Here is a 72,089-nt window from a genome sequence, read left to right as displayed (position 1 = left end):
TATAAGCACAGTTTTGATATAGTTTATACTAAACCTTTTCCTGACACAGAAAACAGTAATGCTTTGTCTTCTCGTTCATTTCATATTTCTGTGTTACTGGACCAATTTTTCTGTTTATACAAGGCAATCTTTTTTTTCTCCTCCTCCTGTCGATAATCTCCTGATGAAAAGCACTTCAAAGCGTCATGCAGAGCCCTGCTTAGCCATTGTTGCCTTAGTGTGTTTCATGCCTGGATTCTCATGCAGCCAGAGTCCTGGTGAGACACTGGATGTGTCATTAGAAAGAATGGCGTTGTCAGAGCGCTGAGAAACCCCATACATCATGCCTTTCCAACTGTAACCATGGCAGCCACCAAATAAATAATGAGGGTCATTACGCAAAATAATGTTGACAAAGAGCAACTATCTGTCTTTTTGACAACAGCCAAGTCCTTCGATAAACAGAGCAGCACCCACGGCTGCTCACAAACAATGTAGCCTTTGTTCAAAAACCATTTTTTTCCTCCTTAGCATTAGTTTAATTTCAAGAAAGTGTACACAAGAAAGTTGATCAAGACTTTATGTGTTGTAAATGGCTGGATGGTACAGTTAGGCCACCGTGCAAGAGTCAAAATCTGTTGCTGCAAGAATATTTACATGCAGAGCAGTTGTGCTGTCATGTACTATGCCCAAAGTCTTTAACATCCCAATACCCTCTTATATCCACTTTTTCCCTTTAAGCCATTGTTTGAATCTTCACTTCAATCCTCACTGTAATGGCTAAATACTGAATCAATCTAAAAGTTTTTTTGGACAAAAGCGTAACTACTTTTACACGATACATAATTGCCACTTGGCATGAAATGACAGCAAACATTGTCCACAGTAGAAAAACGTCAGACAACATTTTTCCTTTTGCGTTTCACTCGCCACTCCTCTCGCCCTGCCAAACAGACATGTAGGGCACCTATTCATCTGCATTTGTTTGAGACCCAGCTTGTTTTTCCAATGAGCCACATTTTAAAGGGAAACTCCCAAAGAAGTTGACGTTGTGCAACCGTACCACCCGTCATTTACTTACCATCACAGGGCTGCTGTCGTCCAATGGTCCCCCCCCTCCCCCCCCACCTCTCTATCTGTGCAGTTGCTCTCTCTCAAGTTACAAAGTTAAAACCAGACTACATTATGTCTACAGAAGATACACTTCTATACTATTGTGTAATGCTTGTTTTATAACCCAGAATATGACTTACATAACTCACATCGTCTGCTCAGATGCAGAGGGAAATACATTTTTCAGTGTACTACTTATATTTGCAGATTATGATTTTATTTCATATTAAAATATGTTGCATCGGTACAGATTAAACTGTCCAACAGTATACAAAGTAGTTCAAATGAGCTCTACATCGACCAGCTATACCATTAAAATACTGTTTACATGTTAATGGATCAGTAATTATATTAAAATATATGTATAACAGTTTAGTATAAGAGTCTAAAAAGGACCCTGCCCAACAAGTATATGAATTCTTAATAGTATCTTCCTGATTTGTACTTTTGTATTTTTAATCAAGTAAGATGTGAAATGTTGAACTTCTACTTGTCACTGAGTATTTTTTGTGGTTTTGTTACTTAATAGTAAAATGTATGAGTACATCTTCCGCTTTTAAAGGTAATCCAGGGTAAAGTGACCTTTTTCTGAAATGCAATGCTAAAAATCCGACAGTTAAGCCTAATTTACGGAATTATTTTACATTACAACCAGGCAGTTTCCCTTTAACTACACTTTGCTCCTGCAGTGGAATCTGTGCAATGCCCCTTTACAAGAAAGGTCATGAGTTGGTCGATCACACAAACCCAGTAAAAAAAAAAACAGTAAGCTTTAGCAGCAAGAAAGCAGTCTGGTGATTTGGTTCGCTTTAACATAATGTGCTGAATTAATTAAAAGTTTATAGCACTCAATTTGGGCCCAATCGTTACTGTAGGGTGCAATTAAACAAAGAGCGCTTATCCAGAGGTGTACTGTTAGCTGTCAAAGTTATGACCAAGGAGGAGCAAGAAGTTGGCTGACAGTGAAGAAAACCAAAACAAAAGCCTCACACCTCTGTTGTCCTTCAGGCCAAAAACACATCAGCTGAAGTGGATGAATACAACACAAAGCTATTTCTCTGCTAACAATGCTGGTTTGTACAAAAATAGGTCTATGGAGACATTTTTACAGCTGAAATTAAAACAAAACAAAAAAAAGACCCAAAATGACGGCAGTGTTGCTGTTAAAGAGCTGCATGACCGACTGCTAACATTTTTTATGTTTTTCTGGCAGATAGTGCAAACAATCCCCATTCTCACATTAACATGCTATTACTTGGTTTTTCTTTTTTTCTTTTTTGTATGCAGAATGAGTCACTCCAAGGCGTTTTCGCTGCAGAGTAAACCGGGCATAAACTCCCATTCATCAAACAGGTATGTGTGTGTTGTCTTTGCTCACAGGAGGGATGCAGAGAAAAAAAGGTCAGTGAGTTATTTTAGCAGTGTTTGGGCTTCTCTCCAAGCCTTCATACCATCCCTGAACCGTCCTATCTTCTACACAGAGGCCTGGGGCGGCGAAGGGGACGGCAGAATCCCTGCAGGATTAACACAAAGTCCTCTAATGGAGCCTGAGGTGCAGGGACCCTGCACACTGCAACAAAATTTAAAGATCACCACTTGAGCTTTAGGTACTTAACTTAGATACTCAGCTGGTCTGGCTCCTGGTGTTCAGCAGCAGTGTGGTCAGTGTTTGTGAATGCTGATGGCTAAATGGTGATTGTTAAAAATGGAAATTGGCATTAGCAGTTCGCAAATGGATGTCAGAGCCTGCTATGGTGCTGCTGGGTTGATTTAATTCTCGGTAATTATTCAATTAAGTGTTTTCTAGTGTCTGCATATAATATAAGCCAGGAGTCTGTTTCTGCTAATTTTTAATTAGCTCTAATCCCAGTTTAATGCTGAATTTACTCACTTCTGCGCCTGGATTTTAACTGGTGCTTCAATCTATTTTCAGACTCAGTGCCTCTTTCTGCTCGTGGCCTATTCTTTTAAAAAATGTTTGCATGTCATAAATTTCAAACCACTCATTAACCAACTACCTAAAACTACATCACTGCTGACAAACTATGAGGAAATGGTCATTTGCTATTGTTTGAACAGGGACTCATATCTCCTCCAAAGAAACAGAGAGGACAAAGAGGTAAGGAGAGATAGGCCACGTCTACCACAGCCTCCCAGATTCATTTACCCAAACGATCTCCAAGTCATTGGGCATTAACAAGGATCTAATGGGCTAATTGCCATTAGTAATGATTGTTATCAGTGAAGCTTAGGCGGCCTATCACCCAGTGTGAAGTGTGAATTGTGTGTGTGTGTGTGTGTGTGTGTGTGTGTGTGTGTGTGTGTGTGAGGGTCCTCACCCTGAGGAAGGGCTCTTGGGTAATCCTGTGTTGACCAGAGGGCTTCGTGGTCCATTACAGGTCACGGCTCTAGACGGAGAGTAAACAAATTCCTAACTAACGAGGGATGAGGAGGGAGGAGGCCAACCTTCACACCCTCCTCTCCTCCTCCTGAACACACGATGTGTCTTGTGTCGTGGAGGTAAATCCAGACGTGACAAATTACTACTACTCTTGTTACAGTGGTTGTTGAATTTTGGGTCACGTTGAGCCTAATTTTTTATTCTTTACATTGCAGCTATAATTGTACAATTGCTACACATACATAAACATTAAATAATAAACATGAATATGGATAACATGTTGATAAAAATTAAACAAATAAAGTAAGGTACATTATTGTACGTCTCTTAAAATCAGGCCAAATCTGTATAGCCTCAGTTTGCCTGGTTATTGTTGGTGGTATTGATAATGTAATTTCATTATTTGTGTTTTGGATGATGATATACAGTAGGTGTTGGTTGTGTTGGTTTGTTGGAAGTATGATGTCATCTTGGACTGTTTTGGTATCAGAATAAGGTTTATTGCAGGTTTTCACTAACAAGGAATTTGCTTTGGTGTTTGGTGCATTAAATAGACATAGAGAAAATAAAAATAAAGGCAGGGTACTGCAACAGTCAAGAGCATAAGTATAGAGTAGAAACATAATTCAATTGTGAAAATATACTCTAAATTGTTTTTTACAAATAAGTACAATATAACTGTTTTAGAATGAGAAAGCTGGACAGTTTTGTGCATGTGCAGAATTATTGATCAGGGGATGTGCAGATGTTCACAGTATAGAGAATATGTGCAATGTTCTGCAGATGGGAAGAAACTCTTTTTGTGGCATGAGCACCCCAGCCTCCTGCTGGAGGGGAGTGATTCAAAGAGTTGGTGTCCGGGGTGGGAGGGGTCGGCCATAATCTTTCCTGACGACCACAGGGTGATGGAAACAGGGCCTGAAAGGATGGTAAATTGCAGCCAATTAACTTCTCCACAGAGCGACATTCTACATTCTGCAGTAATGTCCTCTTACTTGTAATTGCAAACAAACTAACAAATGAGTATGCATTTCTGCCTTTCCATAGTATGACAATCAGGCAGATGAAAGCCTCTTCTCACCTGGCTGACACTTTCTCACACAGCTCCGGACTTGTAAGAGCTGACTGTGCTGTTTTAGGCCACATTTACACAGGATCAGAGACGAATCATTGTAGTTTCTGTCTGTGTGTGTGTGTGTGGGGTTTGGATCTGTGCCGCTAAAGAGTTAAAACTCTGATCTTTTGATTCCTACAAACTGAGCAGTCATTTTAACTTGTTTAGAGATCCAATTAAGTCAAAGACACACATTTACACTAAACTGTAATTTTTAGGTACCTTCCATATTGCCTGAACACTGAGATTTTCCCATAATGCAATCATCATCTGAAACAAAGACTATAAAGGATTTGTAAAATACACAGACAACACAGTTTAGAAGAAATCTCTGCTCAGGCTAAGACATGTTGGTCTTACTTTCACTGTAAGTAGATAGCCACCTAATACTGATCAGCTCCTTATTTCTTTTCTTATTCCTTCAGTCCAGGGCTGCAACTAACGATTATTTTCATTATTGATTAATCTACCAAATATTTTCTCAATTAGTCATTAGGTCTAGTAAAGCGAAAAATGCCCAATCACAAGTTCCCAGAGCCTACAGTAAGGTGACATCTTAAACTGTCTCATTTTGTTCAATTAAAGCTATTGTGCGTAGTTTCTGCCGCCCCCATGAGGAACTCAGTAATGACAACAAAACTGTCGGTGCCTCCACATGATACAAGCCTTCCTTGACCGCGCAGGATTTAAGTGCCATTTTTGCTTAAAAAATGTAACTATTAATCAAAAATCTAAATTGAATTGACTTATAGTCTCAGCTCTACTTCAGTCATATTTTAATTAAGTTTGTATCTGCATGGTTCAATTTGTCTTTGTCTTCCCCTCCATCAGTGCTTATTCACCATCTTTTCTCATCAAACTACGTATGAAATGTGTTCAAAAAAGGCTCTCCACACTGAAATACTATGGAGATAAAGCCAAGCTCTTAATCTTTAGGTCACCCCCTCAGTGGCAAAAGGCAGTAGCCGATTTTTACTGAAACCTTTTAACATGAATACCAAATACTTTTAAGCCGGCTCCGTCCACGAGTTGACACTTCCTCTCGCCCTGCGCTCCACGCCTGGTTTACACAAGCAGCCGCTGACAGTGAATTGTTTCCTCCATGTTAACATGCAGATCAGATAAGAACAACATTCCCGCCCTCACTAAGACTCTGGAAAGCAGTAACTCACAAATCCATCCTCTCAGACAGTGACAGCAGTGGGAAAGCCACGCCGTTACACAACATATCAGCTCATCTTTAACTCATGATGCGTCATACAAACATAGCAGCCTAACAGGCTTCTGTAAGCACAGATGATGCTGTAATTCAAGTTGTAATTGCAGAATTCCTGCTACTGATTCTATAACTCTATATTTGTCTAAATGAAACACGTTTTTGTGTGTGTGTGTTTTGATAAATTGACCTTAGTAACCTTGGCAACCCTTCTTTTAAGTGAACTTCGGAATTAAATTCAGATTGAAATCTGATTGAAGTGTGAGTGAGCATGTTCCTTGCTGTTCCACTTTATTATCACAGAGTCGCTGGGTGGTAATCATAAGCTTAGTGTGTGCAGGTCTCTGACGTCATATTAAAGGATTTTTGGGTACTGGTTCAACATTTTTCAGTTACCTCACACTGCAGTTTGGAGCTGACTCTGTGTTAAGTTGCCTCCTGCAGCTTTTAGTTAGTTAGTTTTAGTTAGTTAGTTAGTTAGTTAGTTAAATAAGTCTCATTAAAAATCAGGGCACACTGTTAAAGTGTTCGTGCTGATACACTGCAAAGAAGGATCATTTTGTGGAAAGCTTATAAACCCCCAAAATCTTAGCATTACATTGTGAAAATTTTAGGAAATTAATCAGCAAAACATCTCTGTGGGAGACAGAAAAAAAAAAAACATGATCAATGTTGATGTAAGTTTACAGCCTCTGGCTTGAAATGACATGAGAAAACATAACTCACAGTGACATTATCTCTTAGACAGTGAAAGGAGTAACACAGATCACAGATCAGATCTTCAGGTCTTACATGGTGGCCTCAGGGTGTAAATACTCATTAAAAAATGTTAACATTTTTTACACTTTTGCACAGTATCCACACACACACACACACACACAAACACACACACACACACACACACACACACACACACACACACACACACACACACACACACACACATTACAACATCCCACCTGTCACGTCAGAACAATGACACATCACTCCAGCTCTTTTAGTTTTCAGACGGTACAGCAGCCGGACGCCCCGGAGCGGTGTCTCCCCCTGACGCCACACATGTCATACTAACATGTCACCAATGTCAGCTCTGTTTTAACACCTTGGGGAAGATATGTGCGGAAAAGCAGCAGTCCAGTTGACAGACAGCCTCCTCTGACCCGACTTTCACCGCAAACCCTCCTGTAAAGGCTGTGATGCACAAGCAAAATATTGAGACAATGTGAACGTTGCCCTCAGAGATTTGTTAACATGATGTAGGCCTACATACAGTAGCTGTAGGCAGTGATGTAATCAGCTAACCTCTTCATTTAGGGTCAAACAGCCATCAATTTTTAACATATAATCAACTTCAAACTTGTATTCATTTATAATAAATTGTGCAACATAATGCAATGCATGTTTTTCAGTTTAGTCAATGTCATGTCTTAGTAAAAGAAAAGGAATCAACAACAATTTAAAGTAATTTGTCCGCCATTTGCTGGTTCGTGCTTGTCAAATGTGAGGATTTGTTGCTGCGTTTTATATCATTGTTAACTGAATGTGTTTGGGCTGTTGGTTGGACAAAAACAGCAACTTTAGAACGTCACCTTTGTGACATTTGATAGGTGAACGATTGATTAAATGAAAAAATAATCAGCGGATGAATCGATAATGTATTAGTTGTCAGTTGCAGTTCAATCGTTCAGTTCAAGACGTGGTGAATCAAACAAGGCATGAGTTTACCACGTAGGCCATTATAGATCATATTACAATTTTATAATATTGTTTTTTAGGGGGTGTAGTGTTTTGTTTAAACCAAGCTAGCTTATATTTGAGTAAGCTTTACATTATTTATTTATATTAATTGGTAACTGCCTATGATTCTGATTACATTTTTTTATATAATACTAATTTGTGTTCCTAAATATGTTTTGATGGAAACTTCATTGCTGCCTAAATTATGTTCACTTTCAACGTTTTTTTCTTTTAGTGTGGGAAGTGCTACATTTATTGCACGCTTGTCATATGCAGGTGAATAGTGGGCATATAAAGTGCAGGACTGTAACACTGGAGATCCCGAGTTTGCATGTGGTCAGGTTGAGGCAGTAAAAGCACTTTGGTTAAGGGAACATTGTGATTTTGATTAAATCAATCAAGTTGGGCAAGCTAACACATCCACATTGTGCTTCAAGTCACTGCAGACTTTTTCAATTTTTGTTTGTCTTTCCCTAACCTTAACCAAGTGCTGTGAATGTTTAAACATGACCATCAAAGAATCATGCTTTAGTTGCTACAAGTGGATATTGCAGGAAAAATAATACGTTGTCAGCGAACATTTTCAGTTCATTAAAAATGTTTCCGTTTCTAGCAGGTAGCAGAGACCAGTTGAGCCTCTGTCCTCTCTGCATGAAGAGTGTGGGATTGTTGGTTTAGAAAATGCAGGGTTTGTTGAATCTTTCATGACAAGCAAACACACCGAACTTCATCACCGTCCAAACACAAGAGCAGGTTCCACGCTGCGCTGTGACGAGAGAAAACATCATCTGCCAACAGGGAAACACACACATACACACACACACACACACACACACACACACACACACACACACACACTCACACTCACACTCACACTCACACTCACTCACACACTCACTCTTGCTTTTACTCTCCACCAGATATTGACAAATATCACCAAACAGAAACACTTTTTTCATAATTAATGATTAAATACCTCCTTCCTTGACATGTAGGTCATTCAATTGATCAATAACCAGCACATGTAACCTCTCTGTTGTCACAAACACAGCTGGTCAGTAATGATCACCACAGAGTTCCCTCTGAATAGGCAGCCAAGGTGTTTGTCGTGATAGTTTTCTCTCTGATAAGCACACAGTTTCGTGATCGGGCCGCTGCAGTTCCTGTCGCAACACAACGCCAGGCGGTAACCATTCACCAAGAGTCAACAAGACCCCTCGACAAACACAACGCACACAGGTACACATATAAAACTACACGCTGGAATGTCCTCAGAGAGACCGAGCAGGTGAATTCAGGTCGATCCTGAGTATGCAATAGATGAGACAGCAGAGAGGAGGAATGTTTAAGTCCTAACCTGATTGTGCCTGTATATAAAACCCTTTCTAAATTCTATTTTAGGTTATTGCTCATGGCATATGTTAAAAAAAGGTTTATACATTGTAATTAATGGCTTTATCAGTGGTTAAACAGCTATCAATTAATGTTCTTTACACCGTAACAATGACAAAATGGGGAAAAGAGAATAACTTTGTGGTTTTCAGGTTGTGAAAAATCTAGTCAGTCTTCCAGGAGAGAGCTGTAGAGTACAAAATATAGGTAATTTAAAATGCATTAAGATGTAGGCTATTTCTGCAGACTTGATGACTTATTATACAGTAAGGTTGTAGGTAAGTTGTTAATAACCATAACTGTGTGGCTTTTTTACGAGTTGTGGTCTTTGCCCAGTTTTTTGTATGTATAAATCTAGATTTACCCCCTATTTCCATTTTAATTTTTCCCCCCAGCTTAATAATTAGCATTTTAAGTGATATGATGAGTCTTTGTTATCATGTAATGTCACTAGAAATAAATAATAAATAAAGAAAAGTAGATTATTAATCAAAGACCATGCATTTCTCTGTGTGATAAGCCTTGTCTGCAGTTGTTACTAAGTTGTTATTAAATTGATTTAGCTAAAGGAAGGTCAAACTGTCCATTAAAAGGATATTCCTGGTAAATTAACGAAAAACTCTTTTTTCTTTCACTGCCCTCTGTGGTTGAAAGTTTCAAGTCTGTTTGGCATCTCTGAGCCTGTCTCATCTGTAACCACACCCGGCAGTGAGGTCACAATGTACTGACACACCCTGGAGAACATTTCTACATCACTACAGGAAGGTGACATTTTAAAACCACTGCAGAATGGAAAAAAGAGTGTCATGCTGGGAGGGATTTCTTTTGTTTGTGTGTTGTTTTCATAAATGGCTAATTTAGGGACTACAAAGGATTATTACATGATTTTAATTTTGGGATTTCGTATTTTTTTTTTTTTTTTTTTGCAGCAAATAAGAATTTTGGGCTGATCTAGTACCTGAGAAATCAAGGTATTGCTTTACATTAATGTAAAACATTACCATCCAAAATTACCATAAAGCATTCCTTCTTATTGATTTGAATGGCCCAGTACACCTAGAGATATTAACATCATAGCTGCTTTAATATGAATGGTTGACAAATAATGTCTCACAGTGTATACCCTCATATCGCCCAACACCAACAAAGCTGTTAGTTCTAACTTATAAGGTATGCCTTATTATAAAGTGGTTTTCATTGTCTTTAAAAATATGAAGTGGGTTGACAATATTCAACCTGAGGGTCAAATGAGCACACAGACCATTCAGTGGTGTCATGCCGGCTGTTTGCCCACCAAACGCCACAGCAAACAGCATGACAGTGAGGACAAAGGCTTCATCAGCTCCACACAGAACATTCAGCCCTGTTAACACACGTAGAAACTTAGACACCAGTTTCTCTCCTCAAACAGCATGTGTTGTTAATAAGAAGATGAAAAACACTCAGATGAAGACATCTGCAGATGAATTCCTCAGATTCTTTCCTTCTGTGTGTGTGTGTGTGTGTGTGTGTGTGTGTGTGTGTGTGTGTGTGTGTGTGTGTGCGCTTACAAAGTGTCAGTGATTACCCCCATGTAATCAAATGGTGAAGTTACCACAGTTTGTCTTTAAAGCTTCCCACTCTCTCTCTCTCTCTGTGGGTCCGTCAGCGGCCGAGAGGGATGAAACAAATCTTATAAATACTATCATTGAGGAAGGGAATGTACCTTAACAAGGTAATTCTAGAGGCCGCCTCAGCACAGCCAATGTGGACCAGCTGTGCAGACTAATCTGTTACCTTACAGAGGATTTGGGGCGACCATGTCAAGTTTAATTGAGCATTAATTATAAACAGCACAATTTCCCAACCCGATGGATCTGGTGCGTGATTGGTGGGGACCCTGATTTGGATTCATTGAGTCTAGTTTTCTCTCTCTTTGGTCCCTCACACTCTTTCTTCCTGTTGGTCTTTGGCTGATCTCCGGTTACATTGGCTGGTTTAGGTCTCCATTATTTGAGTTTTTATTTTTCAAAGCCAAATCTGGAAACGTTTGTGTTTGGTTGGTTAAAAACAGATTGGATTTAAAAACTACTATCAAAATTACAACTTTAAAGGGATCTGTAGTGTAACCATTTATTATTCGTTTTAGACATGTTAGCTGCATGGCTCTCGAGATGACAATATTTGGTCCAGACTGAAATATCTCAACAATTATTAAATGGATTGCCATGCTGTATATTGTGTGTGTGTGTGTGTGTGTGTGTGTGTGTGTGTGTGTGTGTGTGTGTGTGTGTGTGTGTGTGTGTGGTTGTGGTTGTGTGTCTGTCTTTTTCCATATGCGTGCCTTAAGCAGAGGAGTGTGTGTATATTGTGTGCACGTGTTTGCATGCACACAGTATGCACATATAGGAACAGTGTGTGTTTGTATATAGTGTGTTTGTGTGCATACTGTAAACATTTCCTACTGATTGCATGTATACATATACATGTGGTGATGACCAGAGACACTTGACAAACTGTTTGAACTGTAGTCAGTCGTGGACAGAGGAAGCTCTGTCTGTGTTTGTGCGTGCGTGCGTGCGTGCGTGCGTGCGTGCGTGTAGAGAGATGTATGAGCTCTCCCAGTTAAGACAGACTGACTGTAGTAAAGTCTTCACTGAATCCTCTACAATGTGTTTCTGCAGCAGCTGTGAGATGATCTATCTCTGAGGATTTTCTTCAGCAGCAGCTGCTGTTCTGTTCCTGTGTAACCTGCAGGGGATCTGGAACACCTTCAGCCATTAGCAGCTGATTTCTGACACTTTTTGGAAGCACGTAAAATCTCTCTCTGGCTCATATGTCTCTTTGCGGCAGCAGCAGTGCATTCAGCCACCACTATCCGTTCCTCAATGTTCATATTACATTGTAATAAATAGACATACATCGGGGTCAAATGTTTCCACCACCAACCTAGTAAAATCAATAACAAAAAATTGTGAAATAAAAGCATCCTATGCACACAGCCAGCTACACACAACCGCAACATACACTACACACATTGTCAAATTGGTACATTTGAAGCTATTAAACTAGTCACAAAGTAATGCAATAGCACTTGATCAGATAATCACATCACTCACTCAGTACAGCTACTGTTATGATGGCACTTGACTGGTCACTGCAAGTCTCTACTGCTTCTACTTATGTCGGTTCTTACTTGAACTTTAGTATTCATTTTTGTGATTGATGTTTGTCCCACTGTATGTAAATGTATCTACTGTTAAATTGTCCTGAAGCTGCAAGATGTAGTGAACATAAAGGAATATTAAAAAAAGAATATAAACCCTAACAAAAATTAACTAATTGTTTGCAAGCAAGTAGCAAATGTTTTTTCAAAACATGCACTTACTGATAATGAAAAAAAAAAAAATGTAGACAGCTTATTTTCCTTATTAATACTTAGATACTTATTATTGCTTATGTACATCCATAAACTGTATTTGATTGAGTTGAACTGACCTGACTTGAGAAGAAGAGGGAGGACAGGAGGGTTTGAGAAAAGGATAAGAGGATGAATGGATAGATGGAGGGCTGGAGGAGGAGAGTAGGGAGGGCAGAGGGAGGAAGGCAGTGTTGTTTTATCTTGACCGGCTCAGAGTGGTCCCCCCCCCAGTCAAATATACACATCTGACCCTGAAGCTTTCATCTCCGCTCAGAGAAAAAGACAGAGCCGTGCTGCTGGCGGAGGATATACAGTGAAAAACAAGCTGTCCTCAGCTAAAACAGGCAGGGATGGCCGGCTGACACGAGAGGGGGGAAGTGGGAGGGTGTGATAGTGTAAACACAACTCAATCCTCTGAGGCCATGATGTGTTCTTTGTGAGTAGGGAAGTCAAATTGGGTGTAGCGTGTTGGCGTTTTCTCCACTCTCAGCGGGGTGGGAGCTGCATTGAGTTTAACATGGTCGTCTTAGGATCAGTGGACAGAGAGAGAACTAAAACTGCCAGCGGTTAGATTTTCATTGCAGATTGGTGGAAAAACTTAATGGGTAAAGAATTAATGTCACACCCGCTTGCTCTTGGGGGGAATTGTTGGGTATTTGTAGAGTAGATTATAGAGTATGGTCTAGATCTACTCTATCTTTAAAGTGTCCTGAGATAACTTCTGTTATGAATTGACACTATAGATAAAATTTAATTGAAATTAAGCCCGAGATGGAAAACTATTGTAAAAAACAAAATGTATGTTTGCATTCAGTGTTACTTACCAAAACACATTGTGTGTATGACATCTGTGTTGAGAGCATTTCCAAGCAGATTTTTTGGAAACAACAAATCCTGCATTGTTGATGTCCATGTTTGCTAGCTACCAGTCTCCTTCTGCTCTGCTTCTGTTGGTGCATTTTTTTCTTATACCGCCGGCGACTATCGATAAGTGGAAAGGCGTGAAATCGGCAGCAGGAATGTTTATTGCATCCACCGCCTGCTTACGCAAGTGCATGTGTGTCCCAGTGTGCATGAACGATAAAAACAAAAACACTGCTACATAGCACAACTAGTGGTCAAGAACTGCAACAAATACATTTAAATAGATTAAAAATTAGTTGAAAAAATAGATTTCTTCCTTCTTGGTTTGATGAATATGTTGTACATGTATGTTTGTAAATCACACTTAGATTGAGTGAAAAATTGAAATTGTTTTTTTTGGAGAAAATTCTTTGTTTGTGCACTTTATTTTTTTATATATATTTCCCTGCAATCCAGTTTGACGTATTAAATGCTTTTGGAAATCTTGAAGCCTTCACAAGAGCTGAATTAAGTTTTGTGGGTTTAAACTTTCATCTAATATTTGTAATTGGTATATAAAAACGTGTTATGGCATCTTTTGATCTCCTGATAACCTCAAGGTTTAATGGCATGTTTTATCAAGGCAAACAGTCCATTGCATACTTTTTTATTTCCTGACCCTTCAAATAAGCCTTCTTCTTGGTCTCCTTTTTTCTAGAAAATAAATCAGTCTTCTTGTCGTACAGTAGCCTTTCTTTCAATGCAGCAGCAGGTCTGTGGCTCAGAGGTTTTGGTTACAGACTAATGAGCAGTAACAGATTCATCTTTAGAGGCTTAGCCTGTGAGAGAAAAAGAGAGAGAAAAACTCCAAGACAAATGACATACATGTTACATGGTTGAGATGGAGAGTCATTTTAACATGTCTGACTGTCATACCATCCGCTCCATTCCTGCCCTCCTCTCCTCCGATCATTCCTCAGTGTCATGTTGTGAATGAGCCAGAACGTGGACGTAAAGATGATCTGAAGTCTGCCAGGCTTGTGGAAATAAAAAGCTCCTTGAGGTCTAGACATCACTGACATTCTCTCTGATCACCTGTGGCCTCCTCACCATATGTTTCTGCTCATCAACATTTTTAGTTTTCGATCAATTTGATTTTTTCTCTTGACGACACTGATTGCGTTTCACGAATGCGTGCAAAATGGTTGCTGCTTTGAAGTGGCAAAATCAATTGTAATAAGTTGCTGACATGATACCATCTGCTCGAAATGGCACTACTCCTCCACCACAAGAACATACTTTTCCAAATGACACATTCCTCCAGCCCGGTTATGTTTCAGATGCATTTTCATGTAGACACTGGCAGCAACTGAAGCTAAGAATTAAAAACATGATCAGTAGCAGGGCATTCACATGGTTTCTAAATCACAAAAATCAACTGTGAAAGACTTGTGAACTACTGATTTGTAACATATTTGGTAGGGAAATAGTGTAGGTGAAAGTTGTGGAAGTTGTGTTTTTCTGTGTAATCCTACTGTATGTCCATCTGTAGGCTATGTGTAATATGACTTGCTGTTTTCGTTCACTGTTCGTACTGAAACAATAAGTAATGCACACTATAATTTGTGTATGCTGTAATCCATGTAATCGTGAGCCAGGTTATGGAGGGCTGCCTCTCAAGAAGAAGTCAAGAGACGTAGTATAAAAAGCAACAATGTCTGTGTAGGGAGTAGGTTGGGGTGGGAGGATGGGTCAAATACAAGACTTTTACCTGTTTGTGTCCCGTGTGAAAGCAAAAGTCAAAGTTGACATATGTACTTATTTGAACCCAAACCACAATATTTTCCTAAACCTAACCAAGTAGTTGTATCGTACGAACGGTTGTTTGAGGAGATGTTGAATATGAACATACTGAGTTTAAGAGTATAGAAAAGTGGATTGCTGCAAAAAGCTAAAAGCCCCCCTAAAAAAGCCTTAAACTCCTTTGCTGGCCTCCTGTAATAATGTTTTTAGCCACACTTGGTTCCAGGGGTGGCAATATCAGTCTTTGGTCCAGCTTGAAACGTCTCAACTATTCAAAAGATTGCCATCGAATTTGGTACAGATATTCATGTTCCCCAAAGAATGAAGCCTAATAACTTTGGTGATCCCCTGACTTTTCCTTTAGCGCCACCATGGGGTTCACATTTATGGTTTTAAGTGAATTGTTTTGGTAACTCTCAGATTGATTGCTATGAAATCTGCTACAAACGTTTATGTTCCCTTCAAGACGAATTCTCGATATATCTTTTTATCTAGTGCTATTATCGGGTCTAACAAATTGTCCAATGCTTTGGTTTACATACCTGTATAGTTCACTTTGTGTTCAGTGCTATTTAGCAGATGCTTTAGCATGCTAACACGCTAAACTAAGATGGAGCACTTGGTAAACAAAGCACCAACTACACATCTGCTTCAAACACTATTTCTACTGCTGTATTAATATAACTGCCACCACTAATACCAGTAATACATCAGGCTAGTATTAGAGCAGCGATATGAGCTCCTGTCTGTTATTTGTATGTTTGTTGGTTCTAATGAATGAGTGTTTGTGTTGTCGGGCTGCTAACAGGGGCGACGGCAGGCAGCTCTCTGGTTTCAGATTGATTCAACTGCATGTTTCTGAGGATTAGAGCCAGTAGCCAGCCAGTCTAGACTGGTCTCCAGTTACACTGGACGCACACAATGACTAGGACGCAGACAGAGGGGACACCATGGACAATATGCTTAATGGGTGGAGGGGGAAGAGATGTGTATGTGTGTGTCTTTAATTGTGTTTGAGTGTACAGTATATGTTGTGGATCTGTGTGTTTACACGTGAGAGCCAGTTATTACTAATATGGTTAATCAATTAGTCGATCGACAGTGAGATAATCAACAGCAATTTTGATAATCATTTAGCTTCTCAAATGTGAGGATTTGCTGTTTTTCTCTTTTTTCTAAGTGTAAATTGAATATTATGTGGTTTTCAACTGTTGGTAGAAAATACTTGGGCTTTAGGAATTTGTTGTATTTTTTTTTTTTATGACATTTTATAGACTAAATGATTATCTAATTGAAAAAATAGTTGAGAGATTATTCAACAATAAAAATAATAATTTGCTGTTACAAAACAATGTATGACTCGTTGTTGTAGTTGTTGGTTGTTACTTGTTCGTTGACTTTATATTTGTTTAGCTCCAGTCACAGTTTACTGTACAATAGTCCTGAGTTGTACGTTAGGTCTTCTCCTCAGGTCTTTTAAAAAAGAGATCTCAATGCGACTACCTGATTAGATAAAGTTACTCAAAGTGGAACTCTCCTATGTAACATTTGTAAAATTTAAACTTAAAAGGAAGTCACTTTTGCACTTCTACCAATGTTTTTCAAGGTCTGCTTTTCATTGTTTGTCTCCACATCCTTCAGCAAATATACTGTGTACCCTCAATAATTAAATGAACCCATTTCCTCTGGGACCACCAAGTTTTCCCAAAAGTAATAATCTTAATGGGAATTAGATAGGATGTCTCCTGATCCCTGGCACTCTGCAGAATCACAACATTAACTCTAATGAAGTCTTCTCTAATAGTCATTATTTCCTTTTTAAACGTCTTTCTTTGGTGTAGAATAGAAAGGAAGAGCAGAAAGAGACGGATACATACAGACAAAGAGGAGACTCAAAGACAAGACATTAATAGAAAGACAGAAGTACACACACACACACACACACACACACACACACACACACACACACACACACACACACACACACACACACACAAAGATGTTGCGTGTGCTCCTCCGTCAGTATCTGTTAACCCGGCAGCGAAGGGCCAGGATCCCCTCTGTAAGCTCCTAATTGTGCCTCATTGTTCTGCTGGACTTTGAACTCAGAGGAGGAATAGATGACACCCAGGCGCATGTGTGTGTGTGTGTGTGTGTGTGTGTGTGAGGCCTCAGGCCCTGTCTTCCTAAATGTATAAAGGGAAAAGGCTTAAAGCGTCAGGGTCCTGACACCCCAAACACACAAAGACATACATGTGTGGCCTGAGCAAGCACAAGAAGACACGATACAGACCTACAGACACATCCGTGTTAAAATACATACACACACACACACACACACACACACACACACACACACACACATACACACACAAAGGCACAAGTTTGCATATGCATCAAGAAACACAATTTCCATCCCCAGACCAAAGTCTTTTTGATTCAGCCTCCGTCCCGGCTGAAGACCACCCGGTTGGCTCCACCTGTCCATCTTCCTGGGTGGATTTTCTCATACGTAATCTGTCTTCAGGGGTGTTTTCTTACCACACTTTGCTGCATGTCCGTCTGACTAGGCTGATATAGCTGTGTGACACATGTATGCAAGAACAGGGGATATAGGTGTTGTGTTGATCATTATTTAAAGTACTGATGATTGACTGTTTTGGCAACACAAATTTTAATACATTTTGAAAGATGTAGGCATTTACCAGGCATGGAGGAACCCATGACAGACAATATAGGCGGACCGTGCGAACACAGCGTCCCTCTTTCATTCCTTCAACCAGCTTCTCGAAAAGGTCCGTGTAGCGATGTGTGCGAATATTTAAAAGTAGCTGTGTTTCTCCTTCTCATCGGGCCTGCAGCCTTGCAAACTGTTGGCTGGTTGGTTTGTTTACAGCAACCATAGCAACTCACAGAGCTGACCATAAGACTGTGGTAAAAACCCTGATTGAGACGCATATTCCGAATGCGCTGTATACATATCCAAAGAATGGCTCCAAAACCCGAATAATACTGGAATACCCCACGTCTTAATCGGAAAATGCTATATTCGGAAAAAGGCCTTATTCAGTATATCCAACAGGAATATGCTGTTTACATGACCTGTATCAAATTTGGAATATTGTCATATTCGGAATAATAGTGGAATATTGGTGTGCATGTAAACGTACTGATTGTTGCTTCCAGCAGCATGCAGTTGCTACCGTACCTGCCCAGCACCAAACCACTAACAGAAAATGTTAGCAAATAGCATCTAGCTGCTAGATAGCCAGATATTCTTCTCAGAAGTTAGTGGAGAGTAAAACTGCTAAAAGGAAAGGAATTTTTGGATTAATTAGGTGGCCAGAAACACGATTTCACATGAGAGCTAATGTTGCTTCGTATCTTCTGCATGTAGATGATAATATATCACTGGTGTGTTTGCAGTTTGTTTTTGCTGCCCTCAAGTGGCCAAAATATCAGTTGATGCAGGTTTAAGTAAATGTACCCTGTATGTTACCTTCCACCTCAGATACATTTGAAAAACCCATGCCTTGTTGCTACTAAATATGGTACAGCATGAAAGCTTTTATACAATGTACACATTATACAGACATATTTATAAATATAAATACACCATTGGATATTTTCCATCCCACCGTCCTGTGTGTGCCGGTGTGGCGGTTTCTGTGAGGCATGACACATCTCAGGATGTCTGAGGATCAATGAGCAGACAGGTCACGACTTATGTTGCATCAGGGCAAAGCCGGCCTGAGATTTTCTGCATTGTTAAAGTCTTCTTTACCCCACAGGGTTTGCATTTATTTAAACATCCGAAGAAGCAGAGTTTGAAACGGATTAGGCTTTTTTTCTGCCTGTGTGATTTGTCTGTGTTATAGTCAAGTGATATGTGGAGAAAATCCTTATAGATGTCTTGGTTATGGTTTGTTGTTCCTGTGTGACACAGTCTGATCACGTTCTGTACGTTTTGTTGAGCAAAGCGTGGATTTGTAAGAATACTGCATGTATGATAATGTACAATGAAGCGTGTTACTTGACATCATCATTCTGTGCTCTTGATTAGATCTGCTTTCAATAAGATAACTTGTCATTTATAGTGTGTAAATGCATTTTCAAAAACACCAAAAAATAGTATTTCAAGCAGTGCACTGTTCACTGGACTAAATACAACTAAGAGTTCCTACCTGTCGCTAACTGATGGATGATCTCATTAGCTAGCATGTCTACACATAATTGCATTTGCCATCAGTAGGCTACATGTGCTGGTGTCTCTTACTGCCAGTAGATTCAGGGTATTAATCTGAAGGTGCGATTTAACAGCTTTGGATCCACATGAAGCCCATTACAGTTTTGGTTGACTCTCTCATTTGGCCCATTTTTCCCCATTGTGGTACAAGGCTGTAAACAGTGAGCACAGCCTGAGATGATCACACATAATGTTTGATCACAAGCAGTTGTTGTTTGCTTTTAAAACAGCCGTTGTTTACCCACAAAGATGGTTGATCTATGACGCACGATAATGATGGAAACTATTACTTAACACCGGTGGAATATTTTCACCTTTAAGCATGCACAACATGATTTAAACCCTTGACCATTAGCCACCCTGATGGTATCAGCTGTTTGGTGGATTCCAAACCTCATCTGCTAATTTCATTACTTAACCTGCCACACAAACCACAAAATAACTTACAACACATCATTCGTTCTTCTATTTTCCCCTGAGGAACAATGAATGTTTGTATCTCTCAACACCACGATATAATCTCACAATAATTTATAGATTCACGCTCTTCCTGTTTTTGAACCACATTACAAGGAAGGATTAATATTTAGCTACAATTAACCCATGCAAGAACAACGCAAACCCTACATTATGACTTACAGGAGTCCTCCAGGTACCTGAACTGAAAATGATGAATTAAATCCAGGAATCACTATTATATGATTTCTATGAGCTGTTATTCTCTTTTTTCTCTTTTAATTTGTGCACAGTGGTTGAGTGTAACTAAGTACATTTACACAAGTACTGTACTGAAGTACATTTTTGAGCTACTTGTACTTTACTAGTATTTCCATTTGATGCTACTTTATACTTCCTCTTTACTACATTTTGGAAGCCAGTATTGTTTTTACTGCACTACATTTATTTGAAAGCTCTAGTTTCAGCTGCTTTTGCAGATTACAGTACCGTACCGTATAGACTACAGTATTAACACAAAATAGAAATCAACTAATTGAAATTCAAAATAAAATAATTAAAAATATATATATATATTGATCTGAAATGGGCCTTTCTGCAGAATGAGTAGGCTACTGTTACTTTCGATACTTCAGGTATATTTTGATGGTAATACTTGCAACAGAGTAATTTTTCACCGTGATATCCCTACTTTCACTTAAGTAAATGATCTGAATACCTCTTCCACCACTGATTAGGCAGTTTATATATACTGTGTATATAATGTATATGAATCAGTATATTTTTTTTTATTTCTGTGCTTATTTCGGGGACATTATCTGTTCACCACTGATATATTTGATTCATTTTGTGTTAAATAGATCACCTCAGCATGTTATCTAGCTATTCGCGACCATAGTCATTTCACTAATGGATCTCTATAATGCTGACATATTGTTGCCAGGGAGACCGGTGATGCAACTGCAAAGCTTCTGCACTGTTTATCTCCATCTCTCCCCATCTGTTGCCATCCGACTCCTGGCCTCTGATGTTTTTGGAAATCAGATGGCTGACAATGGTGGCGTCGGTGCGGCTGCGTGGCTCAAATCGGCCTGAGTGGATTTAGGGTCACACCCAGCGTTTGAAACTAACACCAGCCTAACACCAACCAAATGCTGATAGATGTAATCTGCAAATGGTCTCCAGCTTCTTGACAATATTCTACTTGGAAGGGGAAAACCTTTTTAATATTGTCTGTATTTAGTCATTAAAATGTTTTCAAGGCGTGGGAACGGAACGTGTTTTACTCAGTTGTAAGATTTATGCTCCCTCCTGATAGAAACAGTTGGTGTGCTTTGTCCATTCTTTGTAGGTTTTCAACTGGTCCTCAGGTGTGTCCCAAACTGACGTAAACTATTTACTGTATAGATGTGTCAAAATGTTTTGTTTCTTTCACCAAACCACATTTAAAAGGAATTAAATTATTGACCTCTCACAAATTTTGAAACAGTTTGTTTCATGCAGAGGTCACACCCCATTACCCACCCTGCTGAATACCTGGAATGAGCAACACAGTCGGACACACACTCACCTCCCTGTGTTTAAATCCCTGTGTTTAAAGTGTGCAGGCTTCCACATGTATATGCATGAATACAGACACACGCACACATATTGACACACAGGTAAAGCAACATTTACGCAAACCCAGAGACAAACCTGAATCACGGCGCCAAAGCTCGCCCTGAGGTGCATCCTCATCCTACATTCACACTTCTTCTTCTTCCCCCCTTCCTTTCTTCCTGGGTGGGGGGCACCTTGGCGTCACCTGTCCCCTTCTGAAGGTGTCAAAGCACTGAGGTGAGAGCCCTCTTAGTCCTCTGAAGAAGGTTGGGATCCCAATTAGCCGGAGGCCGACCTGCCCCCACCCCAACACAGGTGTCACAGCGATGAAGAAACATTATGACAGGGAACCAAGAGGCTGAGTCCTCTTTTAAAGCATAATGGATAATGGAAACTTTACATCTCTTTGTTGAATAGCTGCTGGTACCTCTCAGATGTGCTTTTTTCTCATGGCTCATTCTGTTTTTCTTCAATCTCTACTACTTTCCTTTTTGCTCTTATCTCTCCTACACTTCTACTTCGGCCTCTTTCTTCTCTTCTCTCTCTCACTCGGGCCCTCCCTCCATGCCAAACCACCAGGCTTTGATACCCTTCATTTAGCATGTCAGCAGCGATGACATATGTACCTATTCATCCACCCCTGTCTACATTGTTAGAAGTGTATTCCCAATCAAGCAGGTACAAGCATGGCCTTTTGCTTTCCCATTGAAAATGTTCTTCCTAATAAAGCCTCCAGACATTCAACCAGCTGAATATTTGGCCTTTTCAAAAGGATTCCTTCTCGGCGATCGCTCATACAAAGCAGGCAGAGAGTATAATTTGCGTGATGTGTTTTCAACAAGATCCCATCCTGTCAGGAGTGAAGGGTCTTTTATCTCTAGGGGTGTCTTGAGTGGCTCTCATGTCTGGTTCAGAGCATGCAGAGGCTCAAAGCCGAGCGACAGAGTAGCGTCAGCGTGAGTGGCAGCGGGGTCGACAGCAACGGCTCGGACAAATCCTCCTGTATCTGGCCCAGAATCCTCTGAGGCTACTCGGTGAGCTGCCGTGAATCACCTTGAGCTTAATGATTTGCAGATATTCAGAGAGAAGGGAGCTGGAACCTCCAGGGCCGGAGTTTATCTCCTGGACCTGACCCTTTAATCTGGGCCACAGATAAACCCTGCAGACAAAGAGGTGTGTGTGTGTGTGTGTGTGTGTGTGTGTGTGTGTGTGTGTGTGTGTGTGTGTGTGTGTATATCTGGGGATGTTTGAGCCTTGAATAACCTCTGTCTAACCCTAAGACCCTGGCAAGACCAATAAAAGCAATTTACAACTGTCCAGTGATGCATTACCTGACCTGTTGTCCTGCATTCCCATGAGGAGAAATTCACTACCCATCAATGTTGTTGTCCTTTATATAAACCATAATCTGTAATTCAGCGGTATTGTCTCAAAATGACACCTCCATATCTTATTTTAGCTAACTACTGGCAGGTCCAGAGCCAATAGACTGTTTCTCAGCAACTACTGGATTTTCATTGAAGTTGATATTGACACCCATAGCTTTTTCCTATAGCAATTTAATTCATGATATGGCAACTATATTCAAATTACAATAAAATAAATAAACTTATAACAAATTTTGTTTTTTAAAATAACAGCAGGCTTTAAAGCAGTGTTTTGCTGCCCTCTGTGGTTAAAAGTTTCAAGCCAGTTTCACCTGAAAAGTGTGCTTTGTTGCACCTCTAACCACCTCCAACGTTTACATGCACACCAATATTCTACTATTTGATACAGGTCACCCGGAATATTATGCTGCGTTCCAGGCAACCCGTAACCCGTGTTTTCACAACCATCTACCCGTGAAAGTGCCCTGGAACGGCAGTCAAACCCGTAACTTACTACCCGTGAACTCGTACCAGATCGTTGTACTCCCAGTTACAGTTTTTGACGTCACACACACATAAACAACAATGGCGACCCCCTGTTGATGCTGTACAGACGCCGGTGGTTAACGGTGAGAAATAGAAATAAATAGACATTAATAGGCAACGTAAAGTAATTCTGCACATTGTAATCAAAACAATACACATATGATTGTGTACTACTACAGGTTATGTTTATTAAATGAAGCCCAAAATATGTCACCGACTAGAAATCGCTAGTATCAGCTAGCACTAGCTAACGTCAACGTTAGGTAGCCACTAGCTAACTTTGTCGTGACTTTGCCTGGAACGCTACCAAATCGTGACTTGAAGTCGTAACTTACGGGCTAAATATTGTCTGGAACGCAGCATTATGTGCATGTAAACGTAGTCAGTGATGTCACAGTGTGCTGGAGTAAACCTGGGGTGTGTTCAGCCCCAACAAAACGTAGAAAAACGTTTAAACTACCTATAACGGTGGTCCCCACTACCTTTTTTAACCTCTGACACACCCACCAAATGAAAGAAAACAAACCTAAAAGCCTGTTGTACATCGTTTCACATTGTTGTGAGGAATCATGTCGTTCATCCCGGAAACCGTAGCAAAACGGTGCACATCGTTTTGAGATTGAACATTCCTGTACTTAAGCATCAAGCTGAGAAGTTAAACCACTGCAGTTTATTCAGATTAAGGCATTATAATTTCAAGTCACTTGAGGGTTTTTCCCTCCTGTGGAAAAAGGCAGACTATCTGTACATGACTCATACCACATGTCTAGGCCACTTGTGAGTGTTGCTCTCTTGTTACGTGCCACTTAAGAATTAATCTGTTCATACAAGTGTTTCTTGTATAATGCCCAATATACGGTAATATTGAATTATTGCCTAGCCCTTGAATATTTATGGTATCCAGAAAATGAATCCTCATTTTTAGTGACCCCTGATCGAGCCTGTAGCACCATCATCAGACCAACATTTCCCCAACTGCCACTTTGCACACATTCAATCTTATGATCTGATGGGCAGATTGCTATAAAATGTGATTGATGCCTCTGTGGTAAAATAGTCAGATACCACACCTCCAAGGAGGTAAACCTCTTTAATTGTATTGACCCCAGCAGGACCTTTCCTGTAGTGCCACGCTTAGGATGAACTTAACATCTAACCTTTCAGTTTTAACACTTGTTCGAGCATGTTATACTAATTTCTGTCTCATTTAGATGATATCCAGAATTTAGTTTTTGATGTGGCAATAAACAAATGCTTTTGTCCTCGACACCCAGCTGGTTTTGAAATTGTGTCAAGTTTTTAACAGGTTTGCAACCAAAGACTTGAGTAACCAGCTGCATTTTAACAAGACCAACAGTTTGACCAAAGTCCAATTACACTCTGAAATTCTAACACGATGGGTGGAACAAACATACTGACGTTTATCCTACGCTATTTTAAGAGCCTTGTTAGTATTACGACCTAATTTCCCTCAAGAGAAAGCTCTTTGTTTTAACTGTGTATTAACACGTAAGCTGTGTTAACGTTTATGGTGTTCAGATTGTTATCAAATGGGAATGTGAAGTTTATTTTTGGAAGATCCAGCATCATTTAGTAAGCTTTAGGGGTGGGGGGGGGAAATTGATACAGCATAGTATCGCGATATTTTCCATGGAAATATTGTATCGATACACAGACACCAAGTATCAATCTTTTATTATATATGTGTTGGTCAATTTGTCTGCTTGACAATCCCATTTTGCAGCAATAAAATTGAAGTGAGATGAACAAACAGATGTTGACAAAGTTTCCTTTTGGGGACATAATTTGAAATTGGGAAAAATTGAAGTTGGTAAAAAGGTGATATTGCAATATATTGCAGAATATTGCAATATGTTGAAAATGGCAATAATATTGTATCGTGACATAAGTATTGTGATGATATCGTATTGTGAGACCTCTGGTGATTCCCACCCGTAGTAAGCTTCCAAACTCTTTTCACAACTATTGAATGAAAACCTTGTCAAAAATTTTCTCACAATATTCACTCTTTGTTCTCTTTTAATGAATCAGTATATTTTAAAAGTATTTTAGTGACCCTATTGCTTTAATAGTGTACTGATAAAGAACAATATAAGGGAGTACAGGAAAAACAGAAAGATGGGAAAATTGGAGTCAGCATTCTTTGTACTTTACTTTAAAGCTAAAGGCTCACTGTCCTCGGGGGACAAAACTGGTTTTGCTTTATTCCACTGTAATGAAATTCTGTTCCAGTTTGACTGCTTACCAAACTTTGGATGAAGACATTACAGTGACCACCCACCGCTGCCTATGTATCACAAAGGAACAGCACACAGGCCATGTTTATCTACTGGTGACAGATAAAAGAAAGAAAGAAAGAAAGAAAGAAAGAAATTTCCATCCACAGACAAGCTGCATTACAGAGCAGCCTCCCATTCCAGCCAAAGATTCACTCTACTTACCAAAACAACCTTTGTAACAACCCTGGTGTCTGATATACATATGGGGAAATCACACAGAGTAGTTAGGGTTAGTAGATTGAGACGGTCAAACACAAAGTTTTTACTGTAATGGTTGGTGAGCCTTGTACTGATTGACTGTTGACTGATGATTTCTGGATATTAAAGCTGTAATAAGTAACTCTCTTGACGTGTTGGCCTCAGAAATAGGAAGGAATAAAAATCAAATCAAATCCATCAAAGATTGCCGGGATGTTGCTGTTTTTTATCAATCAGTAAGAACAAAACTTTTGATACTGTTAAGCTAGTGCAGTTGATTTTCATTTTTGGCTTGTTCATCATCAGCACAGGTGCGACCTGACAAGCAGGTCAACATTTCCCAAAATCTGTAGTGCGTCTCCAACCATGGTAACTGTGCTGTCTGTTTTTCTTTTACAAAACTCCATCAAACAGTTGGATACTGTATTTTAGCAGTATATTTTTATAACATATTATTATATTACAGAATATTAGATTTGAGTTTTAAGTGTTTATTTGTCATATGCACAACCATTACAATGGAGCAGTCACTGGCAATGACATTCTTGTTCTCAGGCTCTCTCCAACGATGCTACTACAAGATGCATAAAAAAAAAAACATGCAGTAGAAGTGAGACTCCAAGACATCTATCTATAAATTGCAGGAACGTCTGTCTGTGTGTCTGTGTGTCTGTGTGTTATGCGCATATCTCTCGAACCGTTAGTCCGATGGATTTCAAACTTGACAGGTGTCTTGCTATGGGCACGAGTAAGTGCGGTGCCAAGTTTGACGTTGTTTGGATTAGAAATGTAAAAGATACCGTTAAATATATATCGGTAAAGAAGTACACATTGGCTTTTGCCGCTCTAGCCGCTGGCCACTCTCCCTCTCACACTGCGCAGTGACTGAGCACAGCGCAGGACCAGACACAGAGCGGGTCGAAGAAAGCAGCAGAGCTTTGGCAGCTAAAATGTGAAATACACCTCAGACCCACAGAAATGTGCAAAGTAGTACTACTTTGGACTGTCTTTGACTTTGAATAAACAAATGTCAATTCCCGAATTTAAGGACGTTTCAGAATCCCACACATGCAAAGCACAACCAGCTACAGACAACAAGTGGCAGACAGAGCCAGATGCCACTTATAGGCAGCCTATCTATGTATCTGTATGTATGTATGTATGTATATATATATATCTATATATATATATATAGATATATATATATATATATATATGTATGTATGTATGTATGTATGTGTGTCTATGTATGTATGTGTGTCTATGTATGTATGTGTGTCCGTGTTTGAGGGTGTGTTTGGGGGGAAGGTGCACATCACACGCAGACGCCACATGTAGAATGCTTTACAACAGCAGGGAGGGGGGGTGTTACAGCCTTTGACTCTTTTCCTGCTATTGTATTAAGTTACTGTGAGCTGGCAGAACATAACATAGCATAATCTCGGAGATTATTCCTTCACAGCGCTGTGCAATGCGATGCACAGCGATGCAATACGAAAATCTCAGAGTTGCACCGGATAGACACAGCAGTTTTCATCAGACTCACCTTGGGTCGGGTTATTTAAGTCTACTGCTAATTTACAACACTAATAACATTACCGTCGCTAAAATACCCCCGCGAATCAAATCCATGCTTCACCGTTAACTGTCACGCCACTAAACCTGTATGGAAATGAACATCCCTGCTGAAGTGTTAAATTTGTTAACGATCATTCGACACAAAACAACCCCTCTCTCTCTCTCTCTCTCTCTCTCTCTCTCTCTCTCTCTCTCTTTGCGTGCGCACACAGTGACTGACTGTGTTCAACCAGCAATTATTACAACAAATACAAAAAATCATCACAAACAACTGCTATTTAAAGTATAGTAGAATTTATTTAACTTCAAAATTATCAATGGCCAATCAATATATCTTCAATCATCAAAACCTATATACCTTTTTATAAACTACAACCAAAAGCAACAACCAACAGACATGTAGCAGGCATGTGTCTGTGGGTCTGTGAGTGTGTGTGTAGGTGCAGGATTGGAGGAGGAAAATGGGGGTAGGAGTAGCGGGTACAAGTGGTTGGCGAACCACGCGAGATTTCAAAATGGCGGTCAGGAGACCGCGTATATGAAGACTCTTTGTTCTTCTAGTACAAAGGCCCAAGATGGCTACTCCCAACGTTGCAATGACGGGGAACACTGATTTTCTACACGTGGTCTGAGGTTTTGTTTAACGAGAGAGAGCGTTATTCTCCGCTCCTTTCTGCGAGCACACAGCTGACTCCGCGGTAACAATAATCACGCCCTCAACCGTTCCACGGGTCTATGATATAACATCTTTTATATCACAGCGCCGTAGTTGAATGACGGAAGCCAGGATTATGGCTCCACTTGTACAGTAATTAAACTTCTCCAAGGCGGGAAGTAAGCAACACAGTTTCAACACAACTTCAATAATATCTGGATCAGGGATACATTCACAGCAAAACTTAATAAAAAATCAATAATCACAACGTGCAGCAGTAGCACCTTATTAATCACATCACATTAATGGTAACACGAATAGCAACAATAGCAAATTACTCATTAATAAAACACACCCTGTTCTAATCTTCTGCCCAGAACACTATAGAAGCCTCTTATTTTTGGGATGTGTACTTCGCTTAGTTTGTTCGGCGGATCCTTCCGCGATGAACAGAAAGCGGGTTAAAAACATGGGCCTGTGTTTTAACGAAACAGAAAAGCTCCTTCCGGCAGATGGAAGGAGATTCGTTCAGAGTCGACTTGTAGGAGACACAGCGTCCTCCTTTCCTTGGAAAACAGGGTGATTTACCCTCTGCAGATTTGGAGATGACAATCTCCTTCACCAGGACCCCCTTTTAGTATCACGAAGATACCCACTCAGACCGGTAAGGTGAGGCTGTTGATTTCTCGGCAGCGCTGCGACGGCTTCCTTTCAGTAACGAATTACTAGTGGAAAGACGGGGAAAAAGGTGTGTCGGAACGTTTTACAGCTTCACAGCACCAGTGCGTTTAGAGACTCTTAGCCAATGGGATTTTAGAGAGTTCTGGAACTACATGCCTGTAGTTCTTAGACTTCCGGCCAGTTGAATCCTCTCCGCGTGGAGATAACATCTAGGTGTGAACCCTACGATGCAGCTTTTCCACGTAGGCCTCCTCTTTGTCTCTGAGCCCTTTGTCTCTGAGCACACGTTGGCCACATGTGTTCTTTTGTTTAAGATCAGTTTAATTCTTACTTTCTGATGGTCCCAACAATAGGAATAAAACATAATATATATAAAATATAATACTGTACTGTGTACTCCAGTGATTTGGTTTTGCACTTTCACAAACTCTAGCATATTTTGTTATTCTTCTAACTTATACTACACTGAACTGAATGTGTAAAATCAGCGGAGTGCCCCTTTAACTTAAACATTTTTTTTAAAGATAATTTTTGCTTTGAATGTGGATTTTGATATGAGCATTATGACTGCAATTTATGATAACAATTTTAATGTTTGCATAACATGTCCTTCCCTTTTATTACCTCGGCCAAGGAGGTTATGTTTTCAGTTCGGTTTGTCTGTTTGTTGGTTTGTCTGTCAGCAGGATTATGGAAAAACTACTGGCCCGCTTTTGGGGGAAGGTGGTAGCATGCTGGGCCAAAGAAAAACAGATTACATTTTGGAGCAAATTCGAATCACAGTGCGGATACATTCATATTTTTTCACTTTGTTAACATTGCAAGATAGGGCATTTGTGCTGCACTCATGTGGTGTCGGAATAAGCGAAAACAAATTGTTGCCGACTGGAAAAATTCCCACTGCATTAACATTGTAAGATAGGCCATGCGTTGTATAGGGCATGCCTCCAAGTGCCCTTTTAGTCACTTCTGATACGTATATTATTTTATTGATATTCCTATTTGCTTTCTGTGTAGATTTTTTTTGTAATATTTTATTTGAAGATTTTCATCTATTTGGGCCTTGGGGACTACAATTGTGAACTGTTTTGCCAATATTTATTTGAATGACAAAGCACAGGTGTGCTCTTGATGCCATCATAAAATCTGGGATTTTGTGAGGGTTTTTTTTTTATTGTCTAGCACTTTATTTTTGTGATCTTCTGAAAACCATTACTGAATTTAAAGTCCTCAAAACTCATATTCTTTCTCAGCCTGTTTCACTCTCGGTCCCAGGGATACAACAGCGACATTATGCAGCTTTATAACATGTACTTAACAACAGGGATGCATTCTTGTTCCATCATCCCTCAAAACCCCAACACAGCTCTGCCACTCAGAGACACAGGCGACACACAGATCAGTAGTCTAACACATATTGTCATCGGCCCTCTGCCATAAGACTGGTGGCTCTACTAAAGCCCCTCACACTGCAACAGGGCAATGAGGATCAGGACTGAATCTCAGACTCTTGAGCCACCAGGCGACACATCTTTATTCCTATCCTCTCTTTTTCTATTTTCACAGGAGCAACAGTTATACCCTTCTTCTTCTTCTCTGACTCCTCGCAGTGACTGACAGCTGTACTGAGGCATTCATCATGGACATTTAAATCATATTCACCATTTTCCTCAGTGGGGCAGGGAGGTGGCGTGTGGATAAAGTGGGGGTTGTGGAAGAGGAGAGCAGGAAGGGAGGGAAAAGCTCCCCAGATGAAAATCCTAAATCAGTATGCCCTGCTGCTGCAGCTGAGGCCTCAGCAGGGATTGCATTTAATTTATTCTCCTAAGCCTGGGAATCAGGCCATCAAAAGGAACCAAACTATCAGGTTTCCTGCACTAAATGGCCCAACAGTGTGATGTGGCCAGCCTGGGATCCGACTTAACCCTTTCGAGGTGGCAAGCGAGCGTCAGAGGCAGTTGCCTTCCTTGTCCGGACCAATTTATCTCCTGACACTCTGAAGCTGCATGCAGTGAGACTCTCAGGCTCAGTTAGGACTTGTGGACTTAAGGTGACACAGTGGGGACAGGTGGTACTCCCTTCCAGTGTTTGGTATAGATTTGGATATCCCTTCTTTAGCCTTGTTTAATGGTTGTGGATCATAGGATTAAGGAACACAGGCTCATGGTAGGCCATAGGAGTACAGCCTAGCTTCCTTTTTAGTAACCTGTTGAAATGCCAGCCCAGTCTCACTAGTGAAGTATGTTCACATAATGATTCTGCAGTACATTATTTAGCCAAGTGCCAATACAGATTAAGGCCAGGGTGGTGTATGGGCACAAAAAGCATCCTGTGGAATTACATCCATATTGAATAGTAACGCACCTCATGATTTACGTTCCGTCAGTGCCAGTGCAGGAAGTAGTGTGTCCTTTAAGTAGCGAGGTGAAAAGTAACAGTGTGGAGGTAACTGTGAAATTTCACATTGTTTTCCATCCAAACCTTCCTCTTACCTTTTCCAAATATTAAGTTAACTAACTCTAACCATCACCGTAACCATATCGAAGTTGTCATGTACAGAGAATATGGAAAAAAAAATATGAACATGAACATATGAACATATTAGAATACTCTAAAATGGCCGTCCTTGTCTGGCAATGTAATTGATATAATGTGTCTGATTTTTATGCTGGAGACTGAATATGGTGTCCTTTTGAGGATTGGCAATTTATGTTGGCTTTAGTTTTTTTTGTAAACCATAACCACAATGCGTCCCTACCTAACTTTAACCATGTGTTTAAATTGCCTAACTTTAACTATTGTTTTTTGTATTTCGCTATGACAATATATATATATATATATATATATATATATATATATATTCATAACTGAGTAAGCAATAATCCAAGTTAAACTTAATAATAGTAATTAGGACTGGGCAATATATCAATATTATATCGATATCAATATATGAGGCTAGATATCGTAATATAAATATAATTCCTGGTTTTAAAGGCTGCATTACAGTAAAGTGATGTAATTTTCTGAACTTACCAGACTGTTCTAGCTGTTCTATTATTTGCCTTTACCCACATAGTCATTTCCACATGATTGATGATTATTTGTCTAAAATCTAAATGTGTAAATATTTTGTGAAAGCACCAATAGTTAACCCTACAATATCACTGCAATATCAATATTGATGTATATGGTCCAAAATATCAGCTTTTCTCCATATCGCCTAGCTCTAATAGTAATGATAATAGTACATTTCCTTTACACAGCATTTTTCTAAATACTCAAACACAAAAAGCTAGATGAGGAAAAAAACTGTGCAAAGTAGCATTATTCAACGTTATGGATGTATTTATAGATAAGGTATAATATCTTTAGATTTTTAAAAGTGACAAAATCTGACTTTTTTCAATGGAGCCCTGCCCACTTCAAACCAGGGAGAAGAGCGAAGTCAGAATTTTTTTTTACAGAAATCGCTCATGTGTGAAATAACTAAAATTGCTTGAACTTTGTTGAGAGAAGAGAAAAATCTGAGGGAAAATACATTTTGAAGCCCTTTAAAAGGGCTGTCATTGGAAGTCAATGAACAGAATTGAATGTGATTGTGGTTTTGCTACTGTAAATCAGTAAAAATCAACCTTCTGTGTAGCGATATGGTGCAAAATGCAGGAGAGAAAGCCATTATGGGCCAAGAACTGCAATTGCATTCACCTTTTAAAAATTCAGATACATTTACGGTTGCAGATGGGATTCACTGAGCAATGAGCCCTTTGATTAAGGTATGGTTGCAGTAAGTGTTCATGTTGTGGAACTTTTCTAATGTTATAACACTGCTTCAAATCAGGTCCTGAGGAGAAGAGAACATTTCTTGTTTAATTATAACTGTGGCTTCTTCTGGAGATCCAGGGTAAAGTGCTGTAGCTTTTGATTAAGATTTACCAATGATGCCATGTTGGCAGGCAGCTACAAAAGGGAAGTGAAATACGTTAAAAAGCTAGTAAAGTTTCTAGTTTTTCTCAGTTGAACATTTGACACAATCTTAACTGTCTTCATTTGGTTAAACCGGGCTATAAATGACTCATTCTACTTTAGTCAGGTCTAATTTGAGCCCAGATTCCATGGTTTTTCAAAATAACCTATGTGGGTCACACAAGTTCACATCCAATATGTTTTTGCTCATGTGTAAATCCATCTCTTGAGTTCTTGGAAATTATCGAGTTTCTCCTTGCGACTTTGTCCTCGGCCACATGAAACCCGGCACTGACCAAAAACAACTAAAGGCTACTGTTTAACTGTCGCTGAGAAGCACAAAACGCCAACCACACTCACAAATATACTTCAGAGGCTTTAATTCCTGCTCGACTTGAAAATCAGTATCACCGCAGAGGGTTTAGGAGGTTTTTATTAACTTATTCTAACATAAGGAGTCGTTTGGTGCACTGGTTTTCCAAAATGAGGTCAGGGGTCACCGTGCAGGTTAAAGGAGACATAAGCTGTCTCTTCCACACAACCCACTGATATTACGCAGGTTTTGAGTATGTAGTGTGTTGGAAATTCAGTATGAACACACTTTCTCAACTTTCTGTTGATTTACACTATTATTCCACACACAATGCAATGCACAAAGGAAAATAAGGAGCTACTCACAGCTGCAAAACATTGAATTAATTAAACTGTGGATGGTGGTGAAACAGCACCAGAAAGATCTTGGAAAACAGAACAACAAATATCTTTGAGAAAACATTTCTCTTTGTGAAGTTTAATTGCCAATCATGGAAAGCTTGTATCATGTGAACGCGCCGACAGTTTTGTTGTCATTACTTAGAATTCCTCATGGGGGAGACAGAAACTACGCACTATAGCTTTAAGGTTTTCATGCCACCTTCTTAGCCACATCACTCTTGCAAAACAGATTTTTCTCCCAATGACACTTCAACCTGGTTAATGAACAGCTTACAATCAAAACATATTAGAAATAGTTTACCAAAATGGAGGCATTTGCAATATCATGCAATACACAGCTGTGCCATGACTTGTTGATGCGTGTTTTCTGAAAAACTGAAAGTGATAAAGTTTCAAAAATCTTGTCTTGTCGGCCTTTTCTTCAACAAACATACTGTAATCTACTACAACTGACCGTGTCTTGTGTTCAACAACGAGCCAAATGGTAGCATGTACCTACGCTGGAAGAGTAGATGTCCGAAATCTGTAGCAGTTGCAAGCAGACTGTTATTGTTATCAGGCTCCAGTCAGGACTCATGGTCATAAAGAACATAATATTACTTTCTTCTTATGAACACACTGGAAAGCAGGCCAGTTCTCTGATGACCAGCTCCTTACCCCTCATCTCCTCTCCTCCTTGATCTTTCCCCACTGTTTGCTTTACTTTATTTTCTGTTTTTTCTCCCCCTCCCCCTGTAATTTTTTCGTGCAAACAATAAAATTTCATCTGCGCGGGCTCTGGGAAAGGCGGCCCTCGGATTGGCCCTTGCCCGTACAGATGCTTTGAATTTACAGGGCTTTTCTGCCTGCGAGGAGAAACAGGGAGGGATGGATGGATGGATGGATGGTGGGGTGGAGGGGAAGAGATGGGAGGGGTTGAAAGGGGGGTGAAACCTGCCTGTATTTCCTGGGGATTAGGCGTCAGATGGGCGCCCTCAGAGGAGGTCTCAGGTCCTGGCCTCCCTGGATGGCTGGGAAACTGACCCCCATCTGACTCCGTGGTCTTCTTTGTGCCCTGCCAGCATGTAGCCTCAGGACAGGACCGAGGCCTGGGCTCTGTCCCACAACCAGGCCGGCTCACCACCGCCTGTATGGCCTGTCACGTTTATACCTTATACATACATTACGTTAAACTAAACATTTGTTTCTTAAGGATAACTCCAGTGTAGTACAATTCAGGTCTGACTTCTGTCATAATTTTTATCGAGATTAATGACATTGTAATCATGAGGTTATTTACTAAAATCTGAGAACAAGACAACATCTTTGAAAGAAGTCCAACAGGGCAAGAAACTCAAGCAGTCAGACAATCAGACAGGTTGTGAACAAAGGTTGTGGGTATGCATACTCATTTGTAAGAGAAAGTGAACAACCTTAACAGCTTTGCCCATTGATCGTCTGACTTTGTTGTAGCAATGTCACCAAGTTCCCAGAACTTTGATGAGTTCAATGTTATCATAACCCAGAGAAATAATGACCAAAACTATGAAAATAAGACAGTTAAATTAAGCAAAGTTAAACAAATGTAGCTAGTGAACCCTAACTTTAAAGGACCAATCCATGATCTAAATGTAAACAAAAGGGCCTCCGCTACACCAAAATTTAAAACACAGATTTGGAGCCGGCTCTCACTCCGATACAGTGACTTAAATTAGACAACAACATTTGAGGTATTAATATTTTAAGATGTCTAAGGTTTGTTTACCTCAGTAAATCACTCAAATGTATATGGTCCTCCATATGGAGTCTTGATTTTCACAATAATACGTTATAATTTGAATCATAGCAATTTTCTGATGAAGTTCACAAATCATGATGTTTGTAAATATTTGCTGATCTGGCACCGCCATTTGATAGGAAGAAGACACACCAGCAGTACTTTACGTTTGGGCAATAAAACTACTTGATTAAAGTGGCTATAATCAAAATTTTTATAATAACTATGGATCACATGACCTCTTAACTATCAAACGGTTGCTTGTAGTGGCGAACCCAGAGAGGACCATCACCCGACTCTACAGCTCCCCTCAGCTCTTCAAAGCTCAGCTAAAAAGCCCTGATAAACCTATTGTATGCTACTTACTAAGTATGTTGCAAGTACTTACAAAGCACCAACAGACAGAAAGACACAGTTAGAGACTAGGTGGTGACCATAGTGGAGCATTTAGCTATCCTGGCTCCGCCCTCCTACGTACTTACGCATGTCTGGGTTTGCAGTATAGTCTTGGGTTTTCTCCAGCCAAATTTTTGGCAGTCCAATCAGCGAACAGAGGGAGTGGCTGAGAACAATGACATTGAGGCCATGTGCTAGAGTTGTAGTTCCGTAATGGCGGCGGAGAAAGATGTGAGCGAAGCCATTCGGTCTGTTGAGGCAACGCTGCCGAATATCCAGAAGTTAAAGCCCGAGCAAGAACAGTCTTTGCTGAGTTTTGTTGGTGGCCATGATGTTGTGGCCCTCCTCCCCATGGGGTTAGGGAAAAGTTTGTTTCGCTAGCGATGCTAAGGCAAACGCTAGCGATGCTAAGGCAAACGCTAGCGATGCTAAGGCAAACGCAAGCGATGCTAAGCCGACGTCACGACCAAACGTTAGCGATTGGTTATGGCAGATCCAGAGTGGCTCTGGGCAGATCCAATAGTTTTAAACTTCAACAGAGTACCCGCCTTTAAGGAAGTTAACACTTGTCAATGGAGAGTGGCCAGACTCTCTGTACAAATTAAATGTACAAGAGTCTGGTAGGACCAGGCTAGCATTTAGCAGCTGAAGAGACAGATATTTCCCTCAGGAGTTGGTGGAGACCAAAAATAGAGCTAAAAGGAGAGTAAATATTTGATGGAAATTTGCCAGGTCACCAGAAACACAACTCCAAAAAAATGCTTATGTTGCTCCACTTTATGTCTGTTGAATGTGTAAGTAGGCAACACTGTTTACTTACATGTGACACTTGAAAAGTGATGATATGCCAATGGCGTGTTTACATCTTAATGTTTATCCTCTGCCACCAAGTGGCCAAAAAAATCAACTGTTTAAGGTTTGGAAAAGATGGCCTTCATGTTTAAAAGAAGCCGACACTGACTGTTAATAGGAGAAGGGATGTTTGGACACTGCACAAGAAAAGTCATTATTCACATGACCACCTACCCACTATGTCAGGAAAATATAAATATGTTTTAACACGTGTTGCTGGAGCTGTGACCCATTTTCAAAAAGAGAAAATGGAATCTTATAACCAGGAACACAGTAATGTCTTCAAAGGTTTAACTTGAATACCGTGATGGTGTGTACTTGATAGTGGACCTGACTTCCTGTCATTACTCGACATTAACTCCTGCAGTAAATGTCCTTTCAAAATTGTCATGTTGTAAGTTGGTCACGTCAGGAGACAACTAGTTGAAAGTTGTGGATGACAATGAAAACTTCTGTTCTCGGTTCCAACACCGTTGAATATTTTTGTTTTTGAATTACTACCCTACGGTGGCCGACAGGGGCAGACGCCCTGCAACTTAAGAAAACACATGCAAATAGACAAAACACAAGCAAATTAAGAAAACAACTTCATTAATTTGACAACACATGCGCAGCATTCAGCAAATGCGCTGCAAATGCACACAACACAACCAAATACATAAACGCGCTGCAAATACACACAATACAACCAAATACATAAACGCGCTGCAAATACACACAATACAACCAAATACATAAACGCACTGCAAATAAAAAACGATGCAAAAAGCACGCAAACCCCGAAAAAAGAAGCGATGCAAAAAGAAAAACAACTTCATTAATTTGACAACACATGCGCAGCATTCAGCAAACGCACTGCAAATACACACAACACAACCAAATACATAAACGCACTGCAAATACACACAACACAACCAAATACATAAACGCACTGCAAATACACACAACACAACCAAATAGATAAATGCGCTGTAAATATGAAACAATGCAAAAAGAAAAGCACACAAACCCAGAAAAGACATGGGTTTGAGACATGTTTTCTCTCGATTGGTGGGTGTGTCTCGGCTCAGGTCACAGGTGATACTCAATCAGCAGAGACGTCTGTAAACTCGTGGTGATAAAACATTTAAAACTGCATCAGCGTTTAACGTTGACGTTTGTTTAAGCCATATTACAGGAGAGGGTTTCATTTCGAGGTCTGAAAGGCGTTGGACTGGTGTAGAAATTTCTGTCTTTGCTTTTACTTTTGTTGTTTTCTGAGGTCTTGCTTCCATCATTCTTTTTTTGTCCAATAATAAGATGTGCTGAGATACTAGTTTGCATGTTTATTTTCATGTGTTTCATCTTTGTGCCGTTGAAAACAGGTCAGGTGGGGAGGTTCTATGCAAAACTGATTACAGGCCAGAAAATGGTTTGTATCATCAATGGGGGTAGTTATCAAGTTTAGCAACAATGGCATACTATTCCTAAACAATAGTGTTACACAAACGTTAAGCTCCTTTAAGCTTTTCCATGCCCAACTTTAACCAATGTATCAAAATGTCCTCACACTAATAATCTTCTTCTCTCACTGAGACGTTTGGTCCTCATAAGTACAGTACAGAAACACACACACACACACACACACACACGTAGAGGTGGAAGTTGAGCTGGGAATCCTTAGGCTTTTGAATGTGGCTCTCAGTCAAATCAAATATATGTAGCATGTCATCCTTCTGCCATTTGTTCTGCAACACTTCAAATTATGCTTACTTTATTACATTGGAGATGGATTTATTATTTGCTCAAGGACACACACATACACACACTTGTTTCCATGGGGGACAATGAAGTTTTCTCTTACAATTAAACTTCACACTCTCACACTATGATGTCCACAGTTCCTGGCAGCATCCTTAAGGTCGAAGCACAAAATGATCTCATAATTTCAAGAGGGACAACATTATGTTTTTAAAGGTATTTTATTACCGGAGTGTGTACAGACCTTTTGTAGAATCAATTGTAACAATTCTTTAGAAAGCATTTTACATAGTTCTTTTTTTATAAGAAAGTGAGGCTTTTGAAAAGTCCAAATGCAGCAGAGCAGTCATATATACGTCCGTCAATCCCAATTCAAATCCAACTTAAATCAAACAGAGTCTGTGTGAAGAGGCCTGCTGCTGCACAGAAAATGGCTGAGATGAAAAATCCAATTCTTGATTACACGGCGCCATCTTGTGGCAGCTGAATCAAAAAGCAAACCAAAAGCAACAGCAGAGAGCTTCTATTTCCAGCAAAAATTAGTACATTTGTTTTATGGCTTAACAAAGACAAAACACAAAGAAAAACTCTCTCACTTGTTTGTTTTTTAAACAACCTGTGCCTTTTAGACTCAATTAAAACAGAAAATAAAAAATCTGTTGCAGTCCAATATTTTTCTAGAACATTTCACAAATACTCCATCTATATAAACATTGATAGGAACACACAATATAAACCATTCGTGCCCTGCAAAAACCTCAAATTCTACCATTTTATGTCAAAAAATGATTTATTTTTACTGTAAATGACAACCAACAGGTGTTCAGTTTACAGTGTAAACTCATGACGCTGGTACCAGGATGATTATAATACACATTTAACTAATTACGTCTTTTTATTCAAGGTCTCTGCAGCACACAAGGAAACTAATTTTTTGCCTGTGTAAAGAAAGGCAAACAGGAATTTGCAACACACAACACAAAACCAAAAACTCATTCCATAGTTCTGCTATATTAGTCTCCTGAAGACCAAAGTACAGCAAACTGAACTTCACCTTTTTATTATACAGTACTGTTAACAAGAGATGAACAGAGAATTAATACCAAAAATTACACTGAATTAGTGTTTTATGTTTTTGATATGAAAAGAAAGAGAATAGCTGTTTTTACTATCTTTACTGCCATTACATGCATGAACCCGTATTCATCAGACCTCTATGGAAGCCTGGTAATTGAGGTGTACTGTAGCTATCTCTCATAACATCTTTTACCGTATATGAAAGTAAAGTAAATCTTAAAGTGAGTCTTTTCACTTGGTGAATCTATTTTGTAGGGCACCGTTTGTATTAAAAGACCGCAGAATGAACAGTGCACTTTTACATTTAAACGCCAGAGGTGACAAGTAAATAAGAAATTTAAAACAATATAGGAAAAAATATAAACATAATGCAAAAACAAGTTCCCGGCCTTTAGAAAGATTCTTCTTCTCTTGATAATAAAACAAATCACTAGTAAACACCTTCCTATTTCCTTGAAGGAAAAAAACAGGGTGGGGAAAAAAAAGGGACAAGGAGGCGAATACTCCAAACTCTTTTAGCTCGTCTCCAGCTTAGCCATTTCCTGCACGTAGATCCCGATGCTCTCGCTGTCAAACAGCACAAAGTAGACGGTCTTGATGGTGGAAGACATGGTGGCCACAAAGTAGGTGGAGATGGCCTTAAGGATCAGCTGGGCTGCAGTCTGCTTTGGGAAGCCATTCCTAACAGAAGAACACACACACACACACACACACACACACACACACACACACACACACACACACACACACACACACACACACACACACACACACACACACACACACAGTTAATTGTGGTCAAACACTGGAGAGACTTGTCATTTTGTAGGTCAACATACAAACATAGTTATTAACTGGACAGTACCAGACATAATACATCATTAGAAATGACTTCACTGCATTTGTTTCAGTAGCCTAAAGAGCATGAGTGTGAGCCTTCAGTTGCTCAAATGGTAAAACCCTTTAAATCCAGGCTCAAGACTTGGAAAATAAATGTTTAATATTTCACCATGCATTTGACTTTTTCCAAGTTTTTCAGAAGTGTTAATCACTCTAAAGCTGTTTGTAAAGCTGAGTGTAAACCTGACTTCAACTGACCCCCCCCCCCCATCAATCAGTGGTTCCCAGCCTGTGGTTTCGGACCCAACAAGGGTTCGCAAGTCAAAAGGTGAATGCTCGCAATATTAACAAGATGGGAAATAAGAAAAGATGAATAGTTTTCAGCCATGCTAGCAGCTCTGTGAGGCTGTAGGCACAGCGGTACTTTGAGCTAAACGCAAGTATAATGTTCACTGTGTTCACTATCTGTCTTGTTAGCATGCTAACATTTGCCAAATAGAAGCACAAAGTACAGCTGAGGCTGATGGGGGTGCTAGATGAAAATTCAGGATCACCAAAGTTACTGCAATTTGTCCTACTAGTGCAGTGCCCGTTGAAAATGTGCCTGTTTGGAACAGGCTGATTGCTTGGCCTGTGGTATTGCTGCAAATTGTACCCCAAGATTACTTACAGAATGACCCCAAACCACTTAATGTGCAACTCCACTGTATACCCTACTGCTAACTTACTGATTTACCTTACAGAGAACGTTGCAGATTCAGAATGTAATCACAAAATAGAAAGAGAGAGAAGCGGTGTTAATTTCCATACAGGTTTAGTGGCTTGACAGTTAACTGTGAAGTAGGGGATTTGATTTGCGGGGGTATTTTGGCGACGGTTATGTTATTAGTTGGCAGTATAATAATTAACCTGGGGTGAGTCTGATGAAAAGTGCTGTGTCTGCCCGGTTCAGCTCTGAGATTTTCTCGCATTGCACAGCGCTGTGAAGGAATAATCTCCGAGATTACGTTATATTCTGCCTCTGGTTAGAAGTGGTGAATGTAGGCTACAGCTCACAGCAAGTTAATACTATATAGTGTCTGGCTTTTGTTTGATATTTTGTGTTGGCAAATGGCTTTTTGTTGAGTTTCCTCTTAGTGAAAAAATAGACACGGAAAAGCGTAGCGCCTTTATTTCGCCTTTAACAGTTGCAATGTTCCTTTCAGCTATCTGCTCGTGCTCCAGGAAAGTGAAGAAAAGTTAGTTTGGTATATCCAGCAATCTTGTAGCTAATGTTGGAAGCAGGAAAAGAGTCAAAGGCGGTAACACCCCTCCGCCGCTGTTGTAAAGCGCTCTGCATGTGGCGTGCATTTTACCTTCCCATCAAACACGCCCCCAAACACGGACAACAATGTGACTCAAAAACAGTGTCTGGTAGCCTGCCTATAAGTGCCACGCTCTGTCTGCCACAAAAAACTCTGTAGCAGGTTGTGCTTTGCATGTGTGGGATTCTGAAACGTCCTTGAATTCGGGAATTGTCGTTTGTTTATTCAAAGTCAAAGACAGTCCAAAGTAGTGCTACTTTGCACATTTTTTGTGGGTCTGAGGTGCCGTGCTGTGTAGTGTGAGAGGGGGAGTGGCCAGCGGCTAGTGCGGCAAAAGCTAATGTGTGCTTCTTTTACCGATATATATTTAATGATATCTTTTGCATTTCTAATCCAAACAACGTCAAGTCAACTTGGCACCGCACTTACTCGTGCCCATAGCAAGACACCCGTCAAGTTTGAAATCCATCTGACTAACGGTTCTAGAGATATGCGCATAACACACAGAAAGACACACACACACACACACACACAGACGTTCCTGCAATTTATAGATAGATAGGTAGTTGTTGAGATAATACATTCTGGACCAAAGTGGTGGAGCAACTGACAGACCCTAGAGCAGTGGTAGTGGTAGTGGTCCCCCCCCCCCCCAGAGAAGAGTGATCTCTATATATAGGCCTATGTGTATATTAGTTATACTTAACCTATTTTCATATATATATATATATATATATATATATATATATATATATATATATATATATATATATATATATATATTTGATTACAATGTTACACAGCTCTGTTTACACTTTATGCTCGTAAATAATGTTTTTCAACAACAAAATTATTTCACAATTACTTTGGCAATGTAATAGTCTGTTTCCCATGCCAATAAAGCCCCTTTAAATTGAGATCAGCTGTTTCTCAGTGAATGAGAGAGAGAGAGAGAGAGGTGTGCAACAATCAGCTGTTTTTCCGCGAAGGGATAGTCAAGGAGACAGATGCGATTCGACTGGGAGATTGGCAGTCGGCTCCTTAGATCGAATAGTGGTCACCACTATGTATATTCTTGCCTTTGTTTCAGTAATTGACTCAGCCATGCTTTGCTAACAGTGCAGCAAAACCATGCATTTATTTATTTATTTATATTTAGCGTCGCCGCTGCCCTAGAGCAACGCTGCTACAGTGGCTATATTTCTGCTGAACTAATTTTTAGTTAAGCTTTGAAGCCTTTTCTCAAAATCTTTAATGTATTTTTGTTAAATCCTGGAGAGTTTTACCTTCTCAGACCTCTAACACTATTTACATGAAACAATCCGAGAAGGGAACATCAGTAAACACAGTATTAAACCTGTGATGAGGGTTCACAAGTAGACGTTTCTTCAACCCAAAAAGGTTGTGATCTGCTGCTCTGACCTGCCATGTGCTGCTTTCACACTTTCTTACTGTTGTTCTAACACATGGCATGTTTGTGTAAATCTTTCCTGATCAAAGTGGAGGTGTTTACCACCGTTGCCAGGGAACCATGTCAACTCCCGTTTTGACTTACACAGAGAAAATGGGCACGGGCATGAACATTTTACTGCTGACGATGCAAGTATGCCACTCATGATGTTATTAAGACATGTGAAAGGGATTTTGTTCCGGTTGGAGTATAGATCACCTTGTTCAGGTCAACTCAGGTACACTTGGTCTGGAACCAAGTTTGCAAAAAGTGTTCATATTACCACACAAACCACCTCCAGTGTCAGACTAAACTAAAGCCAGATTGAAAACGCCCTTGAGCTGATGTTGTTAATGCATACTGTCAGTTAGGTTAAGATAATATTACATTTTCTAACAGCACCTCGTTTTTACAAGCATGTAATCTTTAGCAAAAAGGACAAACTGGGTGTTAATTAGTGTTAGATGAAGACAAAAACGCCTCACAATAAGGGATTGCACGATGATGTCAGGTGTGTTTCTTTCCATGTGTGTTTTCTTACCTCCCGCTACCAATGGAGGGGAAAGCCACAGACTTCAGTTTCTTCTCATCCGCCAGAGCCAGGCAGTTCTTCACCGTCTTGTCCAACATCTCCTCACACTTGTCGGAGCCCCAGCCTGGACTGTTACAGTGGATGACATACTTAGCAGGCAGACCGAAACCGGCGGTCAACACAGCTGAGGGATGGAGAGAAGAGAGGATGAAGAGTGGTTAGTCAGGTAAGAAGAGGAGAGGACATAAAAATGGGCACAAAGCAGAGGAGGAGGGGGAGCAGAAAGGAAACTTAGTTACTTCAGGTAGAAAGTTTGGTAAGTGAAAACACTATGTTTTTGCAAACTTGTCCCTTGTTTGCACATTCATATAATAATCAGAATACTTAAGAATCTATGATTGATCATATTTGGGCTTTGACAAAAATATTTTTCTATTCATCAATTATTATCTACTGTAGTCTAGTACAGAAAATTGTGAAATTTTTTTCCAAAAATGAGTCCTAAGTTGACATCCTCAATCCAAAAATGTCCAAAAATATAAAAAGGTATTCACTTTAAAATTATATAAAACAGAGATAAGCACCAAATCATCATGGTTCGAAAAAAGCCAGAGCTAGTTAAGTGGCAATAACATTTTAAAATATTCTAAAACCTCACTATGAAAAAAAGACTGAAAACTGGATATCAGTGAGGCCAAAAACTGAAAATGGAAAAATGTGGTGTCACTTCTGAACTATCTGCAAATATTTTTGCTGTTGAATAAATGTTTACATGATGGTTTGTACAACATTGAAAACATAATGAAGCAAAATGAAAGAACAATGTCTGTCGTCACCCACAGCTGTGACCTGCATTATTTAGTGAAAACAGTGCTTTAAACATTTTTTTCTTCGGAGACACCACGTCATATTTTGCTAGATTTGTGCAAGTTTTGTCAGACAGTGAGTGAACTTATTCAACTCTAACTTTAACTTTTCTCATGGCACGTCCGTTGTCTACGTCAAAATCAGCTTCATTAACCAGTTTCGTCAGATGTCAAAACCCTGGAGGCCCGAGATGCTAAAAGAACACTTTGCTTTGTGGAAAATGTATGCAGCAAATCTCCAAGAGCTTAAAATGGTTTGGCCAGGGTATTACAGTGAGGTGGGCCGGAGAAATCACTTCTCCAGACAGCTGAAGAGGAGCAAAGAAAAGGAGAAGAGGAAGAACAAGGAAGAGAAGAAGAGAAAAGGAAACGGAGAGACGGAGAGAAGACATGAGAGAAGTAGAAGTCAAACCAGCAGCTGTAGACAGTGTACCTTAGCCAAAGCCCCTGACTCTGTGAAGTGAGAAAGCCTCCAGTCAGATTTTATTAGCCCACAGCAAATGTGTGACTGGACTGGAGTCAAAGCTGAGGAAGAGCTTATTTCCAGATGGCACACAGAGAGGATGGAGAGACTTCACACAGCAGAGCAAGAGCCAGTCGCGCTGCATGTGTGATCTGGTTGTGAGCTAAAGTGTGTGGATGATGATGATGATGATGATTACGGTTTTCATGACTGCCTGCTTGTTTTATGGTTTGGGAAGGAGGAACAGTGTGTGGTGGTGTTTGTGCACTGCACATCTGGCGATCACCTGTCAATCAAACTATGCAGACAGTACTGCAACATTACTGTTGACGTAGTTTGAGCTGTGAGTGGCGTTCTTTTTTTGTCAATTTAGCCAACCAACAAACTCCAATACGTCCAGAACTCAGCTGCCCGCCTTCTCACCTCCACCCGACACCGAGAACACATCACCCCTGTCCTCCACAACCTCCACTGGCTCCCAGTCAAACACAGGATCAACTTCAAAATACTTCTCACATACAAAGCACTTAATAACCTTACCCCTCCATACCTCTCCGTCCTCCTCACCCGCAACACTCCCGCCCGCCTCCTCAGGTCCGTCGATGCTAACGCACTCAAGACCATCAGGACTAAGCTCCGGACCTGGGATGACAGAGCCTCCTCAACTGCTGCACCCACCCTCTGGAACGTCCTCCCTGACCACATCCAACAGTCAAACACCCTACCATCCTTCAAAATTCACCTCTTCGAACTTGCATTTTCCTGTTGACAGACTTTCCCAGTTTTTCCCTCCTTTTCATTGCCCACCTCTCTTGCTTGCCTCTGCTTGTCCATGCACCTATGTGTTTTCTTTTCTCTGTTATGTAACCTTGTCTATGTACCTTGTCTGTGTGTTGTATCTATGCAACCAAAACTGTAAAGCGTCTTTGAGTGTCTAGAAAAGCGCTATAAAAAAAATAAATAAATGTATTATTATTATTTTATTATTTCATTCAATCAGAAAAAAACAAAAAAGGTTATGCTGTTGCTGCCAGAAATATGAATCATTACTTCCTGTGTGCAACAGAATTGTTTCTGTCAATAAATTACAATAGGACAAAAGACCAAAACCAACAATGGGTTAGTTTGTCTCTTAATACTTTCTGACTTCCCTACCCTACTCTGTGGGTGGGAAAAAAAATAGCCAAAAAACAGTGAAAAATGTCCGTCACAGTTATCTAAAGCCCGAATTGAATAGCCCAAACTCTCTAACAGAACAGCAGTGAATCCTCATAAAAGACAAGCTGGAACTGGGGAATGTTTGTCACTTTTGCTTTAAAAATTACCTTAATGATTGATTATGAAAATAGTTGCTGATTATTTTTCTGTTGATCGACTCGATTAATCGTTACAACTCTAGAGTTCACAAGAAATTCACTTTGATGTGGCACTTTCTGGTGTAACCGGGTACTTAAACAAATGGCTCATTGCCAAGTAATACAGTAAACAAGTTCTCATTCACCTTTATAAAAAAAAAAAGTTGCCTCCCAGGCAAATGCCTCTGATTACGAGTGATAAAATCACAGCAAAATAACCCAATTTTTATATTCTTTGTCATCCAACATTTTTATTTTACTATGTGTGCAGCAGATCTCTCTTATGAATGAACCATGCATTATAAAATAAATTAAGTTGTACCTTTTTTTGGAATATTAAACAAAATGAATTTAACTTAAATAACTTGGGGAGTAACGCTGGTACCTGCCTGGCCTTGAAATAGGGAAGTTTTCTTTCCAAAAAAAATCCAGATGAGCAAACACTTTTTACAAGTATTTTAAACATCTTGAAGAACTTGTTTGATGGCTGTTCTGAACCAGGTCTGGTCAGGATGACCGTTTTGCTGATCCTGATCCCCAGAATCCCCGACAGGCTCTGCTGGCTCGGTGTTCAGTCACCTGGTAATATATTTACAAGCTCCACACAGAGACCGGGATTATGATGCTAAGCTAACTTGGCTGAATGTGAGAGAGAGCAGTGGCAAAGGTGGGGAGTGATTGAAAAAGTGAGTATGAGTGATGAATAATGAGAGAGACAGATGGAGAAAGAATAAGAGAAGGACAGAAAGACAAAGTGGAGACAAATGGACTGAAGGATAAAATAATCTGACGGCTCAAACAATATGGCTCTCTGAAGACCGATGGCTATAGTTTTAGACGAAAGTCGCCAAGGACAGATATAACGTGCCAATAAGAAATGTCTTACAGAAATAGTCAACTATTCACCGGTTCTCTAAAAAGTTCAATGATTCTGGCAAATCTTAGCTTTTAAAAGAAAGAGAGTTGGTCGTGTGAAAGTGGGTGAACTCATGGAAGCAGAGGCCAAAAGGACCCTGCCCTGTTTAGTTTGGTGTATGTGTGCGTGCGTGTGTCTAGAGAGATTTACGGGACACACTGACATCACTGTCATATGAGCTGGGTGGTGCTTGAGTAGATCAATATGCACTTTTCAGCCCCATCAATGGTGACATTGGGAAAAAAAAGTCATGAAACGTCAGTGTTGCCCAAAGCATAATGATTTGTGGTGTCAACTGGGGTTCACACCCTTTTCCTCAAGTGGATATGGACGTTTACTAGCTGCAGCAAAGCGAAGGTGTCTTTAAACAGAACTCTGTGAATTTCTCTTTTCACTTTGTACAACGGCAGGAGGGTGTCTCTGATCACAAAATCTACAATCAAGATTGGTCAAGGTAGTTTTGAAGCTTGTTGGAAAACATAAGTATAGTATAGCTGGAGCAGAGTTTCAAGTTTTTAAAAACCGACTCATCACCACAGATTTTAGCTGCTGCTATACAGGATGAAAGGCAGCCATACCCCTTAGATAGCACTTACAGTAGAAAGTCTTACCCATGCCCCATCATTTGTTTTACTGAGAATAACTGTGATCTAGTGTTTGTCTAATTGTTTGTTTGAGGAGTTTGAATTTTGTAACAACGTCACGACAGCAAAGCCTGACTTGATCAAGGTTGATTTAATAATGAAAGTGTCCGAACCCCAACTTGTCAAAAGCTCCAGGCTCCTCAGGCAGAAATGTCATAGTCTGATTTTTGTATAAAAAGATTTTTTTTTTTTTTTTAAATCCCTTTACTATCCACACAATAAGCAGCAGGTACTGGTAGGCAAATCCTGACAATATCTACTCCGCGCACTTACCGCCAGCCACCTCCAGAGGGCCGTTTTTCTTCTGCAACTCCGACAACGCTTCAGTGAACTCCTTCCCTCCCTTCTTTTCCAGAGCAGAGCCTATACGTGGAGGAGAGGGTTGGAGTGATTAAATCCTCACATACTGCTGATGGACAGATAGCAGGGAAGAGGAGAGAGGCAATGTCATGCAGACAGGCATGAGAGGCAAGCAGGCAGACATGGAGACAGAGACAGACAGACAGACAACAATGCCGTCAATCATTTCACCTGGTTTCTCTCTCAATCTCTGAGCTAATGCCGCACACAGAGTCTCTGTTACCTCACAAATGAAGTGCAAAGATTCAAGGCTGCTATTTTCCAAATGACTCACTCTGAGTCAGTTAAACTAAAGTATTAAAGCCGCAGTCCCTAATTACTTCCCTCTGTCCTCACATACTGGCTTATTTGCAGTGGACTGAGGGTATTCCTTTAACTCCAAATTAGAGAGTGAAGAGTGTGTTTTTTAAAAAAAAAAAAAAGGAAGAAAAAGGTTTGCAGCATGTTATAAATGAAAATGTAAAAGCTTGGTTAACTTGCTCGCATACACATTGAAAATCAAACAGCCAAGGAAGCATTTCAAGTTCAACTCTGAAGAGGAGGAAGATACATTTAGAAGTTGAGACAACTGAGAGAGCAAATGTTTTCTTTCCTACTTATTTTGATTATTCATTCCACACGGATCACACTACTTCAGATTTACTCAGAGCTAAAGAGAAAAACCACAAAGGAAACCAGAGAGGAGAGAGGTGATTTAAATCTACCAGAGCCAGACAATTCAATGTTCTGGCTGCAATAACATTTAAACCAGACAGGAGAGAAAATACAACAAGGTTAATATCAGCCCTTTAAGGAAAAGTTAGTGATTAAAAGCTCTTTAAATTATGAAATGTTAATTGTTAAATAGTTAAACATTCACTCACTCATTAATTCAAAGGACCAGTGATCAACGCTCAGGAGCTTTAATTTGAGGCTTGAGGAAATCAAAGTAAAAAACTTGGTGGATTTTCTTTCTAACCAGCTGAACAGACAGCACAATCCAGGGGGACAGGAAATGAAGCGAGTTCAAGATCGCCCACATTAAAGCCAAGTGGATCAAAGCAGCATCAACAAACAGCAGCAGCATGGTTTCAGGATTACGGGGACAGAAATACACAGTTGTGTATGCATTACATGATGCACTCAACTGCTCTCTGTAGATCATGTTTCTGTTTAACACTGCACCTGGATATTAGATGATTATTAAGAGTATCATAATGAAGTAATGTATATATTTTCTTCAGTGGTTCAGCTGTAAAGGTGAATCATCAGTGGGTAAAGCATTACAGCGACACATTGGGCCACCAATGTTATGGGACTATGCCGCTGCTTTTACACATTTGCAGGCTTGCTGTAGCGTGTGCCTGTATGATGTGAAAATAAACTTGCAAAGAATTGAAAGTTGCTTGAGACAGTGGATCTTACTGTAGTCGTTTAATGTTTTTGGGAAGGTCAGATAAGAATTGTGTCTCATAGCTAATGCAGGTGCTTGTCTCACGAAGCAGGGTTGCGAAGATATCGGGCGCACAGACTAAAACAATGCAAGGGTTGGTGTAATAATCCAAGCAGTTCTTTCTGCTTCAGTTCAGTTGCAGTTCATTAATCCTGCTTTGAGAGACACACCCTGGTTGCAATCAGGAACGGCTTTGAAAACTTTTTTTGGTGCATAAAATGCAAGAATTTCTGACATCTGAGAAAACAAGATGCCAAACACCAGAATCTTTTTTTAATACAGTAAGCTGCCAAATTCAAATAATCCTTTTCACAATGTCTATATTGAGTACGTCTTCTGGGTTAAGTTTATTGAAAACATAGCGTGTTACTGCAATGCAGTTTGGCAGCTCACTTTCAAACCTGGGAGACTGGAGTTTCCCACACGCACTTCCTTGCATACATAAAATAGTCCCTGCTTTCACATTTCAAGCCTCTGCAAGTCAATTTTCATTCATGATAGAGTAATAGTTATTTCAGTCAATGTTTGATCAAATTACATAAATACTACAGTGAAGCATTTACAGTAGAACAGCAGGGTGTTTGGGAACTGACTAAATAACCTACAATGCAGAATAAAAACTGTGCTGCTGCTGTGATGCTTGTCCACAGATTGCAGTGCAGACCATCTAGAATATGCAAAGAGAGAGCAGACGGACAGGCACTCGCGGTCTCTGTGGTTTCAATGGTTCCTTTACCTACTTCACCACCTGCATAGAGGGAGGAGTTGGTCGGGTGAACGACAGCGTCGCTCTCCACGATGGAAATGTCGGCTCTGACAACTTGCAACTACAGATGACAACAATGACAGACAACAGCCAAACAACATGGTGGTAAAAACACAGTGTGTGTGTGTGTGTGTGTGTGTGTGTGTGTGTGTGTGTGTGTGTGTGTGTGTGTGTGTGTGTGTGTGTGCGTGTGTGTGTGTGTGTGTGTGTGTGTGTGTGAGAGATCAGGAGCAACAAGATGAGACAAAAAAAGTAGAACAAAAAAAAGGATGAAAGAGAAGAACAGGAAGAAAAGAGACAGAAGTGAGCGCGCTCCTTATTGGCTGAGGACTTCACAGGAAACAAGGAGGCAACTGAGGACACGGTGGGTCATGTTATGTAATTAGAAAGCAGGACTGCAGTTAGCCAGATTTACTTAGACAGAAATACAGTCAATTCTTTACACTCATCATCGCACAAGATTGCATGCTAGAGTGCATTTTAAAATCTTCAAGTTTTTTTTGTAGTTTTTAATTGTTTTGAAGTTTTCTGACTTACTGTGTCGTCCTGATTTCTTGGCTCATATGAATGAGCAAAGAAGTTTAAGATCACACTCCAGGCCACCGCCCTTACAGTCAGGCAGCAGAGAGCAACTAACAGGTTCATGTCATGTTTTTCTTCTGTAAATTGATGCTATATTTCATTACTAAAATTGTCCTGCAATTAGAGTTATTATCAAACATTGTAAAAATGGCTGATAGCCATCTGAAAGGATGACAACCTGGAATGAACCTCAACACATCTACCGATGGGAAGAGCAAGCGTGATCACTGCTCTTAGGGGCTCCGATAAAAAAATCCTTGAATGTCTCCACAGAAATTAATGTCTTGCTCCTGGGAGTTGTATTTTAGAGAAAATCTGTCTTTTTGTCATCTGTCATTTTCAGTCAAAGAGCGGGAGGAGTTACTTGAGGTCAAAGAAGATCAAAGATATAATCCTCACCAGGTATTCACACCGCGAGCAACACCATCAATAAGTTATTTTATTTCCTGAGAGTCCAGAAATCATCAACAAGCACTTCTGCCGAGGAACGTTAGCTGTACCAGAGGTTTTTCCAAGTCAACAGACGTCAAAAGCTAATCATATGTGTCCAGTGTTTTTTCATTCATTTCGAATGGCTGCATCCTTCATTAGGGTTTACTGTAAATCACTCCGGTTTTCGTTGCTCTCAATGTACTTACACAGAAAAGACATCCAGCTAAAACAAGGACAACAAAGCTAGACAAAGATAAAAACATAACCAGGGAGGGAGAGTTGAAAAATAAACAAAAAAATAAAAAGTACTAGAGAGCGCAACACCGAGGCTGCCGTCCGCGGAGACATTTGACCAAGCTTTTATTTACAGTACGGAGATGTTTATAAGGCCAATATCAAAGCAACATTAAAGGTTATTAAAGGTTGTGTAGCTGCATTAAACATAAAGCTAATTTTTACCAAAAATATCAGTTTTTTTAAATGTCCCATGGCATGACATTTTCACTTTGAGATTTTTTTAACATTAATATGAGTTCCCCCAGCCTGCCTATGGTCCCCCAGTGGCTAGAAATGGCAATAGGTGTAAACCGAGCCCTGGGTATCCTGCTCTGCCTTTGAGAAAATGAAAGCTCAGATGGGCCGATCTGGAATCTCCTCCTTATGAGGTCACAAGGACCAAGGTTACCTCCCCTTTCTCTGCTTTGCCCGCCCAGAGAATTTGGCCCACCCATGAGAAAGAGAGGCATCATGGCTTTCACATGAGATGGTCAAGGCCACACCCCCCCCTCTCCACCTTGCCCCCCCCCCCTCTCTTCTCCTCAATAGCTACAGACACAGAAATGGCACATCCTAAGTAAAGCTCATTGTGGGACTGGCTCTAGTGGCTGTAATTCTGCACCAAGGCTGAATTTCGGGAAAGAGACTTCAGATACAGTATTAGGTAGGGATGTCCAGATCCGATCACGTGATCGGAAATCGGGCCCGATCATGTGGTTTCAGACTCGATCGGAATCAGACGTTACCTCCCGATCAGGACTCGGATATATATGTATATATATTCTCATTATTTTTTAACACATCTGTAGTTATGCAGTGGCACAGAGTTAGACCCTTTTGACTCCACACAGAAACAGCAACGCGTGCGGCATGACATCAATTTGTTGCAGAGACGCTATTGGTTAAATGCCGGCAAAGTAGAACACGGAAGCAGCTTGAAGCGGAAAGCGCAAGTATGTCTGCGGTCTGGAGGTATTATAAAGTTGAATTATTATAGAAGTATCGGATTGGGACTCGGTATCGGTAGATACTCAAAATCAAATGACTCGGACTCGAGGGCAAAAAAACCTGATCGGGACATCCCTAGTATTAGGGGACCACTAAGGTCTATATAAAAGCATCCAAAGAGCAACATGTCATGGGTCCATAGATTAATATGATTAAGATAAACTTGAAAAAAGCTCAGCACAGTAATAGAAAGTGAAGAGAAAAATTCAGAGAAGGCACCAATAACCCTCAGTTTTCACCTGGATTTTTGTAATTGTTTTTGTCGTCAGATCTTCAATTGGTTTTAAATAATCAAAACAACCAGTGATACATTTGTGATTCAAATATCTCTTCCACTTTCCAACATCTGTCCTACATGATCACAACATCAACTAAGTTGCCCACAGTGTGAATAAATAGACGTGGTGCAGGAAGGTCCTTCTAACTAGTCCAGCAGTCTAAAACTTTTTTTCTGACAGTTCTTTATTCACTGATTATTTAGTTTAGGAGAAGTTGTCAAGCTGTTGAACATTCAAGGATTTGTATCATCTCAAACCCCACTGAGACCAGAGAGTTTGGGCTAGGGGAGCTCACCTAGATCATCTTTAAGTTCAAGTTCAGCATTGGTGGGGTTGATGACCCCCTCCACGTCAAAGCCAGCCAAGTTACTGACCTCGCTGTGAATGAGGTTGAGCTGCGGAGGTGGGAAGCGGGGGAGGGGGGAGGCATGCCGAGAAGGAGGGAGAGCAAGAAGGAACAGGGGAGGAAGCAAAGCAATTAAAACCAGATTCACACCACGGCTTAAAGGGATACCTTGACTTTTTGATGATATATAGAACTGACATTATATATAGACATTCAACATATCTTCACTACAGCTGAAAGCACACAGTGAGTAAATGCTTAATGTTTTGGTGTGCAGTGACGTGAAATGTAAAGCCTAGATGTGGACTGACAGCCTCTTTGTACAGGAGTACACAAGAAACAGAAAATAATAACCTCATGTACAAAAACACTGCAACAAAAGGTTATACTGCTAACTGCTACTGCTATATCAGCATTAGTCAGCATTTAGTCTAATCAACGACAATTCATTTACCGGATAATCGCCAGAACATCTGTTGCCGCCGAATCTTCCGCCCGGATGTCCCTCGCCTTGCTAAACGTCATTGGTTTCGGAAAACATCAACACACTTCGAGCTAGCAAGTTATTCGCTTAAAATGGCACATTTTAAATAACATTTAGATCATGCAACCATCATGCAAGGCAGGTCTGCTTAGTTCTTTATGGGAAGGATTTTAAAGATGTACAAAGAATATGTTTACGGTATTTACCATCTAACTGGGATGTTTTGGGACTGATTGGCAGGGATTTGCTACGGGCAAAATACACACGGTGATAAACTGGTAAGAGCAAATTACATTTAACCATGTATCCAGCTAATTTAAATAGCTTAAGTAACTGTATTGTGTGAATAGATAACTTCATTTAATATTGTATGTGCCGTTTTCTTTCGCGAGGTGAAAACAAGTTCCTTCCCGAGACCAATTTGCAGATACATCGTCGCTGCGACCGGAGCTTAGCGCTGCCCAAGACGATTGTGATTGGTTTAAAGAAATGCAAACAACCTAGAGCATTTTTTCTCCTATCCAGGAGTGTATTTGTGGAGGGGCCAGACCTTACTCTGCAGCACTGTGGATAGGTCTGGCAAGCGTGACTAGTCAGCATTAAATCAGACCTCTGGATAAGCACAACATTGTGACAACTAAAAGAGGTAGAAAGAGAGCAGCATGTAGGGGCATTGATTAGGACACGCTAAATTATTTTAAATGCCAATGGAAAGAGCCTGGATAATTAGGACCACACATACAAATGGCCTCAACCAAGAGGGACATTGGTCACAAGCTGAAACTAACCCACAGGAATATAATATATACTCTTTTTCACAGCAGACAGTTTGACTTGTCATTGTAAGAAAAGCACAGGTGTTACTAATAGCATTAACAATGTCTTTGTTATATTTAAGTGTCCCATTAAGCCATGACAGAGTGACAGTGGGACAGCATGCAACAATACCAGGACCGTGAAACTGAAGCAGCTGAATGCAATTCAACCATCAATAGTTTGATTATTTACACCTGTGCTTTTCCTACAGTGAAACGTCAAATAAGCTCTATGGCATCTAATTTTACCCATCTTTGTAGCTGTGTTTGTAATTATTTCAGTTGAGTGTAGGGATTGTTTGTTGAGTGTTTGTCATTTTGTCTACATCTTATGTCTATTTTGTCTACATCTTATGTCTTGCAATGTCCCTTTAGTGCTGTTGTTTCTATATAATGTCAGTTTATATTCCTACTATCTACTGTAGGTTTTCAAAGACAATTCCAGTTTATTAATATTTTGTTTGTTAAACGCTAGCTGTACCGCACACTTTCAAAGCCAGCAATTTCTACCAAGACTGAGGGAATATTCTAAAACAAAAGTCAAAATGTCAAAGTATCCTTCTAAATGTTAAGTTTTTCCAATGCATATGCCACATCCTGTTAGTATTCCAGAGTCTAAGATTAATTAGTAAACACCACTTTTCGCCTCCAAGGATTTAAACTTAATACTTTGAAATAAAAAAGCACAAATCATCCCACAAGCAGTGAGAGTGAAAGCAGTGACAGCAGAACGGTTATTTGGAGTGTGTGACTGAGACTGAACACTTGGGCAGGAAAAGTGCAGTTGAGATAATTAAGTCTATAAAACAGAAAACAGACTAGCTTTTCTATCCATGGGTTCATTATCTTAACCAGGGGGAGGTTAACTGCATTCATTTGATTATCATCCACTGATTTCAAACAGCTGCTGTCATCTGTGGTCAGCACTGAGCACTTTCACTAATGAAGAAAATAAAACAGCAGACAAATACTTCCTGCTACTGAGTGTAGCGTAATCTATTCCACAATCAAAGTCAATCACTTTAAGTTTGATTTCAAATTAATGCAATACACCTAGGAATGTGTGTTAACCATCACCATGAGCCAAGACAACATGTGTAAGCAGCAATATTTTGGACTTTAGAAATAGGCAATAACAAGCTGTAATTTGAAATATGTTTAACATGTTTTCTGACACTACAGACTGTAATGTTTTTTCCAAGGTTCATAAAAGATCAATTAATTCATGGTGAAGAAGCAAAAAGACTTGTGATAAAACCACAAGCAAGGGGTATGCGTCATAATGCTTCAAAAGCAAAATCTGCTTTACATCACGTCAGGATTATTAGTCAGTATTAAATAATATATTAGTATTAGCATATGCATGGTAGACCAAAGCATGCAGTGCCATTACCCGCAGTTAAAGTTGATCTGAAACGTTGAGTTTTGGAAGTAAATTTCCCACATTTGTTCTCCTGTGGAGGGCAATTAATTTGGCATTTGATTTTAACAGTTAATTTGATTTTTTAACAGTGTCATAGAGAGTTTTCATGACTCTGCAGACTGTGAAACAACTATAAATTGTATTTCTATAGAAACCATCAGTTAATCCTCTCCTATCTGTTTGTGTTTAATCTTATGTTGTACTACACTACCCACAAGCTTTAGTGAGAGGCAAACAAAAAAAAAATCACAGAGGACACTGGAAAAAAGACTGGTCCAAACTATTGTCAGAGTGCTAAACACAGCACACATAATATAGTTTTTAGCACAAAGACAGCACAATCAGTTTGAAATTAGGGAATTAGTGACACTTCTTGCATCATTCTTGAGTCATTCGTTCTCTTAGACACAACTGTGTTCCCCCTCTGCCTTTTATGTTTTTCAAACTCAAATCTATTTTCATAAGCTTCTGATCTTGATGATTATGTGATCTTGAACATTAAAAAAAGGCTTAGATGTGACTTTAGGCAAATTTACTTCCATGTTTCAGTTAAAATAAAATTAAAATAAAAACTTGAAAAAGAAGTTTTTATGCTCAGCAGGACCAAAGCGAGGGGAGCTTACAGATCTGCCACATCTGATACATTAAGCAACACAACATTCATGGTTGCTACTATTACAGTTAAAGCGTAGCGCGCCGCTCTGTTGTGTAGCACTATAAGCCCTTATATGAAGTCTGGTGAATTATAGCAGACCTGTTAGGAAGTACAGCGTGATGGAAACTTACATTTATAGAACAAAATATCACAAAGACGAAACAGATAACTAATTACATTATCACATCATCTTTGCTTGATTTCACCTCTTAAATCTGGTTCAGTTATGACAGTAACGTATAAATAAAAGAATAGCAACGGATGAATATTTTAAGGAGGCAGATCTAACAGTTTGTAGTCTTTAATTATAACCCCTGTGGCTGAACAAATTACAAAAAATATCTTTGTTTTTACAGTTTTCCTGAGCACTGATCTGATTAATCTGGTTGCTCATCAAGAATGAGATGTCAAGTTTTCTCCAAAACAGAGATAGGTTTACAAAAAAATAAAGACATACAATGTCTTATTTCTTTACTACTGAAATGTTAACACTCTTAGTATGTATGGCACTGCATTTTAAAACACGAAAGTCTTTTGAGAGACAATTTTAGTCCTAATATCTACCACGTGTATACATTATGTATGTATGTATGTCTTACTTCATGTATTTGCAAGTTATCAGATATTTGTCTAGAACTCTTACCTCTTTATAAGCCTTATTTTAGCCTGGCATGAGTAAGCTATCTGTTCATCCCAAACTTAAATCATTAAGTAGTGACTCGCCTGTGGTTTATGATGTATTTAGCTTCGACCTGTGTTGAATTAGTACATTTTAACAGACAGAAACTGACCTTTTGACCCAGGAAGAGGCTCTTTGTGGAGAGCACGGTGAAGCTGTCAACTGGAGATCCCTCTGTGGTGCTGTCTGCTGACGCCGCCTTGCTCACCTCACCCTGCTTCTGTTGAGGACAAAGAATACATGTTGACACATACATGTGGAGAGGTAAGAGATCAGGTTCAGCTACAGTATCACAGCTGAAGCTGTTCTACGAGAACACCTTGTCTCAGTGCTGTGCCTTTAATTAGATTTGTCTTGGTTGTGGGTGTTAATTCAACTTTTCCCTGCCTATCAAAAATGTCAAAACGTTTTTGTGATGTTTCGGTTAATTTTCTCCTCACTAAAACATGTAAACCAATCAACCTGTAACGTCCTGTATATGTACAGTTTATGCAAAGTGTATTGAGAAGGAACCCCTGGGAATACATATGCAGGCAGAATAGCCTTTCAAAAAATTGGATCCTAGTCCCTATAATTTATGCTCTAACTTTTGGACATCATCACTTTTTGTCATGTGTTAAAGCCAGTTAGGATCCAATCAGGAAATAGCTAAATATTAGGATCAGTCCTCATCTTGGGGGAGGAAATGCTGGATATCAGATGTCAAGATTTAGACTCCCAAACGACTCAAAGTACAGGATTGAATGCTCAAAAGATAATATAGGCTGCTCCAGACATAACTGGTGGTAACATGTTTTAGTATGACATGTCTATGGAACTGAGATCAATTTGCATTTTCCTGCTTCCAATTACTGTATATGTAAATTAAAATGAAACAGTCCTTTCTGAGTTTCGGAGTTCCTGCTCAGGGTATTGAGTATGTTTTCAATAGTAAACAAATGTTTTTTGTAGATTTTTTAAATTTGCGTAACTTTTTTTAACACGGCTGGCTTATAAATCGATCAGCGTACCACAACAACAACGTTGTGGTTAAACAGGTTCAATTAAATGTTTCTAGTGCTTTTAAGCAGCCAAACAAACACCATCCTGTTCACGTTAAACAATACCTTAGCCTTCGCTCCTGCTTTTTTCCCACTCATTTTCTTGCTTGCTGATTTTTTGACTGGCTTGGGTTTCTTCTCTGGGGCGGGTGAGACGGGTGTCTCCAGTTTTCCCTTTGCACCTCTCTTCTTAGCCAGCAGCTCTGGATGGATATTGGGCAAGACTCCACCTGCTGCGATGGTCACACCTTTCAGCAACTGAAACAGGAACACAAAATTAAAAACTGCCTGGAAGGTAAGAAATCAATCTAAAAACTTGCATTGGAAAAATAGTTGACAATGATGTTATACGTTGTTTTTTAGTAAATGTCCTTCGAATGGCAGATTAGATAGCTTCAAAATGAACTTGACATGATATCAAGTTTACATAAATGCAACTTGTATAAGATACGTGCAGCAGCTGACCTGGTTCAACTCCTCATCGTTGGCGATGGCCAGCAGGATGTGTCGTGGTGTGACGCGACCCTTCTTATTGTCTCTGGCTGCATTACCTGCCAACTCCAAAATCTCAGCTACATGGGTGAGAAAAAAAAAAAAATCAATTAACATTGTAGAGCACAAATGGTTTAGAAAATCAGTTCATGCCTATGAATGCAGAGGTAACCTCAATTAACAATAATAGACTTTCATGTGGTTCTTTAATTCTATGTAATTAGTATAGAGTAAACATTAATTAACATACATAAGAATTGAGCAAATTCCTACAACTGGACTGCAAGAGCAAGTACAGCTTTAAAGTGCTTCCTCATCACAAACCGTCATATCTCTACGCTGAAGCTCATGTTAGAAATGTTGTGAGAAAAGTATCACAACATATTATCATTCTCTCACTAGAGAATAAATCTTACCAGTAAGATACTCAAGGACAGCCGCCAGGTAGACGGGTGCTCCCACCCCAATGCGATATTTGGGCAGGCCCCTCTTGATGTAGCGCAGCATGCGTCCTACAGGAAAGATGACCCCGGCCTTGGTAGACCGGGATGTCTTGGTTGACTTCTTCTTTCCTCCTCGGCTGGACATGGTTCTGAGACCGCTACCTGTGTCAGGCTCTGCAGGGACACAACAACCATGATCCATTAACAAATCTGAATATGACATTTCTTCATGGTAAGTGAAATACCAAATAAACAGTAATTCAGTTCTGAGTACACCTAATGTGACTTCATTCTTAAATATGTCTTGGCCAGATGTGAAAACATACGCTCATCTTACCGGTTGCAATCACAAACTGAGGCTACAACAGAGGAAATCTTTCCCAAACTAGAAAGCTGCAGACATGCCTAACGTTAGATGAAATCCCAGTGTTAAGCTGGGACATATCTCCCACAGGAAGTAATGAATCAAAATAAAGAGTTAAATAAATAAGCAGTAGGCTATTTTACTGGGGCTGGCTTACAACAAACTAAATGCAATTCCTGAATAACCTTCAGTTTTTGAAGGTTTGATATTTTGGCCCCTTAAATTTAATAAAAAACAAAAGATGATACAATCCTGAATAGGTTTTACATCCCAACACTCCAACTCTAAACTCCCACTCTACAGTAATAATAAAGAATATTGTTATTATGCATTCAGGGCTAAGCCCTTCATAATAAGTCTAGTCACCCTCTCTCAAGTCCTCCAGCAGTTAATTATGTGCTTTCATTCTCTCAACTATAAATCCCCTGGATGCATCTAGTTTTAAAGTGTAGCCTACTTCATCAGACTTTAGTATTTTATAGATTGATTGCCCAAGATCCACAATGACATTTTTCTGTGTTTTTATTTTGATCACCCTCAAAGTGCAGCCTTAATGTCACATTAGCTGTAAAAAGACATGGATTATCATAAGAGCTATGCTGCTGTCTGATCACTGCTGTGAACGGATATTTGCCATTAGCACCCTGACATCTTGGGAATGGTCAATTATTAAATTGAAACATGCATATGGCTGTTTTGTGGGTTAAACTCAACTAAAACCTAATATTTTAAGTAAAATCCGTGGATAATTTCATGACGTAAACATAATTGTGATGGAAATCATTTTTATTGTACCAGATGCAGACACCAATTAGCTGTCTGATACTGATAATTAATTAGCTCCACCAAAAGCTAACCTGCTGTAATGCAAGGATTTCACACGATACATATACCATAACGCTAACCGTGCCAATTGAACGTAACGTTGACCAGTAGATAGAAGATCTGCGGCATGTCTGCTCTCCGGACAGGTGTAGGTGGGTTTAACCGCCTCACTGGGTATTTCTTTCTGCTGGCCACTGACAACGATTTCCGCATGTCAACAGCCCGCCGGATGTCTCGCACATGTAAATGTATTTTATCCACAGACTGAGCGACTACACGGCTAAAAATCGAGCTGTCAGACGAACTGGGGACATTTTCCTGTTCAGGTCAGCGAGCTTTCGAGAGGAAATAACCCCGGCAGAGCGGCGGCAGCTGCCCTCTCCTCCTTCCCTCCCCTCCCTGCCTGCCAGCTCCAGCAGTCTCCGCTCTCGGCCTCCATGCCAGTAAAACACGAAATGGCAACGTTAACGGCTCAGTTCGGCGAACGGAGACTGGCTCGGCCGACAATGAGAGACCGTACTTAACCAGACACGACGGTGTGCAGACCCGGTGGATTACTTACAAAACACAGCGGGGAAAAAATGTCTCCGGTTCTCCGGGAACAAGCCTGGGCAATGTCCTCGACTCCCACAATCCACAGCGAGTTAAAATATCGGATCGAGCCAGCGCTGCCCGCGGAGCGATGCAACTATACTGGAGAGCAAACCTGATGAGTCTGAATCTGCTGCCGAGATGATCTTTAACCCTTTACACTTTACTTTGTCCAGGAAAACACTTGGTTTAAACTGAAAATTCCCACTCTAGCTATGCTAACTCTCACATACATTTAAGCTTTAGGAGAGTCACATTAACCTGTTCGCGCATTTTACTGTGGGCTACGTCAAATTTTTTTGACCAGGGGTGTCACTAATTCTGGGCATCTTGTACAAATATACCCCCCCCCCAATCCACAAATCCCTCTACTACATTTTGCAAGAATGTTTTTTTTTCTGATAAAGTAGGCCTATTTATCAAAAAGGTTGTCAATCAAAGTGCATCAGGGCAGCTGTGTTATATGGGAATAATGATAGTGCGTTCCATTTTCCTCGAAGCCGGAGCTGGGAATGACGTCACACCTGAGTTGAATGTTCCATTTACAAGTCGAATTAAAAAAAAAAAATTTCAAGTCAGATTTTTTTATTGTGGGGTTAGCTCATGGATGTATTAAGAGACCATTGTTAGCAATACCCGTTGATAACAACGCAATAAGCATTATGCTGTTTTTTGTGCATACAAACAGCATAACATGTCCACAGATAGAAGTTGAACAGGACTGTGTGTAGGCCATAGACTGTATATATACAGTCTATGGTGTAGGCCTACAACTGATTTAGTTAGACACAAATAAGACAGAAGGGCTAATAACTGTATGTTACTACAGCGTTCACTGCATGGATGTACTAAGAGAACGTTCATAGTGTGTTCCGTTTGTACTCGGAACTCTGATTTTCCAAGGTCAAAGTCGGAAACACTCCCAGTTGACCCCATGGATGTATTAAGGTTGACCCGAGTAGCCTGAGCTAAAAATCCAACATGGCTGCTCCGTGCATCAACAGTTGTGAAAGCTGTAGTAACATACAGTTATAAGCTCTTCTGTATTATTTGTGTCTCACTAAATCAGTCGTACATGCAGCGCTGTTCATATTCTGTGGACAGTGTTGTTACGCTGTTTGTATACACAAAAACAGCGTAATGTGTTGTTATAAACTGGCATTGCTAACAAGTGTGACGTCATTCCCAGCTTCGGATTCCGAGTTCCGAGGTAAATGGAACGCACTATCACTGTTGATGCACGGGGCAGCCATGTTGGATTTTGAGCTCAGGGTACTGCGAGGTTGTCCGACTTCCCAACTCTTTCACGGGGCGTTTCTGACTTTGAACTCGGAAATTCCAACCTCCAAGTTCAAATGGAATGCACTATTACACCAAATGCATGAGTAAAGTAAATTCATAAAAGTAAATTTACTTTTATGAATTTACTTTACTCATGAATTGAATTATGATCTGTGATCTTTGACTCAACAATTTCAAAATTGTATATCAAATCACCCTATCACAGTAACGTTGCTTCAGTACACCAATTGAAAAAAAATAGAAAACGCAATGTATTTCCCAATGTCAGGTTTAACTCAATTGTCACCTCCTTATGCATACTTTTATTTTGAAGGTGAACTACATCTTTCTTGATAAATGATATGTGTAAAAATGAAAAACACAATTGAACACAAATATGAGTGCACTTTAGTCCAGAAACTCCACATACAAGCACCCATGTTACAAAATGGGTCATGATATATCTAAATCAGGCTTTAAAGTGCCCATATTATGAAGAAATCACTTTTTCTGGGATTTGGGGTGTTATGTTGTGTCTCTGGTGCTTCCACACACATACAAACTTTGAAAAAAATCCACCCATGCTGTTTAGAGTGAGATACGGTTTCTGAATGTGTCCTGCCTTCAGTCTCTGGGTGAGCTGTTCAAAATCGGCACGGCTTGTGACGTCACAAGCCGAAACGAGCAGGCTAACCGCAACCATTAGCTCGTAGCGTTAGCATGCTAACGCTATGGCTAACGCTAGCATGCTAACGCTAGCATACTACCTCGTTCTCAATAGCAAAGCACTGCTACAACACACACAAGTTCACCATAATCTACAAAAGAACTACTTACATGTGCGCCCTCATTTAGAAGTCTCCCAGCTAATCCTGCCTTGTAACTGACCAAAGTTGTAGAAACAGCCTTTCTTTTACTGTCTATGGAGCTAGCTAGCTGACATGATCTACATCTGAGCTACTGGGCATGTGCAGTGCAATCAAAGATAGTACAGAAGAAGAAGAAGAAAAGAGGTCTCACTCTGTAGCTAAAACAGAGACCAGGTGAAAAGAGGATCTGCAGCAGTGAGATAGAGCACTGCAGTACAACACAAATATGGTGTTTTTTGAAAATTAAACCATGTAAACCTATTCTGGTACAACCTTAAAATACAATTATGAACCTGAAAATGAGCATAATATGGCTGCTTTAATGCCCTCAGTGATACACACTCAGTGAAGGGCAAGTGACTATATGTGCAGCACACGGATGCAGTGGTAGCAGCTTCACAGCAGAGGTCAGACCTGAGCTGTGCATTGAAACCAAATTAAAACCAAAACCCCACTTACAGGAGAACTAACTGCTTGCTGATAGTTGGTAAAAGTGAATGAACTTGACTCTGATTCTGATTCTGAACTAGTTTATTTGCAGCCTGTAGCTGTCACAAGCTACACATGCTCGTATACGTGTGGAAATATGCAGTTATCTGTGAATGACTGTAATTTATGAATCTTGTTTCATTAAGTGCAGAATAAAATACAAACTAAAGATTGTAGAGCTGAAGTTTACATAGAGAAGATCATTTTATAATTTCAAGTATCAAGCAATGTTTATAGTCATAAATCTTATATAGAATATACAAGTTATATTAATCATACACCTGCCTTTTCATCAGCTTTACTAAATGTAAAAGCACTATTTAGCCTCCATTTGAGATATTTACTGGAATTTAATGTAAAGTAAATTAAAGTCAAAAGCTTTGTTTTTACAGTGCAAACACTCCCTAGTTTGCTTTTTTCTCTCACTACCACCCATACAAAAGGACAGAAAAGGTCCTGAGTGCAGTAAGAAATAACTTTTACTTCTAAACTAAATTACTTCTCTCTCCACATTTATTACAGTAAAGGGGGTTTCCGGGTCTGATCCTATGTTCAAAGTCATACTCATTTTACATAATGTATTACGTATACATATTATGTTATGTATACATAACATAATTACATAATGATTAGTGGACTGACCCCCTGTACAGTAATAATTGGTGATAGTGGGGCCACATGTTGATGTCGCAGCAGCAGAAAGGCCTGGAGGTTATCTAGGTCAGGGATTGTTAAGTGATAGCTGAAGGAGGTGTTATTGATGAGGTGAGGGCAGAGAAAAGTGTGTGTGTGTGTGTGTGTGTGTGTGTGTGTGTGTGTGTGTGTGTGTAGTCATCAATATTCTCATTATGTAAGGTTCCAGTAGTCGTACAGTTGAGTGTATTACATAGTAATTTATATGTCCATTTCCATTATTGATTCATTTGCAAAAGTATTCTAAATTATTATTATTATTATTATTATTATTATTATTATTATTATTATTATTATTGTTATTATGTTTGGTGTATAACATTGTCAAAAAATAAACAATTTCCTATAGGGTACAGGTGACATTCATTTGTGTAAAGTGCTTGTTTTGTCCTTTTGTCCGACTCACAGTCAAGATATTCAATTTATGATTAAAAACAAAGAAAAGTAGAAAATCCTCACAATGTTAGGTGTTTTTGCTTGACTTTACGGTTTAAATGATAATCAAACTAGCTGCAGATTAGGCTTCTGTTGGTCTGCTAATCGATTAATAGACCAATTGTTTCAGCTAGAGGTAAGATATTTTATTGATATTGATAAAAGTAGGTAATTTTAATCGTTTACAGTTATTCCTTAAAGTGAATGTTTCCTTTCTAAAAAACACTGGTTATTATATTATTATTCTAATATAGGCTGACTGCAATGGATTTTTACTGTATTCTCTCACTTATTAGCCTACAGTGTAGCCCTACTTTCCCCCTCAGCATGCTAACAGCAGCGCAGTAACAAGCCTCAATGCTTAGTTAACAGTTAACAGTTTTGATAGGTCTGGCAATGCGAGACTACAACAGTTTCTATCAACCTTCGCCTGATACATGTGTGGACATCCTCATAGATATTTTATCTATGCTCTATCAAAGAATTTCTATGTTCACATCATCAGAGCACAGCTACCGCCACTTCCGGGTACGGCTCGAGTCAGCTGACCAAGAACCGGCCAATCAGAAGTCGTTCTCTGTTGTAAATACACGGTTGTTTTGAGAGCATGTTGGATACAGCAGCACAGAGGAAACACCGTGAGGAAACATGACGGTGCAAAAAAGAGACAGCGGTGAGTCGGTGATTTATTTGACCGTTAACATGTTGTTGGAGTCGGTTTATGTCACTTTTAAAGCTTTAGTTGGCAGTGGTGGATTGTAACTTACATTGACTCAAGAAGCCTACCTAAGCCTTCGAGGTCTACTTAACTTGAGTAGCCTATTTCCATTTCACGTGTATTTTCTTTCAATAAAGTATCAGTTCGCTATGCTTTTTTATGTAGCCTATTGATTATTATCTATTTTATATATATATATATATATATATATATATATATATATATATATATATATATATATATATATATATATATATAAAACGTCATATGTCTATTTTTTGAAACAGAGGGCTATTTTTTAATAAATGTTGTTCATCAAAAATACTTCAAGTGAAGGTCAGGTCAAGTTATCAAAGCCCAAAGTCGATCTTAGTTTTCTTTTATTTAGTCTAATAATCTGCAGCCAATAATAAATACATGAAAAAAACAGTGTATTTATTTCCACAGTTATATAATATAAAACAATCAGCATAGCCTATTCTTTGGATTTCTGAAGCTGCAGCTTGGTGATAAAAAAATCAATATCATTTCTGTAAATTAACTAATGTGTAAGCACCAACTCTATGTTTCACTTAAAGATCCCCACCAGACATGTTTTAAGACCGATTTTAAGAAAAATACTCTGCTTTGAATTATAATTTGTGTCTCATAGCCTAGTTTTTCCAAACGTTCTTAGAAATTCCAGAATGTATGAATATGCAAATATTTTCAAGCTCACTGTGTAGTGTGTATGTGCACTGGTTTCAAGTTTCCCTATCACTCTTTTTTTGTTAATTGCATATTGAACAACACAGCTTCAGAAGTCACAAAATCATCTCCTTTTTCTTCTACTGTCAAACTCTGCACATGATTGGCTACATGATTCTGCACAGTGAAGCTCAAACATCCAAGTGACATAACAAAAAGCAAAGCACATTTTTGAGTGGAGGGAGGCTTTAATATAACTTGGGTGCCACAGTTGTACCCTTTTTCTGAAATCTTTACCATTGTTGTTATTTTTGTTCCCTAAACTTTCTATTTCTTGCTTAGTTACAAACAGAGTGAATGTAGGGCAGGTTGTTATCCCCAAGAATTTGACTGGTGGAAAAATGCTCACTGTAAAAAGGATTATGTATAATCCTCCAGCTGTAAATTTTGCACTCTGCTACACGGCACTCAGATGATTATTGTGGACCATGGAAAGATTTAAAAAAAAATAAAAAATATCCTTAATCAGTGTAGGTTCAGTATATGAGTCCATGTCTGAGGCAAACAATTGGAGTTTTATTTATGCACAGTATATATGAATAGTATTAATGATTTGTCACACTGTATAAAGTAAGAAATTAAAAGTTATTTTATTAAACCATGGAAAAACAAACCTGATCTCCGTAACAATAGGAAAATATAAGACCAGGACACACAATTATCCTGCAAGCCAGCTGGGAATAACGCCACCTTTCTTTTAAAATAAATAGCTGGACATTTAATCTTTAATCTTCTGCCATCAGTCATCTTGGGACAGCACAGATATTCCATTTGCCTCCAAAAGCATCAATTATATTTTAATTTTAGAAGGATTTTTTATTAGTTACAATAGGTGATGTGGTGGTTAACCCTTGGAGTTATGAATCTGTTTTAATCCTACCTAGAAAATAAAAAATAAACCGTGTATTTATTATTGTGCTTACAGACACAAAGGGAGCTGCCACAACAGGCAACAGACAGGTAAGAAAACCACACCTTTACAACTGAACAATCTGTTATTATCCTAGATGACTAGTACAGAATATATGTATATATATATATATATATATATATATATATATATATATATATATATATATATATATATATATATATATATATATATATATATATATACACACACATAACCCATTGCTATTAACCTATGTGTGTTAAAACACATTTGTATTCGCTTGCATGCCTCTCGGCTTATTGTTGTTCAATGAAGGAATCTATCAAAGTTCTGCTGACCAATAACTCAACATTTGCTTGAATGGGACTTTTGGGGATATGTTTATATGTTTGTTTATATGTTTATTTTATTCAACATTCATGTTTTTTTTTTTGTTCAGTGAAAGAATATCAAAGTTCTACTGACGATTAACTCAAAGTATTCACTAGCATGCCTATCTGCTTATTGTTGTTCAATGAAAGAATCTGTTAAAGTTCTACTGACGAATAACTCAACATTTGTATTCACTGTATGCCTGTCTGCTTATTACAAAACAAAATGTTTATATTTATGTTTGTATAAGATGGAGTTTGTATGAATTACCCAACATTTCCAGTTAATTCTTGTAAATTCCCATACATTCCCATAATTTCCCATTAATTCCCATAATTTCCATTAATTCCCATGAAAGTTTCCAAATTGGAATGTTTCCAAAATTCTCCAGCTTAACTGTCCATGGAAAGTTTCCGGAAATTTACCGGAAAATTTCCGCCTCTTTGCAACCCTAGGCACAACCCTTTTTGAGGGTGACACTGACAGGGTTTTATTACTCTAAAGAATTGAATAATATTTGTTCCAGTCCATTAACCTCTGTCGCATCTCATGCAAAAATACTGACCATGTAATTATTTCCTTTAATAATGCTAAAAATGTTTGCAATATTATTTACTTGTAACACTTTTCCATACAAAGTTAATGTTATTAAATCGTCCACTGCATATGATTCCTGCTCCTTCCTGACCACCACTAATAGTATATAAAACCAGATGTTTCAATGAGCTACAAATCCTGCTATAATTGTCAATAATAAGTTTCAGTACCTGTAGATTCCTTTTAAAATGTCTGCATAAGACGCTCTTACATCCTTTCAGAAACACAAAATCTTTGTTTTTGGGCGTAACAATTATGAAACTCAATTATTATATTGGCACAAATTGGCACGTCTTCAGAAAACCTGGATGGGTCAAGCTTCTATTGTGCCATGTTGAATCTGAGACAGTCAACAATGTAACAGTCAACACTGTTGGTATTATAGTTGGTTGAAACACACATCAAAAGCTCTTCTAAGAAAAGAAAAAAGTCACATATAGATGATCTGTGAGCGATTTAGTTTGTCTGCATGGCATATGGCAGATAACATATTATTAATCATAACCTACTGGCCATCAGTCAAATCTCACGTTAGCATCAGAAAAGGAAAATTGTTTTGAATTGCCTTTCTTTAACTTTGTAACGCATTTAAAACACAAAAGTCCACCTGCCTACTTTTGTTTTGAACATGGCTCCTTGACTTGTCCTATATGCCTTGTTGTTTCGTTGGGACAGGCTCGACCTGACAAGTTGCATATTTCCTCCCATGCAAATGTATTGAGCCCTGCAGGGATAGTCAATTATGGATGATGCACATGACCCAGAGAAATGTTAAGGAGTGTTTTGAGCAGTGACTGTAGAATGAGAGTGCATCAATCTATTTTATTTGTCACATAAAATCGTACAAGGTGCAATTCCAGTGAAATGTTGGTTTGTGTGTCCTTTTAGGAACTTTTGCAGACTTAATTTCTTAGAGAATAGATTGTAATAAATATAGTAATTAAAATGTCCTCATAAGGATAGATACACAAGGATACGTCAGTGTCAGTAGACATTTGTGTAAAGTTGTCTCCCCTGTTGCCATGGCTGGCCAAAAGGCAGCCGGGGTAAAAGCTGGCATTTTAGATGGTCTGTGAATGTGACATCAATCCCTGGACTTAATTCCTGCTGAGTGAACTGATCTAGTTTTTGCCTCTGTCCGACTGGCTCAGATTTTGCTTTAACTAAATGCAATGTGCATTGGTTGGACAGATTTGTACATCTGGCATTTAGTATTCAGCTTAAATTCAAATATTGTCAAAATTGCAAGGGACAAAATCTGTTAAAATCCATTTAGGTCACGCTAAAATGCATTAAAGACAAAATTGATAACTTAATCGTAAATTCATTTACTGTCTTATCAAAACTTCACATATTTAGCTTTGCAATCACAAACAGTCCATGTGGCCTTTTAATAGCTTTGATGCTTTTAATTATTTTTTGATATCGATATAGATAAAATCATTCATGTATTATGGCTCTACTGTATTTAAAACTCAAATTTACTGTACACATTGCTCTTTACCTTTATAGTCATACCAGTGCATTATTTAGGTTATTATGGTAGTAAACATTATGTAACTTTTTGATTGAAAATACACTATAACTCTGCACTACAGACGGTACCGTTCATCATTAAGACCAAAAAACAATGAAGCCTAATGTCGTATTTTCAATGTGCTTAAGTTAAACACGAAGCATTCAGAGGCACATTCTCTCCTGTTGCCTGATCAGAAATCCGAATCAGAAAAGTGTTGCCACAATAAGTTACACTTAATGTATGTGGAATTTGCCTTGGTGAGGCTGCATATATAAACAAACATATTAAACATTAACATAAAATAATAAATACAGAAACAAATATATACATACAAATTAACTGTTGCATAATAAAAAAAGAGGCTGAAAAGGTTGAGTGCAGATTAATTTGCTTTTCATTGTCACTTTCTTTATTATGGTGTATTATCTATATGCAGTCCGATGGTGCTAAATTCCTCACCTTTATGGATACATAAGTTAAATTAAGTCTGCTTTGTCTGTGCAGATCAGTGTTTCACCTATAACTGAACCGAACTAAAAAGCCACAATGCTGCAATCCTCACTGTTGTTTTATAGACATGTTTGCACCCCAAGACGTTTCTGTGGGAAACGCTGATGTAGCTCAACATCAGGAGCTTGCACAGTACGATCCGAGAGGTTCATACACTATTGTTGCCTTTTTCTCTGCCCAGGAGGGCCCTGGTGGAGTGTGGGACTCTGTGAAGAAAGCTGCGGTTGTCATCGGATCTGGAATCTTATTCTTGGCTGCATTCGGCAACTCGCTGACATGGTAGGATTTCCTTACAAGTTGCAGTGTTACAACAAACCAATAGTTTGTTTTAAAATGAACTTGAGATCATCATTACATCAATGCACAATAATAATACAAAAGGACAAGAAAGGGAACAGAAGAGAACTGGATTGGAGGCATCAGGACAGTGCAAAGCAGGACTGGACAGGAGACAGTCTGATCGGGTCCAAATTATAGGCCTACTTATTCAGCTAATCGGTCAGGTACGATGGTGATCGCCTGGTATATCATAGTCTCCACAGGAGAAAACATTTTAGGAAATTAGTAGCATATGTAAGAGATTCATGCTCATAAATGATTATTGAATTGGATTATATTTTTGAAGTTGCTTCATAGATAATAAATTGCTGGTTGTCTCACCCAGGTGGCTATAGAATGTTAGGACTTTCAATTATTTCAAAAAATTAGTTCTTGAAAATAATGAGTTACCGCTGGCAATTAACAAGCAGTCGAAAGCTTCTGCCAGTGTTGATGTTCTCTCTCTAGTAGGATCTGTAGGGGTCTCTCATTTTAGATCGGGGCTAATTATTCTTAGGAATTTGGAGTGCTGGGGTCCCGTTCAGATCGGATTTCTTTTTTCAAATTGATTCATGGACGTCAGGTTCATTAATTAATGGCTTGACTTGAATTACAGAATATGTGACTAGTGCCTCATTTCCACACTGAATGGTACGGCACTACTCGACTCGCTCTTTTTAGGTTTTGTATTAGTAAGTTATGGATAGTACCTGGTGCTTTTTTTGGTACCACCTCGGTCGAGGTGTCACTCTGCAGACCACTGATTGATCAGAGAGAATCATATCTAGCGTGACGCAAGACATCCAATCGTCAATACCAGCCGCAATATTTTTTTTATTCACTCGTCCCAGATTTTCTTTTTTAAATGTAGAGTTGAAGATAATGCCATGGCAGTTTCACGCAGCGTCACTATGGCGATCACTTGGTAAGTCCCACCTACACTGATGAAAATTAAATGGAGTAAAGCACCTTGTTCAAAAAGTGAGTCGAGTCGAGCAGAGCCATAGCATGTAGTGGAAACACAACATACGTTTTTGCCAGGTGGTTTCTATCATGTTTTGTGGTTTGTTTGTTAGGATGGGGCTGAATATTTGCGTAGGTGTACACTGTGATTGCTAGGACATGTCAAGGTTCTTGCTATATGGTTGCTACAGTGATTCTGTAGTAACACAATATTAGGGGTGGCTGTGAACCATAGCAACCTTGGAAAATTAGAAATCAGGTTTTAAAACCTGACAGTGTGTGATAAAGTGGACATTGGGACTGGGCTTGTGTTGGAATGTTTCAGTACAGTTAGACACAGACTTATGCATGTTCTCCAGAGAAAAGCATGCAGAACAAAGAACAAAAATCTAACAAAACAGTCTTGTGAACTTTGACATTTTGCGATGTTTTCTCATCTAGGCATCTTCAGAAATTCTGGGGAGCTTCAGGAGATTTCTGGCAGAACTTGTGGACGAAGCTGCATGTTTCGTTTGAGGGTCATGATACTACTCTGTTCTACCTGGGTAAGAAATAACAACTAATTCATTTTGTTTGTTTTCCAAAACATGTGTTCTGTAGAGGTTCATGTTGCAACCACCAGACTACTATTGACAATTCTTATAGCAGAGCAGCCAAATCAAGTCATGATGACCTCTGGTGTCGACTTACCTACTTTAATATTGCGCCCATCATATTGTCTGTTTTGATCGGAAGGTATTCCTCAATCAGATATCTATGTAGGAGGTTATGTGCTGCCAGTCCAAAACAATATGCATTACGAGATAGGGCAAATATTGTTTCCATTGTAACAGGTAAGGCATTTTTTCAAAGTGGTTATGTAATATGCACAGAGCAAGTCATACAGTGCAATAAAAATCACCT

General features: G+C 39.4%; 2 protein-coding genes across 9 annotated transcripts in view; one reads left to right on the top strand and one right to left on the bottom strand.

Annotated features, from left to right (window-relative positions):
- Window positions 1-38,258: 38,258 nt before the first annotated feature.
- LOC116056004 (core histone macro-H2A.1) lies at window positions 38,259-61,128 on the bottom strand. 8 transcript variants are annotated; one of them, XM_031308097.2, is made up of 10 exons: window positions 60,755-61,125; window positions 58,977-59,177; window positions 58,534-58,640; window positions 58,135-58,326; window positions 57,141-57,245; window positions 52,922-53,021; window positions 50,021-50,032; window positions 47,766-47,855; window positions 43,258-43,432; window positions 38,259-39,803 (listed from the first exon to the last, which is right to left on the bottom strand). In XM_031308097.2, exons 2-10 carry the CDS (start codon window positions 59,146-59,148, stop codon window positions 39,638-39,640), a joined length of 1,119 nt encoding a protein of 372 aa, XP_031163957.1. In that variant the 5' UTR covers window positions 59,149-59,177; window positions 60,755-61,125; the 3' UTR covers window positions 38,259-39,637. The 8 variants fall into 8 exon arrangements, 6 of the variants coding, with proteins under 6 accessions (XP_031163957.1, XP_031163956.1, XP_031163958.1 ...); XM_031308096.2 differs by having other exon boundaries at window positions 57,141-57,248; window positions 60,755-61,110; XM_031308098.2 differs by lacking the exon at window positions 50,021-50,032 and having other exon boundaries at window positions 57,141-57,248; window positions 60,755-61,106.
- Window positions 61,129-65,123: 3,995 nt separating this feature from the next.
- faxdc2 (fatty acid hydroxylase domain containing 2) overlaps window positions 65,124-72,089 on the top strand; it is a 14,505-nt gene continuing 7,539 nt past the window's right edge. The window contains exons 1-4 of the mRNA XM_031308205.2: window positions 65,124-65,223; window positions 66,941-66,975; window positions 70,087-70,184; window positions 71,628-71,731. Coding sequence (XP_031164065.1) covers window positions 65,199-65,223; window positions 66,941-66,975; window positions 70,087-70,184; window positions 71,628-71,731 — 262 coding nt within the window. The 5' untranslated portion in view covers window positions 65,124-65,198. The remainder of the gene's footprint in view (window positions 65,224-66,940; window positions 66,976-70,086; window positions 70,185-71,627; window positions 71,732-72,089) is intronic.

This window comes from Sander lucioperca, chromosome 13, assembly GCF_008315115.2.
Source record: "Sander lucioperca isolate FBNREF2018 chromosome 13, SLUC_FBN_1.2, whole genome shotgun sequence".
Taxonomy (NCBI): Eukaryota; Metazoa; Chordata; class Actinopteri; order Perciformes; family Percidae; genus Sander; species Sander lucioperca.
The sequence above is the reverse complement of the archived record's forward strand: the minus strand, read 5'-3'. Positions and strand labels throughout refer to the sequence as shown.

Excerpts from the sequence above, each read along its gene's own strand:
- LOC116056004 (XM_031308096.2), bottom strand. The coding sequence starts at position 59,148 with ATGTCCAGCCGAGGAGGAAAGAAGAAGTCAACCAAGACATCCCGGTCT. Across the intron at positions 58,641-58,976 it reads TGTCCTTGAGTATCTTACTG|CTGAGATTTTGGAGTTGGCA; the intron begins GTAAGATTTATT and ends TCACCCATGTAG. Across the intron at positions 57,249-58,134 it reads AAGCAGGAGCGAAGGCTAAG|AAGCAGGGTGAGGTGAGCAA; the intron begins GTATTGTTTAAC and ends TGTCCTCAACAG.